At 39.4% G+C, this 72,089-nt stretch overlaps 2 protein-coding genes across 9 annotated transcripts; both read right to left on the bottom strand.

Moving 5' to 3' along the window:
* Positions 1-17,176: 17,176 nt before the first annotated feature.
* LOC131146870 (pentatricopeptide repeat-containing protein At3g16610) lies at positions 17,177-25,752 on the bottom strand. Of its 7 annotated transcripts, XM_058096703.1 has the most exons (8): positions 23,143-25,752; positions 22,234-22,354; positions 19,811-19,949; positions 19,661-19,732; positions 19,207-19,470; positions 19,011-19,082; positions 17,917-18,010; positions 17,177-17,715 (listed from the first exon to the last, which is right to left on the bottom strand). In XM_058096703.1, exon 1 carries the CDS (start codon positions 25,632-25,634, stop codon positions 23,235-23,237), a length of 2,400 nt encoding a protein of 799 aa, XP_057952686.1. In that variant the 5' UTR covers positions 25,635-25,752; the 3' UTR covers positions 17,177-17,715; positions 17,917-18,010; positions 19,011-19,082; positions 19,207-19,470; positions 19,661-19,732; positions 19,811-19,949; positions 22,234-22,354; positions 23,143-23,234. The 7 variants fall into 7 exon arrangements, with proteins under 7 accessions (XP_057952686.1, XP_057952683.1, XP_057952684.1 ...); XM_058096700.1 differs by lacking the exon at positions 17,917-18,010 and having other exon boundaries at positions 17,177-17,719; positions 22,584-25,752; XM_058096701.1 differs by lacking the exon at positions 17,917-18,010 and having other exon boundaries at positions 22,584-25,752.
* A 21,406-nt stretch (positions 25,753-47,158) lies between these two features.
* Positions 47,159-56,442, bottom strand: LOC131146173 (protein argonaute 1). 2 transcript variants are annotated; one of them, XM_058095556.1, is made up of 22 exons: positions 56,237-56,442; positions 54,564-55,337; positions 54,246-54,454; positions 53,928-54,077; positions 53,655-53,788; positions 53,334-53,443; positions 52,929-53,035; positions 52,695-52,833; positions 52,500-52,616; positions 52,059-52,166; positions 51,863-51,934; positions 49,921-50,043; positions 49,649-49,814; positions 49,307-49,566; positions 49,019-49,161; positions 48,753-48,815; positions 48,595-48,658; positions 48,328-48,463; positions 48,156-48,229; positions 47,925-48,019; positions 47,802-47,833; positions 47,159-47,683 (listed from the first exon to the last, which is right to left on the bottom strand). In XM_058095556.1, the coding sequence occupies exons 2-22, from the start codon at positions 55,311-55,313 to the stop codon at positions 47,457-47,459; spliced, it is 3,279 nt and encodes a 1,092-aa protein (XP_057951539.1). In that variant the 5' UTR covers positions 55,314-55,337; positions 56,237-56,442; the 3' UTR covers positions 47,159-47,456. The 2 variants fall into 2 exon arrangements, with proteins under 2 accessions (XP_057951539.1, XP_057951537.1); XM_058095554.1 differs by having other exon boundaries at positions 54,564-55,321; positions 56,237-56,439.
* Positions 56,443-72,089: the final 15,647 nt, after the last annotated feature.

Genomic DNA, 72,089 nt, shown 5'->3' with positions numbered 1-72,089 from the left:
TGTATGTTGCAGGCCGACTTCAGACTGAAGGGTGTGACGACACCGAGATTGCTGATCTTGTGTATGTGAATGTGTATGGGTGCGTGTATGCACTGTGGAAACTAGTACTGGAATGCATTTAACTGCGTGTATGTTGCATCATGATAACACTCAAATGCCACACACCAATATAACTTGTGTTCTTCCTTACTGAGAGGTGTCTCATCCCTGCTGTGCGTACATTTTTACAGGTCCTTCGAGTAACCGGAACTAGGGTCCTAGTGTAGGGAGCATAGTGGCCGGTGTACTGCGTTTAGCGCGTGGGTAAGTGCTAGGACTGTATTCTTGATGGGTTGCCATTTTGAGATGTATTTGGGCACCCGTTTGTACGTTTTTGATATAACTGTGTTCCACTCTTGTATAGACTCTGGTATGGTGTTGTATATGTTGTAATAGAATGACCTTCTTCCGCTACTTATATGATTGTGATTGGATGTGTTTAGGGTGCCTGGGAACCGCACGAGGTCAGACCCTCATCCATTGTACTGTATCTATGGATGTCTTATCAGGTACAGGGACAGGCTAGGTTACATTCTCACCCCCGGGTCCTATTTCCGTGTTCGGGGCGTGACAGCTTGGTATCGGAGCTAACCAGGTTACTTGATCTTGTAGACTTGGTTAGGTTTAGTTGTGAGTACATACCAGAGTATAGGATGTGGATATGGGTAGATTTGGCTGAGGGTTGTTCGGCTTCTAGATAGGGATTTGTCGATGGTATTCCATGTTTTTCCTAGGGTGACAATTCCAGTAAAAGCAGGGTAGATCATTGATGACTTTCGTATTGGTGTGATAGGACAGACCTAGACTTGGCAGGGAGTAGTTAACACGATTAGTTGACGAGGCAGGTGTTACGGGAGATTGGGCAAAGTGTGAGGAGACGCGAGTGCTCTCCTACTACTGCGGGGTGTACCATTGAGAGGTTCACACGCATGCATCCTTCGACGTTCTCTGGAGGACCTGACCCGACAATAGCAAAGGATTGGGTGGAGAAGACTAAGAGGATCTTGGAGGTCCTCCACTACATGGATAGGTAGTGAGTTCTTTATGTCACCTTCTAGCTGTCTGGGGAGGCGGGTTGATGGTGGACTGCGGTGAATCTGCTGGAGAAGCAGGGGGTGGTCCTGAGGAGATGACGTGGAGCCGTTTCAAGGAGGTGTTCTTTGATAGATACTTCCTGGCTTTCGTACGTTATGTGAAGGCAGATGAGTTTTCTACGCTGACTCAAGGGAGTTTGACACTGCAGGGGTATGCGGCTCGATACATAGAGTTGTCCCGCTTTGCACCACATATGATCTCAAGTGAGTATGAGAAGACTCAGAGGTTTGAGAAGGGTTTGAGGAAGGATATCAGCAAACTGGTGAGTATGCTTCAGATCCGCGAGTTCTTGGTGTTGGTGGATAAAGCCACGGTGATTGAGACTAGTCTCCGAGAGGACGAGGTGGATCGGGAATCGAGGAAGAGGACAGTACCTTCTGGTTCTCAGACAGAATCTCATCAGGGATCGTGGAAGAAAAGGAGCCAGGGCTCGACTTATCGTCACAATACCAAGCTCCAGGATTCTTAGATGAGCCAGACTAGTGGTCGTTGTACCAGATGCCACAGGTGGCACGAGGGTGAGTGCTAGCCATTTGGGGGTAACTGCTACAACTATGGCCGGTCAGGCCACATGTCTCGTGATTGTCGTGCATCGAAGCGAGATGTTCCTGCATTCAGTGGGGACCGAGGGAACAATAAGATACCTCGGGGAACCGCTCAGACGAATACAGCTCCGGCCAGAGTATACTCTCTTACTCTAGCAGACGCTAAGCATGCAGGTAACGTGGTGAGAGGTACCTTGTTATTGCTTTTGAATAAATCTTCTGTTTTGTTTGATTCGAGTGCAACCCATTCCTTTGTATTTGTGAATTTCGTGGGATGGTGTGGGGTTGAGACTCAAGACATGAATAAGGTGTTATCTGTTACTACGCCAGCTAGGAGTGTATCCTTCTGTAGGAAGATGTTGGATGACTGCTCAGTGGCAATTCAAGGGAAGCTACTACCGGTGAATCTTGTGGTATATGACATGTCGGGGTTCGATATCATTCTAGGGATGGATTGGTTGTTCTCCAGTTATGTCGTGATCAACTGTCGTAGAAAGGTGGTATTTTACAGACCTCCTGGGGAGCAGGAGTACGAATTTGTGGGATTGTGTGTGCGTCCAGCGCCAAAGATTCTATTGGCACTACATGCGAGGAGGTTACTCTTGGACGGATGTCAAAGGTACCTAGCATGTATGAAGGAACTGCCACGGGATGAGTTGATACTCGAGGGCATTCGGGTAGTCAGCAAATTCTCAAATGTGTTTCCAGATGATTTACCCGGTTTACCTCTAGATCGTGAGGTGGAGTTTGTGATAAAGTTGCTGCCCGATAAGGCACCGATCTCTAAAGCTCCGTACCGGATGGCTCCAGTAGAACTTCAAGAGTTGAAGGACCAGTTACAGGAATTACTAGATAAGGGATTCATTCGACCTAGTGTTTCGCCTTGGGGAGCTCCAGTATTGTTTGTGAATAAGAAGGACGGGTCGATGCGTATGTGCGTTGATTACCATGAGATTAACAAGATAACTGTGAAAAATTGCTATCCTTTACCGCATATAGATGACCTCTTTAACCAATTGCAGGGCACGCGGGTCTTTTCGAAGATCGATTTGCGGTCAGGATATCATCAGGAGAGGGTTAGAGTGGAGGATGTAGCGAAGACTACTTTCCGAACCAGATATGGCCACTACGAGTTCTTAGTCATACCGTTTGGGTTGACGCATGCTCCGGCGGTGTTCATGGATCTAATGAATAGGGTTTTCCATGAGTACCTAGATCGGTTCGTGGTGGTGTTCATTGATGACATTCTGGTATACTCGAGGAGTACGGAAGAGCATGTGGAACATTTGAGGTTAGTGTTACAGATTCTACGGGAGAAGAAGTTGCATGCTAAATTGAAGAAGTGTGAATTTTGGTTGAATCAGATTGCATTCTCAGGCCATGTGGTTACTAGGGATGGTATGTCAGTTGATCCTAGCAAGATTGAAGTTGTGGTCGATTGGGTAAGGCCGAAGAATGCGCAAGAGATTCAGAGTTTTCTGGGACTGGCGGGTTACTATCGTCGATTCGTAGAGGGCTTCTCTAAACTGTCTGGACCTCTAACACGATTGACCAGAAAGGGAGTGCAGTTTGAGTGGACCAGTGATTGCGAGCAGTGCTTTCAGGAGTTGAAGCACCAACTGGTTACTGCTCCAGTGTTGACCATTCCTTTGGGGGATGGTGGATTTGTGATTTATAGTGACACATCTCTAAAAGGCCTAGGATGTGTGTTCATGCAGTAGGGTAAGGTAGCAGCACATGCTTCTCGGCAATTGAAAGAGTATGAGAAGAATTACCCTACGCATGATCTAGAATTGGCTGCTGTTGTATATGCATTGAAGATCTGGCGACGTTATCTGTACGGGGTGCAGTGTGAGATCTTCACTGACCATAAGAGTCTCAGGTATTTCTTTACACAAAAGGAGTTGAACATGAGGCAGAGGCGGTAGCTAGAGTTGACTAAGGACTACGATTGCATGATCAATTATCACCCGGGGAAGGCTAATGTGGTAGCTGATGCGTTGAGTCGAAAGTCAAGGCCTACGGTTGTATCTGCGGTTGTAACTCAGTGTCACATCAGACAGGATTTGGAAAGCTCATGTATAGAGTTGGTGATTGGTGATCATCAGGTTTATCTTTCTGGTTTGGTGGTCCAATCGGCCTTATTTGAGCGTATAAAAGCCGCGCAGGCTGGTGATGCAGAGTTGGCAGAGGTTATGGAAAAGGTACAGTAGGGACTGGTTACAGAGTTTAACATCTCTGAAGGAGGTGTGTTGAGGTTTGGGACTAGATTGTGTGTTCTAAACGATGATGAGATCAGAAGGATGATTCTAGAGGAGGCGCATTGTTCTATGTATACGGTACATCTTGGTAGTACAAAGATGAATCGGGATTTGCACGAGACCTTTTGGTGGTCGGGTATGAAGAGGCAGATTGCTCAGTTCGTGGAGTAATGTCTGACGTGTTAGTAGGTGAAAGCTAAACATCAGAGGCCGGCAGAGCCGTTGCAGCCTTTCCCTATTCCAGTATGGAAATGAGAGCATATTTCTATGGATTTTGTGACCAATTTGCCACCAGCACTTCACGGACAGAATGCTATTTGGGCGATCAGGGATAGATTGACGAAATCTGCTCATTTCATACTGATGAAAATTGGCTATCCTTTGAGTAGGCTAGTAGATTTGTATGTGCATGAAATTGTGAGAATGCATAGAGTACCGATGTCCATAGTATCGGATCAGGATTTGAGGTTTACTTCTTGATTTTGGATGAGCTTGCAAGAAGCATTGGGGATAAAGCTTACTTTTAGTACCGCGTTCCACCCCCAAACTAATGGACAGTCGGAGAGGACAATATAGATATTGGAAGATATGTTGCGAGCTTGTGTGTTAGACTTCGGTGGTAGCCGGATACATTTTGTGCCACTGGTAGAGTTTGCTTATAACAACAGCTTCCAGTCTAGTATCGGGATGGCACCGTTCGAGGCTTTGTATGGTCTGAGGTGTCAATCTCTTTTATGATGGGACTATGCTGTAGTAGTCGCCAGTTTCTTATTGATAGTTCGTATACGTGTCTTCCGGGTATGACTTTGTGAATGAGAGATGGCAAATTTCAAGGACGAAATTTTTGTAAGGAGGGGAGATTGTAAGAACCCGAACCATGATAAATGGGTTTAAATAAACAAGAGAAGGGAAAATTAGAAATTTGGCACATTTCGTCGACGAAGCCAGAATTCATCGACGAAGCCTTTATTCTTCTCATTGACGAAATTAAGAGACTCGTCGACAAGGAGAAGCCGAGGAGTCTCAAAAAAATTGGTGATCTCAGATTCATCGACGAGGCCACCAATTCATCGACGAAGTCAGTGGAAGATTTGTCAACGAGAACACCATTTCATCGACAAGTTGGGCCGCATCAAAGGGCTATAAATAGAATATTCTTTACTTCCAAGCTAAGAAACTTCAATCCTCTCTCTCTCTCTCTCTCTCTCTCTAGAATTCTCCTTACTCTCTCTCTCTCTCTATATTTCTTCACCGATTATTGCTAGAATCGGGAATTGAAAGTTACCACGAGGATCGTGGAAGGATTCTCTACAATTTCTACGGATTGGAATCTCGTTTCGGAGATTTTCAGGTTTTGGCGAAAAATCGAGGTAAGGCTCGATTTTCATTTCTGATCCGGTAGTTTTGTAGGTAACTATCTTGTGAGTATATTCTGTACTGTGATTTATAGGTTTTGGAACTCGGTTCGCCATTTAGGGGCCTTGGAGTTCGGGATTGTAATTTGGGGAAAAGGTAAGGGGAACTATGTTTATATCGGTTATTTTTGAAATCAGACTCGGTGGAACTATGGTTCACGGTCCTGTATGTGTTTTGGCTACTCATTTGGGGGGATCTAACGGGGAAAACTATGGGTTTTTCATTATTACAGTTTTGGGAAAAGGGGGCGACGGGCTGCATCCCGGGTTTTGTTGAAAATTAAGGGTATATGTTGATTTATACTATGATATTGGGATGGTCGTGCCTTGAGTTGTTTAAACTGTATTTGTTTGGAAAACCATGATTTAGATTACCAATTGGGTGTGGTTTATTTGGTTATATGAGCATGCATGTGTGTGTGATATGTTGAAATGCTAGTAGGCACGCGGTTCTGAAACTGTTCCAGGTACTGAGAGTGTCCGGCTCTATATCCGGGGGTGTTTATTTTACCACCTGCCATGTGGGCAAAAGTGTCTGGCTCTATATCTGAAGGCGTGAGCCTATTCCAGCAGATCATACCGAAGGGTGTGGATTCACCAGTATGCACCAGTATGATGCCATGGGAGTCGGGGACTAGCCATGTGCCGGTGGTGCCGTGTTCACGGGTTTGCTACCGGCCAATGTCGTATGTAGCGGGCCAGCTTCAAGCCGAAGGGTGTGATGACACCGAGATTGCTGATCATGTGTACGTGAATGTATATGGGTGTGTGTATGCACTATGGAAACTAGTACTGGAATGCATTTAACTGCGTGTATGTTGCATCATGATAACACTCAAATGCCACACACCGATATAACCTATGTTCTTCCTTACTGAGAGGTGTCTCACCCCTGTTGTACGTACATTTTTACAGGTCTTTCGAGTAACCGAAACTAGCGTCCTGGTGTAGGGAGTGTAGTGGCCGGTGTACTGCGTTTAGCGCTTGGGTAAGTGCTAGAACTGTATTCTTGATGGGTTGCCATTTTGAGATGTATTTGGGCACCCGTTTGTACGTTTTTGATAAAACTGTGTTCCGCTTTTGTATAGACTCTGGTATGGTACTGTATATGTTGTAATAGAATGACCTTTTTCCGCTGCATATATGATTGTGATTGGATGTGTTTAGGGTGCTTGGGAACCCCACGGGGTCGGACTCTGATCCATTGTACTGTATCTGTGGATGTCTTATCAGGTATAGGGACAGGTTAGGTTACATTCTCACCCCCGGGTCCTATTTCCAGGTTCGGGGCGTGACAGCTATCTATATGGCCTTGTCGACGAGGACGCAATTCGTCAACGAGAATTGTTGAGTCAAGGGTACTATAAATATCCATTTTCATTACTTCTCAGCTAAGAAATCTCATTTCCTCTCTCTATCTCTCTAGAAACTCTTCCTACTGTTCATCTCTCTAGATTTCTTCGTCGTTCATCGCGAGAATCATTAATCCGAAGTTACCACGAGGATCATGGAAAGATTCTCTACAAGTTCTACAGATCGAATTTTTGGGATTTGGCGTAAAATTGAGGTAAGGCTCGATTTTCAATTCTGATCCCATAGTTTTGTAGAGAACAGTGTTGTGAGTATTTTTTGTACTAGGATTTGTAGGTTTTGGAACTCGGTTCGCTGTTTAGGAACCTTGGAGTTCGGGATTTGTTATTTGGGGGAAAGGTAAGGGGAATCTGTTTATGTCGGTTATTTTCAAAATCATACTTGGTAGAACTGTGGTTCACGGTCTTGTGTATGTTTTGGATACTCATTTGGTGGGATCTAACAAAGGAAAACTATGGGTTTTTATGATTACAGTTTTGGGAAAAAGAGATGACGGGCTACATCCCTGGTTTTGTTGAAAACTGAATGTATATGTTGATTTATACTGTGTTATAGGGATGTTTGTGCCTTGACTTGTTTAAAATAGTATGTGTTTGGAAAACTATGATTTTAGATTACCAAATGGGTGTGATTTGTTTGGTTATATGAGCATGCATGTTTATGTAGTGTTTGGTTGAAATGCGAGTAGGAACGGGGTTCCGAATTTGTTCTAGGTACTGAGAATGTCCGGCTCTATATCCGAGAGCGTATGAAATCGCTGGCTATGTTTGGCAAGAGTGTTTGGCTCTATATCCAAGGGCGTGAGCCTTACCAGTTGATCACCGAAGGGTGTGGAACCACCAATTTGCGCGAGTACGATGCCATGGGAGTTTGGGACTAGCCATGTGCCAGTGGCATCGTGTTTCGCGGGTTGGTTATGGGCCAACGCCGTATGTCGCGGGCTAGCTTCGGGCCTAAGGGTGTGACGACACCAGTATTTCTTGATCATGTGTGTGTGCATGTATGCACTGTTGTGAAATTAGTACTGGAACTGCATTTAACTGTATATGTGTTGCGCCATGATAACACTCAAATGCCACACACCGATATAACTTGTATTCTTCCTTACTGAGAGGTGTCTCACCCCTATTGTATATATATATTTTTTAGGTCCTTTGAGTAACTGGAACTAGCGTCCTTGTGTTGGGAGCATAGTGGCTGGTGTACTGCAAATAGCACTTGGGTAAGTGCTAGGACTTTTGTTTCACGGATTGCCATTTTGAGATATGTTAGGCACATGGTTGTACGTTGTTTGATGGAGCCTTGACTCTGGTATGGTACCATGTTTGTATAGAAAGATCTTATTTCCGCTGCGTATATTTTGTTGTGTATGGATGTGTATAGGGTGCCTGGGAATCCCACGGGATCGGACCCTCATCCATTGTCCTGTATTTTGGATGGTTTATTGGATACAGGGACATGTTAGATTACATTTTCACCTTTGGATTTCATTTTCGGGTTCGGGTTGTGACGGGTAAGCTAGTGCTAGCTGGAGGTGAAAACATTTATGCTACTAGTGCAGTTGATTACTATAATTGGGTCAACAGTGATGAATTATCGCTGTTAGACATCCAAGACATGGTTGAGGAGTTATGTTGTATCAATAATGTGACATCCCAATTTTCATACCATTTTTTTCTTTTAAAAATAAAATCATCAATAATGATTAAATCATACACATCAAACATCACATCGGCCACATCAACAACTCTGATACCACTCACATGACCCGACCTACATTGGTACCGGGTAAACAGACATTTTATTTATATTAACCTAACAGCGGAAGACATGATGTACATACCATCCAGAATACAATTACCCAAAGTACTAAATCATCCATATCTATATATATGTTTAATAAATTTCCCCAAAAACAAAACATCCTGGGAGAAAAACACATCCTTGGTTCAAAGCACTAACCCTGTATGTAAGGGTACTAGCTCTCCACTATCCCGGAGCTCTATCATCTACTTTGTCACAGCTTCGTGAAATATTTAGATATTTTGGTGAGACACATCTTAGTAAGACGGAATAAATTATTTACAGTGTGTGGCAATATGAATTTCATAATATCATAATATACTCTTTTAAATTATCATAGTATCTGAGAAAATAACTAATATACGCTCATAATCATATAGATATAAAACACAAGTTTTCATAAGCTTTTAATTCCATTTTCAAAATTATTCACACGCAACCCAAGTTTACTAGCGAAGTTCCCAAGATTAGGGAAGATTACCCGCCCATACAAGTAGCTTCCCTCTACCCTAATACATTATGCAGTCAGGTATGGCTACATCTGATACCTATTAGGGTACTCACCTTACTCAGTAAGCCCTCATGCGGAGAATTTTACTTCGCTTAATTATTTAAGTTATTAAATTCACACTCTTTTATTTTCCATTTTCCATTTCACCATCCAGCACATGAGTATCATTGGTATTCAGTACCAACATCGCGTCTATAACTCATGGCTACCTTGAGGATCTCTTTCCACGTCATACTTCCCCCCATGAATAGAGTTGTGTAGCCCAAAGGCTGGATCTAACCGAGGTTGGCCTACCCGGTTAGATCAAATTAGAAATCCATCCATGCGTCTGTAGTTTAATTGGCTGGCCTGTAGCCTTGATCCAGACTCAGGGGGCACAACAACTCTACTAAACGGCTCAGTCGACTGCCCACACCATACTCTCCACGAGACCATGTGGTTGCACTAACACCCCATTAGCAACGATACCGTACTCAATATCACAACCCATCATTAGGATTTTCATAAATGTCCGTCAAGGTTATAATTATCTCATACCCGCAATCATTATGCGGTATTGGCATTTCATCATTTAAATTTCAATGATTCCATTGCAACTTTCGCACTTTACAATGTTCACATTTCCCAGTATTTAATGATCCCATTGCAGCTTTCGCACTTTGCAATGTTCACATTTCAATTTCCACATTTCAATATTTATATTGCAAAATTTACATTGCAATATTCCTATTTTTAATATTCACATTTCAAAATTCATTTCATAATAATACATACATATATATATATATATATATATATATATATATATATATATATATCTCATTTCACATTATTCAACATTTCCCAGTAAAACATTTCTATACTGCATATTTTATCATTTTTCAGAAAATACTCTTCAATATATATATATCCTCGTTTCAATGTTTCTCAATAAAACAATTCTCATGCCAGTATATTTTAATTTATCTCAATAAAAATATTCTCATCATTTTCTATGCACATTTCATCATCTCATGATAGTATATATCATGTTTCACGTGTTTCAATATTTCTCAATGAAACATATCTTCATTTCATAATCATTTTCTTATAAACATATCAAATATAAGTCATAGGCCATACAACTTTATCTGATATTCATATCATAATAATTTCAAGTAAAATATCATATACTCATTTTCACTTATTAAACAAATCAGTAGTTCTCAAAATAACTGTAATAATTTATTCCCCTTACCTAGTTTCCTGAACTATGCCTGCAAGGATCCCGAAATCATACCCGCGGTGCTTTCCTGAATCCTGAATTTAATAAACTTGGTTTAATCCCAAAATGCCCAATATTTTAACATTTCCAAATCTCAAATAATTAAATAAAAATTAATCTCTAAATAACCCCCTTATCCTAATTTTGGGGTTATGCCTACGATGACCTCACGAGAAATCCGCTCCACTAGACTCGTAGAGAATCATCCCTAGATTCTCGTGGTGGTGTCCAATCATCCATTTGACTTAAGATTTAAGAAAAATTGAGGTAAAAGTGAGAATTTATCTTACCCCAGGGGATATGCCTACGTCGCTCCTACAACAAATCCACTCCGACAGAAATGTCGGTGGTGGAGAATGGAGCCCAGTGGTATTTTTTTATTTTTGATCGGCCGAATATTTGCTGAGAAATTGAGGAGAGTGAGAGAGGAGACAAGAAGAGAGTGTGAGAGACGAAGTGGGGGGGGGGGACGCTGCCTCTCCTCTGAATTCCAAATTTCAAGATGCTTCTTCAGAAGCATCCTAATCCCTTCTTTTATATATATAATAATCTTATATTAATATTATATTATATTATATTATATTTATATATTATTACATTATATTATTAAATTAATAATAATTAATTAATTAATATTTATTTTTTATTTTTTTTTAAATCACTTCATCCTCCTATAATAATTATTTTTGGGGTGTTACAAATAACTCAAGACTATTTATTGGGAAATGACATAAAGGGATCTAAATGACAACTTGAAAGTATTAGAACCAGTTAAAAATGTGCTAAGAATGGTTAAAAGGAATCTTCAAGATAAATGCATAGATTTTTATGTGGAAGAAGATGAATGATGATGGACATATTGAAAATGAAGAAAAAAATTACTTCCATGAAAGTGATTGTGATGTCAATGACAATGAAAATTTGTATAAGGTTTATGTCAACCCAGCTTTTAAATGGGTAAAAAAAATCGATGTTAGAAGAAGTGAGTGAAGGAAGGTTTACAGGTGTTGGTGTTGGTGTTATTGTGGATGGTTGTTTTCTTAAGGGCAAACAAGGAGAACTGTTATTTGTAGTTGCTGGTATAGATGTCAATGAATGCCTATTCCATATTGCTTATATAGTTGTTGAAGTTAAGCGCAAAGATAGTTGTGATTAGTTTCTTACGCTTCTAGCAAAGGATTTGGATGTTCAAAATAACCACTCATGGACATTCATGCCAAATATGCAGAAGATTGAATTCTTGCTTTGATTTGGCTACACCTGGTTTCATTTTGCTTCATTACAGTTGTTAGCCTTAGAGGCTACGTAAACTTAATTGTCTTGTTTTGATGATAACAACCCATTAGTGGTTCTAAGTAAGCTTATCTTTACACAATAATTCTTAGTAAGAACAAACACAAATACAAAGATTAAGTAGATTCTTAATAGGTTAGACGTCATCAAAAAGGGGGAGAATGTTAGCCCTGACAGTTACACTATCTCGGTTTATATGTTTTAATGATATTAACCTATTTGTTGTTCCTAGTGTTTTTCATTCTTAAAGATCTTATCTAGTACAGGTACAAAGTGTCGAATACACGGAGGTACCAAATTAGAAGCAAAGATCAGATTGAGTAGACATCAAATAGGAAAGATCGGAAGGACGCTGACTCGGAAGCACCAAAGCACATCCTGAAGTTTTTATTGTGTATAAATCAATTGTAATAAGGGTTGTGTGAGTGAGTGCGTATTGTAACTCTTGCGGTGTGTGTCTTGCATGATTTTTGAGTAAAATTTGAGCCATTGCATAAGCATACTAGGACACATGAACATATAGGATCTGCACAAAAGTAACAAACTCATAATTCATAATTTTCTAAGTTAAAACAAGAGTTGTCAAATGAATCCTAAAACTCAAATATGTTTTCAAAGGGACAAGTTTTTAACATCCTAGTTTTAAGAATATTTTTATACTTAGTCCTGATTGTGTTAAAACAAGTTTTATGTCCTAAAGGTTCAAAGAAAGTCAAGTATATTTATAAAAGGACATACTGAGCATATAAGATATCAAAATAGGTTTTCAAACGTGTTTTATTAATTAACATATCTTATATTCAAAAGGAAACTCTTTTGGACAAGTTTTAATTTTCATTAGACTTAATATATTTTATATACTTTTTTCCAAGAATGTTTTGTGTCATTAAAATGCTTTTTGATAAGGAAAAACAAAACAATCGTCACTACCATAGTGCAGCATTGAGTCTTGAATACCTTTTGGTATTTTAGGCATAACCTTTGATAGAAAAGTTTAAATGGGACGATCTTGGTGTCCCTGGAAAGTTAAGATAAAATTCCACAACTTTCATGTTGATGACATTTTCTAATTCAGGGACCTCATCGACAAACATAGGGCATTCGTCGACGAGGTGCAGTATATGTCTACTCAACAAATGCAGGGGCCTAGTTGACGAGTCCAACGGGCAGAATGACACTAACGGGTGGAAAATAGCTAGTTTACTAAATAAAATATCTTTTATTCCCCCCAACAGCTAGTTAACGGCTCCTAAGACTCTTGGGCTATAAATACAAGTTATTTGACTTGTATTAACATGGTTTTGAAGGCTTTTGATCATTCTTAGTGAAAAATATCTTTTTACACCAAAACCTAAGCACCTAACACTTTGCATTGTTGTTCTTCATTCACAAGTGCTCATTCTCTCTTGCTCTTTAATTGGTGTTTGATTCATTACTTAAGAGATAGTGTGAGGTTTGCTTTGTATTTAATATTTGCTCATTTGAAAAGCATCATATTATATTTCCATCATCTTCTTGTAAGGTTCTTTGTGGACCATTTGGTGAAGGTTCTTTGTGAACCGAAGAGCCTTTTGGTGAGCGGGTAGGGATTTGTTCCCGAGTTGTAAGGCTTCTCCACCAGTGAAGGAGATCGTATGGTGGAATCCTTGAATTGGTCTCAAGGCGTGGATGTAGGCTTGGTGCCGAACCACGTAAAAATACCGGTGTTGATTTTCTGTCCCTAAACTCTTTATTATTCTTCTTGTGTATGATTTAAATTTCATATATTGTGATATAATTGCTTGCATCTTTTCAAGTGTTTAATTTTGTAGAGAAAGTTTGTAATTCAGCAAAAGAGTCCATTCACCCCCCCCCCCCTCTGGACTATATATTCCCGGGCTGGGACAACCAACAACAGCACTCACTTATTTTTCCTTATGAATGTAAGGGCTTGTGCCAATATTGGAGGAGCGATTTGCAAAAGGTGAACATAGGTTATATGTGCATTATTTATGCTAACTTTATGAAGGAGCATCAAGGTAAGCTTTTGAAGTATTACCTATGATATGCAACAAGGGCTGCCTATGTGGCTTAATTTGAGAAGAGGATAGCTATGGTCAAGGAAGTTTCCTCTGTAGCTCATGAGTGATTATGCAATAAACTGGCACAACGGTGGTCTAAATCTCACCTATTAACACTACCTAAGTGCGATATGCTTTTAAACAACATCTTGATTATTAAGGCTATGGAGAAAAGTATTCTCACAATGATGAAGGAAATTACATGCAAGTTAATATGTAGGCGATAGTTGAAGAGAGGTAATGAAGAAACAAGTTGGATCTTTATGTCCAAAAGTGCAAGAGAAGGTCGACAAAGCTAAGGAGGACAACTTGTTATACACCCCATAGTCATCTGGTGGTGCAAAGTTTCAAGTATCTTGCCTAACCAAACAATATGTAGTGGACTTGGAAACCTATGCTTGCTCATGTAAGAAGTTAGACTTCACTGGAATACCATGTGTTCATGTTGTTTCTTGCCTTTTTTTTATAACAATGAAAGGGTTAAAGCTTATGTGAATGCATGCTACACGATTCAGGAAAATCTAAGGATATATTGTCACGTTATTAATCCCGTCAATGGCTCTAACATATGATAGAAAAGTGGGAAGGAACTGGTGCTATCACCAAAGAGGGTTGGGTCCAAATGAGGGAGAAAGCAAAAATTAAGGAGAATAGCTGCTGAAAAGATGGACGAATATACGCCCACCAAAGTAAGTAGAAAAGGTGGTAAAATGAAGTGCTCAATACATGGACAAGAAGGTCACACTAAACCATTCCATGATCATAATTAGAACTTACTAGACAATCTACTAGCTCAAAGGAACGAGCAACTGACTCCACTCAACCAACCCTTGTCATTGTCCACTCAAACAACCAAACAAGGAGATTTTATAATGAGGTGGTTGCTAGATGTATGTATGAAGCACTCTGTTTTTCATTGCTTTCGATTTCATTTCATTTCACTTAACTAAGACTAATTTCACTTGTCACAAGGTAATAACCAAACATTTAGGAAATGCAATTTTATAAGAGGGCAAGCACAAGGTATAGGAAGCAGCAACAAGGCAATAGAGCAACAAGAAGGTGTGGAATGCAGCAGCAGGGTAATAGAACAAGAAGAATGTGTGGGGATAGCAATTAAGTATAAGGGTAAGCACATGGTGCAGGAGGCAACAGCTAGGTAGAAGTGCAAACACATGGAGTGGAAGATAGCAATAAGAAATCTATGATTTATTAATATATATAGTTCCCTATCATAGAATGTGTAATGATGTGGATAGCACACGTTTTTCCTTCTTTTTTTTATTAACCCCCACTTGGAGAATAGCGATTATAGGGAATTTTTTTGTATTATGTTTTTTTTCTCTATTAATCCTCCTTTGGAGAATAATTATTATTGTCCACACAACAAGTTAATAAAAATGTTGCATTAACTTGCTATATTAGGGCTACAACATGCCATTACACAAACCGGCTAGAAGCTAATGTTGGCCTAGTTAGGCTTACAAACTCTTGGTTTTGATGATAACAAAGTAAAGTTATTTAATGAATTTTCAAGTGATACAATTACAGGCAAAGATGATTTGCTCAAATTTCACATGAAAGCTTACAAGGATAAAGGAACAAGGAAAGTCTGATGTGAATACCAAAGATCCATAATGAAAGCTCATAGAAGTCTGAGAGATTGAAGAGCAGCATTGAAAGGACTCGAAGCGAAGAAGTGTCAAATCAGTTTAGGACAAAGTCTTTGTAAGTACTTCAAGTTGGTTCAAATATGAATTTTCATTTTGAAGCTCATTAGGCAAAGACACTTAGAAATATGAAGTTTTAAAATCTTGGAACATATTTTTCAAAAGTTAAAACAAGTTAAAATTCCTATGTTAATTAAACAAAAGAGAGAGAAATCAAAAATTGAGTTATAGCCAACTGACAGATGACTGTCTGTCACAAGACAGACGACTGGCATATTTTTGTAAGATTGTAAACACAAGTCAGAAGCCTGATAGATGACTGTCAAGCAATTGACAGACGACTGCCAGAAACAAGTGAGTCATCTGTGTGTATTCTGTCAGACGACTGTCACCCTACTGAGTTGTTTTAAAACTGAATTATTCTAGTGACAGACGACTGCCACCTTTCTATCTGAAAAAAAAAAAAATATGAACGTTATACATGGACAAACGACTACCAGTGACTTCACAGTCTTCTGGCTCGCGAAAATTTTAAAAATTCTCAATAGGCATATTTTTTGAATTTAAATTATTTGAAGCCCAAATTAATTTACAACTTGGACCCTACTCCAAGTAAACTTGGGAAACAAGTAAGAAGTCTTTCTTCATCTATAAATACCCTCAAGGTTCATCAATTCACACACCAAGAAATCAATTCAGCTCTCATACTCTCTTAAAGCTTACTGAAATTGTGAAAGCTCTCTATTGTTCTCATCATTCACAAAAATCTCTGAAGTCTTACTGAGTTTCTCACTGAGTTTGTGCAACAATTGTTGATTCTCTCATTCATTGAAAGATACTTACGGTGATAAATTTCTAGAGCTTCATTCTGAAATTCATATTCTGAATTTACTGAAATACATAGTTTTTTTAATTGTACTAATCAGCTCTTTGAGGAAGAAGTTCTTGTATGCCTTGTTTTGTATCTTTGTAACAAATTGATTGACGGTTCAAGTGCTGAATCGTTGGACCAAACAAGGGGATATTGTTTGGAGAAGGCAGGTTCTAGCCTTACCCAAGGAGTGTTGTAACTGGTATTGTTCCGCCTGGTAAAGGAACGGTAATAGTGAATCCTTTGGTGGTTTTGCTAAGAGCGAGGACGTAGGCTGTGTTGAAGTCGAACCTCGTAAAAACTCTGTATTCTTCTTTCTCTTCCCTACTCTTTATTTTTCAGCAAAAGATATGATCTGTGTGATTGCTTTAAAATTCAATTCTAAGTGTTCAGTTGTTAAATAGATCGGAAGGTAATTTGTTTTGGATTGATCAGCATTGATTGCAAAAACCGAAAGGGATTATGTTGGTTGATCATCTTTGACTTGTTAATCTGAAAGTTTATTTAAAAGCTAAACATTAGTAAGAAGAATAATTATGATATATGGCTTACAACAAATTTAGAAAATTTTCATATTGATACAGGACTATTATTATAAGGATTGAGTGATTGGTTATATTGTTTTGATTGTGATAAATTTTGTGATTGTGTTTTAAGTGTTGGTTATTGTTATAAATCAAAAGAACTAAGACAAAGGGAAATAAAATTTTTAAATCACAAGTCAACCCTCTTGGGAAGCTCCAAATTTTAGTTAACTTGGTTTTCCTTTTTTTTTTTTCACAAAACCTGTTGTAAGTGAACTTACATATCATTGCCAACTTAATTGCCAACTTAGGTACATAAACATAGCTATATCATTGCCAACTTGCACAAAAATATAATCTTCATTTTACAAAACCTGTTGTAAGTGAACTTACATATCATTGCCAACTTACACAAACATGGCTATATCATTTCCAATTGCACAAAAATATAATCTTCATTGTCAACTTAACTTGTTTTTTTTTTTCAAAAAACAAAAATGGTCATATCATTGCTTCCAAAAAATGTCATTACATTATACCTGTACAATAACTGAAAAGAAAAAAAAAAACCACCATTACATTGCATTATGCTTCCACTACCGAATTACATGCCATTACATTACACCTCTACAACAACAAAAACCACCCACCATTACATTATTGCGTTATACTCCACAACTACCAAATTTCAATGGTCATATTACATCTCATTTAAGTCACAAGTTTGGTGACCATGGTTGTCTTTAAACCTTCATTTGATAAATGAGATAAAACACTTGGAACATGGCCTATTCAAGAAAACATAAAAGAATTCCAACTGATGGAAATTTTTTGCATTTTCTTTAACCTCCCATTCTCGATGATAACATTACCTTGAAAACTAGGCCAATGACATGGGCTATTCCAGGTCCAATGGTTGTCCAAACGCACACCAACGATGCACATTCATATATAAAGATCTTCGCCAAATATCAAGGAGCATTTTGTAAACATCTGTCTTAAAATAAAACAAGTTTTGCATGCATAAAATCCATCAGTCTCAATGAAAAAATAAGCATGAAGGGATCATAAATTAAAGCAAAAATAAATAAGTGATTCTCAAAATCAGAGAAACAAGGATAGGCAAGCATACTGATGTGCATGTGTGTATTTGGAAATGTGATTTAGCTCATTTTTTTTCCCACATGATAGTACCTCCAAGATGGCTCTGATACCAAATGTAAACGATCCTGAATCCAACTCCGGTGAGGTATTGTTTGCTTTGGCCCACTGGTCACACAAGTTTGTCCTATAAAAGGTGCCTAACTTAGTTGGAACCCAAACCCTCCTTATAAGCCCAAAAACTCCCTAGTAGACATCCGACATGAGACCGTGACACTTTGGGTTCAAAGACAGCAATGCAATAGCAACAAGTAGAATTTTAAACTCATTGACCAAGTGATCTGTGATCATCTATTAAAATCCATATAGCACTTCCACAGTCACCACTAAAGTCAGAAAAATTAAGGCCTAGTAGCATAAAAGCATTCAAGAAAGAAAAATTCTCTGAATACACCACGGAATAATGAATCTATGACTTAAACATAATTATAAACTAAAGAAAATAACTTCATGGATAAACCAAAATCTAAGAAGATAACCATGTATTTGTAAAAGCAATCCCAAGCAACAAAAAGTAAGCACAGTGTAAAATTTAGTAAAAGAAAATAGCATTTTCTGATACGCAGCATCGCTTTTTCTGGTCTTATGTTTGAAAAACTGTACAGTTTGCATAACATTAGATAACTACTGTATACCTTCCCTTTTACTATCTACCCTAGTTTTACTGGAAATCAAGATATCCATCCTATAATCAAACATAAAGGTTCCATAGCAAATGTCAGCATCACACTGGAAACACAGATTGCATATACAGATATACTTAATGGATCATGTGATTCATGACCCTCAAATAAGCATGCAGATGCTTCTCTGATCCTCCCCCTCCCCCCTCCCCCCCCCCCCAAAATCAACCAAAACACTGACCCTGCTCTTGTAGGAAGATATCATTAAGTAATATAGGGAACAGCTAAACCATCTGCTACTTAGAAGAATTGAATATAGCTATAGTACCTATGGATAGAAGACAACATAAATTGCAGATAATACTAGATAACAGACAAGTAGCATAAATCAACTAGAATAATAACATTGCAAGTATTAATATTTTGTATTAAAGAGGTTGCCTCTTCTTTCTTCATTCATTTTTGTGTTGAAGGAGGGAAGAGAAGAGGGTGGGGGGAATATACCTTATTCATCATGTTCCACTGACCGACTTGAGGTAGGCAATCCTTTTCTCTACCTGTATCATGATATTTAAGCTGATCGACAGAAGCAATTTCCAAGATTGTGAGCCATATGAGCCATTTAAACTACAACAATTGGGGTTCTGAAGGATTATAAAATAATTCTTCCAGAAAAAACGGAAATAAATTAATTAATTACCTTTGAGGCAGGGAGAATGCAAGCTTCAACTGAAGACAACCTCTCACTAATTCTGATTCCAAATTCTTTTGCATATGGATCATCTTGGTAAGCATTATGATGAACAGTCTAATTCACTAGGGCAATTGAATGATCTTAGAGCCAAACTCAACGTGTTGAGCACAAGCTACTTCACCCTAGTTGGGTGTTGAGGGGTTTCTAAGGTCAGATATTTCCAGGCTCTCCACCCCCACCTGTGGGGGGGCCAACCCAAAAACTTTCACGCTGTCAAAGCAACAGGAAAGTAAAATAAACAAACTTAGAAAAAATCCAGTGTGCCAAGCAGGAGCATAACAAACATTTAACCTGCCTAGTTAAGACAAAGCCATGAAAAACAGGCAAATATTAGAAATTTTTCATAAAACCAAAGCTGAAGAATATCTAGTTCCCTCTCTTGAGGGCTTTAATATGTCACCTTCAGCAAAGCAGTATTCTGCTTCTCATTTAACCTCTTTGAATACTTCTGACCCTCTACAATCTTGCATACCTGAATTCAGTCACAACAAAATTAGCATGCATAACAATATTCAATACAAGGGAGTGGAGATGACGATCATGTATAGACCTCCATTGGCAAATAATTAGGTCTCTGCTGATTTCCCACTTGAAGACAGGGCCACTGAGTGTGTAGAATAACAAAACCGTATGTCTCATGGAAATACTCAACAACAGATTTCATTGTTCCTCTTTCATCAACTGGAAAACTAAATATAAGCAATACAAGCATTAAACCATGTCAGAGACAACCCAAACAAAGCACCTTAAGATAATGCATAAACTATGTTCAACAGAGGCTTACGTCAGCTCTCTAGTTGCCTGTGCAGTTAGACTAGAAATTCGATATTTTCTGCGCATGTTACCACGATGTGCAACTTCAAAGATATCTCCTAAACATATTACTAGCAAGATCTGACTGTAACATAGCTAAACTGATGTTCCATTTTTAAAATCCCTTCAAAAAATGTGTAGTTCATCAAATTCAATGGAAACGAAAGTAGAGTTTTACCAACGCAGTTCAATGACGAAAAAAATTATATGCAAGTTAATATGTAGGCTATAGTTGAGGAGATATAATGAAGAAACGAGTTGGGTCTTTATGTCCAAAAGTGCAAAAGAAGGTCGACAAAGCTAAGGAGGACAACTTGTCATACACCCCACAGTCATCTGGTGGTCTGAAGTTTCAAGTATTTTGTCTAACCAATTAATATGTAGTGGACTTGGAAACCTATGCTTGCTCATGTAAGAAGTAGACCTCACTGGAATACCATGTGTTTATGTTGTTACTTGCCTTTTTTATAACAATGAAAGGGTTAAAGCTTAAGTGAATGCATGCTACACAGTTCAGGTAAATCTGAGGATATATTGTCACATTATTAATCCCCTCAATGGCTCTAACATATTATAGAGAAAAGTGGGAAGGAATTGGTGTTATCACCAAAAAGGGTTGGGTCCAAACAAGGGAGAAGGCAGAAATTAAGGAGAAGAGATGCTGAAGAGATAGAGGAATCTAAGCCCACCAAAATGAGTAGGAAAGGTGGTAAAATGAAGTGCTCAATACATGGGCAAAAAGGCCACAACAAATGATTCCATGATCATAATTTAGGACTTACTAGACAACCTACCAGCTAAAAGGAACGAACAACTAACTCCGCTCAACCAACCCCTAACAATGTTCACTAAACCAACCTCATCTTGTCCACTCAAACAACCCAACGAGGAGATTTTATAATAAGGTGGTTGCTAGATGCATGTATGAAGCACTCTACTTTTTATTGCTTTTGATTTCATTTCATTTCTCTTGACTAAGACTAATATGACTTGGTGTTACAAGGTAATAAACAAACATTTGGGAAATGCAATTTTATAAAGGGGGCAAGCACAAGGTATAGGAGGCAGCAACAAGGCAATAGGGCAACAAGAAGGTGTGAAAAGCAACAGCAGGGTTACTAGAGCAACAAGAATGTGTGGAGATAGCAGTAACATAGAAGGGCAAGCACATGGTGTAGGTGGCAACAGCTAGGTAGAAGCGCAAACACATGGAGTAGGAGGTAGCAATAAGAAATCTATGATTTATTAAAAATATATATATATAGTTCTCTATAATGGAATGTGTATTGATGTGGATAGCATATATTTTTCCTTTTTTTTTTATTAACCCCCACTTGGAGAACAGCGATTATAGGAATTTTTTTTGTATATGTTTTTTTTTTTTTTTCTATCAATCCCCCTTTGGAGAATAATTATTATTGTCTACACAACAAGTTAACGAAAATGTTGCATAAACTTGCTATATTAGGGCTACAACATGCCATTACACAAAAATGCTTCTTACACAAACCTGCTAGAAGTTAACTTGGTTTTTTTTTTCACAAAACCAAGTGAACTTACATATCATTGCCAACTTAATTGCCAACTTAGGTACACATAGCTATATCATTGCCAACTTGCACAAAAATATTATCTTCATTTTACCAAACCCGTTGTAAGTGAACTTACATATCATTGCCAACTTACATAGACAAACATGGCCATATCATTGCCACTTGCACCAAAATATTATCTTCATTGTCAACTTAACTTTGTGTTTTTCAAAAAACAAAAATGGTCATATCATTTCTTCCAAAAATTGTCATTACATAATACCTATACAATAACAACTAAGAAAAAAAACACCACCATTACATTGCATTATGCTTCCACTACCAAATTCCCATGGCCATATCACTACATGCCATTACATTACACCTCTACAACAACAAAAACCACCCACCATTACAATGCATTATATTCCACAACTACCAAATTCCAATGGTCATATTACATCTCACTTAAGTTACAAGTTTGGTGACAATGGTTGTCTTTAAACCTTCATTTGATGAATGAGATAAAACACTTGAACATGGCCTATTCAAGAAAACATAAAAGAATTTCAACTAATGGAAAATTTTTGCATTTTCTTTAAGCTCCCATTCTCGATGATAACATTACCTTGAATACTAGGCCAATGACATGGGCTATTCCAGGTCCAATGGTTGTCCGAACACACACCAACGATGCACGTTCATATATAAAGATCTTCGCCAAATATCAAGGAGCATTTTGTATACATCTGTCTTAAAATAAAATTTGGATATACAAGCAATCAGATCTTATAGCAAAATAGAACAAGTTTTGCATGTATAAAATCCATCAGTCTCAATGAAAAAATAAGCATTCATAAATTAAAGCAAAACAAAATAAGTGATTCTCAAAATCAGAGAAACAAGGATAGGCATGCATACTGATGTGTATGTGAGTGTTTGGAAATGTGATTTAGCTCAATTCTAAACAGAGTATACCTCAAGTATAGGGCTTTTGCAATCTACCAAGTAGTGTCAAGGGCAAAAGCAAATAGGGTCATTTTTCATCAAAACAGAATCATAAAATCCTTGTTCTTTCAAGCTGTAACAGGGAATACTTGGTTGCAATTCTGCATTTATCAAGAAAATTCTTCCAGAACACCATTTCTTTCCGAACCCATTCAACTCATATAAATGACATGTCCTTGAAGTCACATTAGGGCTCTTGGTGTGACAGATTCCATGAAAATAATAGACATAGTTACATTATACCTATATATATCCTCTCAGAATTATCATTATTCATCATGAAAGGTATAAACTACAAATTATCATACTATAATCATCTTTGAGGATTAGACTTTCAAGTGGGCAATCTTATAGTCAAAAGAAAAAATTATGGCCTCTTGTGGCATGTGTTAAACACTTGAGTATATGTCTAGTCTGGTCAATCAGACAAGTTGTTCAGGCTTATGCTGCAAAAACAAAACTCTGGACCTTCTGCGACTTGAACCTGCAAATCAAATGCCTCATCATAACAAATAATGCATAGAATTACCTGGCTCAAAGCAGCAGCCAAGCAGCCAGCAGGACAAAGAAAGGCTGCCCCAAGTCACTCCTAAAAGCGTTAGTAGGTCTTTGTATATAACCTCACCAGAAATCTCCACAGTTGCAAATTCCATCTTTAAAATGATGAAATCGATTTGCGTCTCTTACAGTTATCTCCCTCCTTGTAATGACAGTGATATATTTTATGGCAGCATGGCAGTCACCACAGATCCTCAAATTCTTGGTGACAAGAATGGGTTTTCCTGGGTTCAAACAGAGAATTCCAAAGGCAATAGCTAGCTTCTCACTGTGATGAAGGAGAATTCGTTCCTTCTCTTCCTCTTCAACATCTTGGAGAACATAACTAGATCCCGCACGATAACCCAACCTTTTCATCTCCACTAGCAGTTCCTCTAATTTCCTGCTTATCTGTTCTGAGTGTGGGTGGGATTGATCTCCACCAACAAATGCATGCACAACCCCACCTATCTCAACCCAACTGCATCCTGGTCTTTTCCTAAGACCCCAGTCCCTCTGGACAATCCTAACATGTGCTGCATCATCCCATCTCCCCACAGTGCTGTATATATTGGACATAAGAACAAGATTTCCACTACTTTCAGGGCCTAGCATCTTGATCATCTTCAATATTTCTTCTCCTAGCTCAACATTCTTATAAATCCTACACGCAGCAAGCAGGGCACCCCATACACGAACATCAGGCTCAAACGGCATTTTCTGAATGAAGTTGTGGGCCTCCTCCAAATGCCCTGCTCGGCTCAAAAGATCAGTCATGCAAATGTAGTGTTCCATCCTTGGAACAATGTTAAATTCTCTGCTCATAGCACCAAACAAATATTTCCCTTGCGTAACAAGTCCTGAATGGCTGCAAGCAGATAACAGACATATGAATGTCACATCATCTGGTACTAAACCGACAGCACACAAATCATGGAACAGAAAAAGTGCTTCCTCACCAAGCCCATGAATTCCATAACCAAGTATCATAGTGTTCCATGAAACAATATCCCGCTTTGGCATCCTATTGAAAACTTCTCTAGCAATATTTATCTTACCACACTTTGAGTACATGTCAATGACAGCATTACAAATTGAGATTTCTGTTGCAAAGCCATGAACAACAGAGTAACCATGGGCGCAAGACCCAAGTCGTAGAGCAGCTAAATGGGAACAAGCTGGCAGGACTCCCAGCATGGTTGCCAAGTCTGGTTCAAAGCCAGATAACTGCATTTTATGGAAAATAAGCAAAGCCTCCTCCGCATTACCAGTCTGCACGCACCCTGAGATGATAGCACTATAAGAAATGGTATCTTTCACACAAATTTCATCAAAGAACCTAACTGCATCCTCTATAAGCCCACACTTTGCATACATTGAAAGAAGTGTATTACCCACCATTATATCTAAAATAAACCCAGATTTAATTGTGCAACAGTGCAAATTTTTCCCCCTGTTCAGATCCGTTAGCACTGCACAAGCTCGAAGAACAATTCCAATAGTAACTGGACTAGGACTTGTAGCATCCTCAAGCAACATTTGATCGAAGAGTTTCAATGCCTCACTCATGAAATCAGATAGAACATACGCGCCAATCATAGCACTCCAAGTTACCTCATTCTTAAGACACATTGCATTAAAAATTCTCCAAGAATAAGACAGAGACCCGGACTTTGCATACATATCCAAAAGCCCAGTACCAACCACAACATCTTTACTGAACCTCCTCCTTATGCAGTACCCGTGCATTGCCTTGCCCTGGCTCAAAGCTTGGGCTTGGGCAATTGTAGGAAGAATCGCCACAATTGTCGAAGAGTTGGGACTTATTCCAGCTTCCTGCATTTTAACAACCAACCCAATCACGTCATTATAGAGACCATGAAGAGAGAAACCGGCAATCATGGCATTCCATGCAACAACATCTCTGTGAGACATATTATCAAACATTCTTTGCGCGTCAATCAAACTCCCGCATTTCGCATACAAGTCAATCAGAGCAGTACAAACGAAGACATCCGAGTCAAGCCCAAGTCTCGTGGCATGATCGTGTATCTCCTTACCATCCTCCAATGCACGCAAACTGGAGCACGCTTTGAGAACAAAAGGGAACGTGAATTTGGTGGGCGTAAGACCGGATTCGAGCATCAAGTAATACAAATCGATGGCTGCATCAAAAGGGCCATTCCAGGCGTAAGCTCTGATCATCATGTTCCACAAAACAACACTTGGGTTTGGAATTTTGTCGAACACTCGGCGAGCAAATTCGACTTCATTGCGTGAAACATACAAATGGGTGAGCTTGTCCAACACAAATGAGTTGTTCGCGGCGCCGGAGTTGTGGTTCTTGATGAGATGCTGATGGATTATCTTGCCTTTCCTGAGCGATTTGGATTGAATGCAAGCTTCAAGAATCTGAATACAGACATGGGCATCGATTGAGGTTGGCTTGTGGAGGTTGAAATTTAGACGCCCCGCGCGCAGCATCTCTGCTTTCCTTCGTTCTTTTCGCGCCACATTTTCAGCAGCGCAGGCTCCACAGTTTGGGGCCTTGGGCGCAAAGTAACCTCAGCCTGCCCAACTCCATCTCGGCCCATCTCGGCCCACGGACCCCTGCAACAAAGAATAAGGATGACAGAGGGTCATATTTATTTTTAAATAGAATTTTAGTGTAATGCCCGAGTGTAAGGACGGAAAAACTAGAGAATTTCTAATTACCATAAGTATACATCGAGGATCTGCTTTAAATCCTTATCCTTTTACTTTAGTGATGAACCAATTAACTAAGAGTATTTAAAAGGAGGTTCCATGGTGTATGTTGTTTGAAGATGATATTGTATTAATTGACGAAATTAGGGACGAAGTAAAGGTTGAGTTAGAATTATGTAGAGAAACTTTGAAATCTAGACGTTTTAGGATAAGTATAGATAAGACAGAATATATGAAATGTAATTTTAGTAATGATAGGAGGAATGTTAAAGACAAAGTTAAACTTGATGATGAAGAAATAAATAGCACTTATAGATTTCGATACCTTAGATTTATTATGTTAGTTGAAAGAGAAATTGAAAATAATGTAATGTATAAAGTTAAAACAGGTTGGGTAAAATAGAAAAGTGTTTCAAGTGTGCTCTGTAATCGTAAAATACCCTTAATATTGAAAGGGAAGTTTTATAGGACAACGATAAGACCAACTATGCTATATGGATCGGAATGTTGGGCGACGAAAAAACATAATATCTAAAAAGTAAAAGTTGTTGAGATAAGAATGTTTAGATGGATGAGTAATATAACATTAAAAGATAAATTAAGGAATGAAAATATTCGTGATAAGTTAGGTGTAACTCCTATAAAAGATAAGATAAGAGATGAGCGACTCAAATGTTATGGACATTTGCAACGTAGGCCACATAGTGCACTTGTGAGGAATAGTGACTTAGTTAATGAGTAAGGATTTAATATCATTGGCTCTATCAAAAGAAATGGTTCATGATCGCATAAATTATCAAAAAAGATTCATATAGTCAACCCCACCTCATAGGACTAAAACTTGATTTTTTTGTTGTTGTTGTTGTTTTCTTGGCCATTTTTATCTTTATTTTAAAATTAGAATTTTGTTTAGAAAATAATGTACCCCACCTCATGGAACTAAAACTTGATTTTTTTTTTTTTTTTTGTTGTTGTTTTCTTGGTCATTTTTATCTTTATTTTAAAATTAGAATTTTGTTTAGAAAATAATGTTTTAAGTTTTGAAATGTTCTCGTCTTTATTTAGAAATAGATTTGTAAAAAATATATGATTTTTTTTTTTTTTTTTTTTTTGGACGAGTGATGCGTATTCTTTCTAAGCCTTTTTAAGTTTTGAGATAAACCACCATCCTTAAATTAAATAAATCAAATGATGGGATGCATTCAATTATATAAAGTGGTGGAAACCTCAATGCATTGATTATAAAAGGAAGTAAATATGAAAATAACATAAATATACTATAAAACATCATATATACACTTATATGTCACGTCATGTCACATCACTTCGGATGATAGGAAAAAAAATTATGTTAATTTAAAATTTTGTAAATTGCCTTGCACTTGAAAAGGAGTTTTCAAAGGATTTGAAATTTGTGACATATCTAATTTTGAGAACACAAAAAATAAATTTTTTATTTCGAAAAAAAAAAGTTATTTTGCAAAATTAAAAAATAGATTCGAAACTTTAATTATACATAAATACTATATATGGGATCATGTATTTTGAACCTTTGATTTGAATTTGAGTGAATATGGACACAGTTAAACATAATTTTATTTTATATCATATTCAAAATCAACAAAACCTCTTCAAACATAGGGAAAGAAAGTGGTATTCATGAATTATCATCATTTTGATTAATAATCAGAAAGAATCTAAGTTCACCTCAAAGAAATATTTTTGAAAACACTATATCAATTTATAACAAAAGGATTTTATTTGAAATAAATAATAGAAGAAGTTTTGGGGAGGGTAAAAAAAAAAAAGAAAGAAAGAAAGAAAGAAAGAAAATAACATTGAAAATGGGTTGGAGAGAGCGATTAAAATAAGTTGGCTGATGATCCAATAGGGATACCCACCAACTACTATTGTACCCCTTATTGAGAAAAAGAAATAAGATAAGCATCTTTTGTACATTATGCTTATCTCAACCTTTACACCAAAGACCCAACTCAACTACCTATACTTATTATGAGGAGGAGATGAGTAGGATTTATTCAATTGGGTTTAAGGAGAAGGAGAAAATATAGGGTCTTTGTGGTTAACAAAGGAGACTTTGAAACTCAGCTTTTACCAATTTCTTTCAGCCTTACCCCATTAATAAAGGTCTCGAAAAAAAAAAACAATTGAGATTTTCCAAATTTATTCTCTATTTCCTTTGGTTTTTTAATAATTTATGAAATTTTTCTTACGCTTATTTTTTTATGATTACATAGGACTTTAAATTTTTAATATTTTTTATTTTTTTCAACAAATTTTTTATGTTCTAGATTTTTGTACATATTTAGAATTTATTTATTATTTTTTAGAATTTTTTGCATTTTCATTTTTTATATTTTATTTATTTCTTTTTTTCCATTTTCCATGTTCCATTTTTTCTATATATTTATATTTTATATTTTCAAATTTTACATTGTATCAATTTACTGCTTTTTTGCATTTTTACACACTTCTTTGTGTTATTATTCTTGTATTTTTCCTTCTCAAATAAAAATAATTCTTTTCAATTATTTTGAAAATTTTTTGGCACAATAATAATAATAACATCACAAAATATTCTTATTTTTAGAACTTTTTTTTTTATATAAAAACAGTAAATAATGACTCAAATAATAATGCAAAAAAAATAACAACCATAGATCCCATCCTCACCCACCTACACACAAACAAAAACACACATAGAAAGAGGAAAGAGAGTAATGAACAATGATATTGAGATTAGTGATGAGTAGTCAGTCAACTGTGTTGGCTAGATAAGCACCCACAGCAAAATAGTTAATTATGAACCTGTACATTATCCCCATGAGGGTGGATGAATGGAAGGCCCCAATTGGTAGAAAATAACCAACCATCCCTTAGGATTACCCTACACTTGGAAAAAGAAGACGATGACGATGATAGATTACACTAAGATGGGAGAAGTAAGTGGAAGAAAAGAGCATATAACTTGAATCTAGTCATCCTTCTCGAGCATTGATCCTGTCGTGCAAATAAATTTTGCTAGGTTCAAACTTAAGTTGAAAATCAAAGCAAAAAGGTAATGAATATGCTTCTTTCTTGAATTACAATTACCATACAAAACTATTTCTGCAACGCCCCGAACCTATCAAGTGGGGCTCGGGGTGTTATGTGACCATTCATCTGTTTTTGATACCATTTATACCATTCACGCAGTGGAAAATAACTAAACTATCTCGAATAAAATACCAGAGTACAAATTTATACAATCCAAAAAGATGTATCTATCTATCCATATTACATCACCAGCATTTAAAACATAAACTATACATATAACTATTCTTACAACCACTTATAATTACCAAAAACTAAACCCTACCCCCCGGAGATTTCTAAACTAGATCACCTGAAGAACCTAAAAAAGTAATAATTCGTTGGGGTGAGACTTCTCAGTAAGGATGGAATAAAATATAACAGTGTGTGACAATCATTTATTAATCAACTACAATTGACAAGAGACATGCAAACTGTACCCACACATGTGTAACAATTATTCATCAGCGAAGGTTACCGAGGATTTGGGAGATTACACGCCCATACATGTAACGCCCCTTTGCTCTGATACCATTTGTAACCTTACCCGATTTAATTCAGGTGCGGTTACAACTCATACTTATCAGGGTACTCATCTTATTCAGTAAGCCCTTGGGCGGAGCGTTTTACTTTGCCCTAATTATTTATGCAATTAAATTCACAAACATAAGCTCACACACATTCAACACCAACATATCTCAGAATCTGCATATACAATACCATAGCACATCCACACAGGATTCAATACCTTTCATTCACATCCACACAGGATACTGCACAAGCTTCACATCCACACAGGATACTAGACATGTTTCACATCCACACAAGATATTGTACAAGCTTCACATCACACACACACACACACACAACCTTGTTCATAGTAAACTGGTACGTAAAACAAACTCATCATTTCACTGTCAACGTTTTACCCTTTTTATATAAATGATCATATAACAACCTTCTCATGTCACTGCCAACGTTATATGACATTTTATATCAAGTACAATATAACGACCTCCTCATGTCACTGCCAACTTTATATCGCAATTTACATGAACAACAATACAACACCAATCATCCAGACACATCCATGAATTCACTACAGTATTCACAACCAAACAGTATCCACAACTAGGCAGTATTCACAATCAAACAATATTCACAACCAGTTAATTATGAAGAGTTATTTTCATGTCACACGGTTTTTCCCAAATATGAATTATGATCAAAAACCATCATTTTCAAATGCCTACTCCATTTAGAAAAAAATCATACTATATATATATGGCTCATTTACTCAAAATTATTCGATTTAAACTTAATAAAATGCTGGTATAATTTATTTCCCTTACATGTTCCTCTAAGTTCTGCCTAAAACAAACGAAAAAACGGAACCCTGTATTCCAAAAATCCTAACTTAATCAATTCAACCCTAGAATGCCCAATATTTTAACATTTCCAAGTCCACACAGTTAAATAACTAATTAATCTTAAAAATAACTCTCTTACCCTAGTTTTGGGGTCCGATTAACTTGGAGAGAATTGTCCCTAGAACCTCGTGGTGATTTCCAATTGTCAAATCGAGTTGAATCCAAGTCAAAATCGAAGAGAGAAAGTAGAAGGGCCAAAACTCTAGAGAGAGAGAGTGAAGAGAGGAATTTTTAGCGAATTAAAATGATCCAAGGCCTATTTATAGGCTGGTACTCGTCGACGAGTATAAAAGGTCGACGAGTTAAAGAAGGACACTCGTCGACGAGAACAATGAGTTCGTCGACGAATCTTTTAAAACCTGAAATTCCCTGGCTCTCGGGATCTCCTCATCGACAAGGCCCTATTGTGTTGCCCTTTCAAAAAAATTTTATTTTTTATTTTTATTTTATGGGTTCAGGTATCTACAATTTCATTAGTGCTTTGAGTAAGTTTGTTTAGTATTGAGGGGCAACTAAAAGCAAGTTCAAAATAACAAGGCTAATAATAATAATTGTTGGCGTGAACTGTAAATTAAAGAGACAAAGGATACAAATCCCTTCGATTAAGGGTCCAAGAATTTGAACCATAATTCTAACCTTAATTTTTTGTAAATTACCAAAAATGGAGAGTCAAATATGTAAGAACTCGAATTTGTATTGTACAGGTTAAGTATGTAAAAGATGGGTAAAATGGGAATTCTGCAGACTTCGTCGACGAGGCCATAATTCGTTGACGAAGGTGGTGGATTTCTCGTCGACAAAATTCAAAGCCTCATCGACGAGAAAAAGCCGAGAGGCAGTAAAGATTGGAAATATCAAGGTTCGTCAACGAGGCCACCGGTTTGTCGACGAGAAGACCGGTTCGTCGACGAAATCCCTCAGGTCAAAGGTCTATAAAAACGATATTTAGGTTTCTTCTTGGCTAAGTTATGGATATTCTCTCTCTCTCTCTCTCTCTCTCTCTCTCTCTCTCTCTCTCTCTCTCTCTCTCTCTCTCTCTCTCTCTCTCTCTCTAGATTTCGAAGCTCTCTCTCTCTCTCTCTCTTCGATTCTTTCACCGTTTGTCGCCGGATTCACAAATCCAAGGTGACAGCGAGGATCAGCGAAAGATTCTCTACGTTTCTTGTGGATCGGAATCTCGATTCGAGCGATTTCGGGTTTCGGGTTAAAATCGAGGTAAGGCTCGGTTTTCATTTCTGATTCAATATATGTATAGTAGTACGAATTATAAGTATGTTTAGTATTGTGGTTAGTAGATTTCGGAGTCTCGGTTCGTAGTTTTGAGGACCATAGAGTTCGTAGTGGATTTCAGGTTAAGGTAAGGGGATTCTGTTTATATCAATCCATTTTTGAAATCAGGATCAGTGAGCTTGTAGGCTATGATCATATGTATGTTTTGACTACTTATTTGGGGAAATCTATCGAGTAAAAATGTGGGATTTTCGGGTTACAGTTTTTCAGAAAAATTGGGGATTTCGGGTATCATCTCTACTTTGTTTGGAAAACTGTTTGTTTTGTTAAAACTGTATAATTGAGATGACTGTAATCCATATTTGCATAAACTGTATACTTGAAATTGTAAATGATATGATTTTCCGTAACCAAATAAGTGTGGTACGTATGGATGTATGTGATTGTTCTAGGTATTTGTAAAACAGCTATGTGGCGGCTAATTACCATACGTTAAAATGTATAGGAACGTGAGTTCCAAAATGATTCCAGGTTTTGTGAAATTGGCTAGTGGCGGCTAATTACCGTACGCCGAGAGTGGCTGGCTCTATATCCAGGGTGTGAAATATCACTAGTATGGTTCAGCTGGTCACCGAAGGTGTGATCTACACCATTTGTAGCAATGGATTCACAGTGGGCCTGGGTCGGCGCAGCGTAGTTGTCACATGGCAATGTAATCGGGGTGAGACTAGGTGACCTTGTGTAGTTGCTTATGTAGCAATGGATTCAATATTGGGCCTAAGTCGTAGAACTTCGTAGTTGCATGTGTAGAAACGTAACCGCTGTGGGACTGGGTGACCTTATGTAGTTGCGTATGATGCAATGGATTCACCATTGGGCCTTGATCGTCGTAGTGTAGTTGCGTATGTAGCAATGTAATCGCTGTGAGACGAGGTGACTTGGTGTAGTTGCGAACTAGTGTGACGACACTGACCGTATGTATGTATGTATGTTGGGTATCGTATGAACTGGAATGGTTTTCTGAAAATACTGGAACTGTATGTATATGTATGAAACTGTACGAATTGTTTCGACTATATCGTATGTATAGTGTTATGGAGTATGTAAAATAATACTGGTATGCCACACACTAATATAAACTGTTTTCTTCCTTACTGAGAGGTGTCTCACCCTGAACATACGTACAATGTTTTTCAGGGCCTTCAGGTAGCGGTAAGTAGCATCCTAGCGGGTGGAAGCAAGGGTGTCGTAGCTACTGCTAGTACCTTCTAGGTACGAGTTTTGGTATCCAGGTTTTCGGGATAGTTGTAGACACCTGGGGTATGTTTTGTATTATGGGAATGTATGTCCTAGTTGTATAGACTCTGGTATGATATTGTTATTGTATAAAAGACCGTATTTCGCTGTGTATGTTGATGAGTATGGATGATTGTATGTATGTATATAGGGCAACTGTGTACCCCACGGGGTCGGACCCTCATTGTATGTTGTATCATGTATGTTTTAATTGATACAGAGACAGGTTAGGTTCCTAAATTCACCTTTGGGTCCCGTTTCCGGGTTCGGGGCATGACAGCTTGGTATCAGAGCTAACCAGGTTATTAGGTCTTGTAGACTTGGTTAGGAGTATTGATGTGTACATACCAGAGTATAGGATGTAGGAAATGGGTAATATTGGTTGAGGGTTGTTCTGTTGCTAGACCAGGATTTGTCGGCGATATTCCGTGTTTTTCCTAGGATGACGATTCCAGTAAAGGCAGGGTAGATCATTGACAACTTTTGGGTTGGTGTGACGGGACAGGCTTAGACCTATGAGAGTGATAGTTGACATGATTAGGTCTATGATTGTGTTAACTGCGTACGAGATAGGAATTCTAACCGATTCCTATTTTGTTTTTAGTATGGAGCCCAAGGATTATGACTTGGAGAGTGGCTCCGAGGAGACGGCGAGTGATGAGTCTCCTTCAGTGTCTCGTGGTTTGGCGAGACAGGTAATTCGAGAGATTGGACGAAGTGTTAGGAGATGTGAGGGCTCTCCTACTGATGCGGGGTGTACCATCGAGAGGTTCACACGCATGCACCCTCCGACATTTACGGGAGGACCTGATCCGATAGTAGCAGAGGACTGGGTCGAGAAGACTGAGAGGATTTTGGAAGTCCTCCACTGCACTGAGAAGCAAAAGGTCCTGTACGCTACCTTCCAGTTGACTGGGGAGGCAGGGCGATGGTGGACGGCAGTGAGCCTGCTGAAGAGGCAGAGAACTAGTCCATCTAGTATGACGTGGGGTCGTTTCAAGGAGGTATTTTTCGAGAGATACTTTTCGGTCTCTACTCAAGATGCGAAGGCTGATGAGTTTTCAGACCTGTTACAGGGTACTTTGACGGTGCAGAAGTATGCTTCCAGATTTATCGAGTTGTCTCAATTTGCACCGTACCTGGTTCCAAATGAGCACAAGAAGGCTCGGAGGTTCGAGAGGGGTCTAAGGAAAGACATCTGCCGTCTTGTGGGGATGCTGCAGATCCGTGAGTTCTCTATCCTAGTGGATAAAGCCACCATTGTTGAGACCGACCTTCGGGGGGATGAGGTAGTGCAGGTTCAAGGGAAGAGGCCAGTACCTTCTGGTCCTTAGAGTGGTCAGCGGCAAAGTCCGTGGAAGAAGAAGAAGAATTACAACGCTGGTTATCGACAGTACACCGAGCGGCCGATTGCTCAGGGGGATCCATCCTTCGCACCATGCACTAGGTGCCATAAATGGCACAATGGCGAGTGTCGACCCTTTTGGGGTGTCTGCTACAACTGTGGCCAGTCGGGCCATATGGCGAAGAACTGTCAGGAATAGAGGAGGATTATGCCTACACAGAGTCAGAACCGTGGGAGTAATCAGGTGCCTCGGGTGAATTACCAGGCAACCACAGCTCCGACAACGGCTCTGGCGAGAGTATATTCATTTACTCCAGCAGATGCGGAACACGCTGGGAACGTGGTGACAGGTACCATGTTATTGCTTTCGAATAGAGCTATTGTTTTATTTGATTCGGGGGCAACCCATTCGTTCATATCTGCTAGATTTGTGAAATTATGTGGGGTTGAAACTGATGTGATGAATGAGATGTTGTCTATGACTACACTGACTGGGAGTGTAACGATTTGTAGTAAGATGTTAGGAAACTACCCAGTGGTGATTCAGGAGAGATTGTTATCGGCAAATCTTGTAGTATACGACATGTCAGGTTTTGATGTCATACTGGGAATGGATTGATTGTTTTCCAGCTATGCGGTGATTGACTATCGGAAGAAGGTAGTAGTGTTCAGACCTCCTGGAAAGCAAGAGTTTGAGTTCGCTGGATTGTGTATGCGTTCTACGCCACAGATTCTATCAATTTTACAAGCGACGAGGTTACTCTTGGATGGTTGTCAGGGGTACCTAGCTTATGTGAAAGAACTGCCACGGGATGAGTTGAGACTCGAGGACATTTGGGTGGTCAACGAGTTTTCGAATGTGTTTCCAGATGACTTACCTGGTTTACCTCCAGATCGTGAGGTGGAGTTTATAATTGAGTTGCTGCCTAGTAAGGCACCGATCTCTAAAGCTCTGTACCGGATGGCTCCAGCAGAACTTCAGGAGTTGAAGGAGCAGTTACAGGAATTACTAGATAGGGAATTCATTCGACCTAGTGTTTCGCCCTAGGGAGCTCCAATACTATTTGTGAAGAAGAAGGACGGGTCGATGCGTATGTGCATTGATTACCGCAAGATCAACAGAGTGACGGTGAAGAACCGTTACCCTTTGCCTCGTATAGATGATCTTTTTGACCAACTGCAGGGAACATAGGTCTTTTCGAAGATCGACTTGAGGTCAGGATATCATCAGGTGAGGGTTAGAACGGAGGATGTGGCAAAGACTGCTTTCCGAACCAGATACGGCCAATATGAATTCTTGGTTATGCCATTTGGGTTAACCAATGCTCCGGCAGTGTTCATGGATTTGATGAATAGGGTTTTTCATGAATACCTAGATCGATTTGTAGTGGTATTCATTGACGATATTCTAGTATACTCGAGGAGTATGGAAAAACATGTGGAACATTTGAGGTTAGTATTACAGATTTTGCGAAAGAAGAAGTTGTATGCTAAGCTAAAGAAGTGTAAGTTATGGTTGAACCAGGTCACGTTCTTAGGCCATGTGGTGTCTGAGGGCAGTATTTCCGTTGATCCCAGTAAGATTGAAGCTGTGGTCGACTGGGCTAGACCGAAGAGTGTACAGGAGGTTCGGAGTTTTCTAGGACTAGCGGGTTACTATCGTCAGTTCGTAGAGGGATTCTCTAAATTGTCTAGACCTCTGACACGTTTAACTAAGAAGGGGGTGAAGTTTAACTGGACTAGTGATTGCGAGTAGTGCTTTCTCGAGTTGAAGCACCGACTGGTTACTGCTCCAGTGTTGACCATTCCTTCGGGGGATGGGGACTTTGTGATTTATAGCGACGTGTCTCTGAAAGGTTTGGGATGTGTGCTTATGCAACAGGGTAAGGTGGTAGCTTATGCTTCTCGACAACTTAAGGAATATGTGAGGAATTATCCTACGCATGATTTGGAATTGGCTGCTGTGATATATGCGCTGAACATCTGGCAACATTATCTATACGGTATTCAGTGTGAGATTTTCACTGACCACAAAAGCCTCAGGTACTTTTTCACTCATAAGGAGTTGAACATGAGGCAAAGGCGGTGGCTAAAGTTGATTAAAGACTATGATTGCACAATCAGTTATCATTCGGGAAAGGCTAACGTGGTAACAGATGCGTTGAGTCGGAAGTCAGAACATGCAGCAGTATCTGCGGTTGTAGCTCAGCATCATGTTAGACGAGATCTGGAAAGCCTTGGCGTGGAGTTGGTGTTTAGCGATCATCAGGCTTTTGTTGCTAGCTTGGTGATCCATCCGACTTTGTTTGATCGTATTAAAGTCGTGCAGGCTAGTGATGCGGAGTTAACTGGGATTGTGGAGAAAGTGCAGCAGACTTTGGCTGCGGGTTTTAACATCTCTGACAGAGGTGTGTTGAGATTTGGAACCAAGCTGTGTGTTCCAAACGATGAGGAGATCAGAAGGACGATTCTAGAGGAGGCGCATCGTTCTATGTATACGGTACATCCGGGTAGTACGAAGATGTATCGGGATTTACGCGAGTCCTTCTGGTGGTCTCGTATGAAGAGGGATATTGCCCGATTTGTGGAGCAGTGTCTGACGTGTTAGCAGGTGAAGGCTGAACATCAGAGGCTAGCAGGGCCGTTGTAGCCTTTGCCTATTCCGGTATGGAAATGGGAGCACATTTCTATGGACTTTGTTACCGGATTACCGACAGCGCTTCACGGGCAGAATGCTATTCGGGTAATTATGGATAGGTTGACGAAATCTGCTCACTTTGTACCGATGAAGGTTAGCTACTCTTTGAGTAGGCTAGCTAATATGTACGTGCATGAGATTGTGCGAATGCACGGAGTACCGGTGTCCATTGTTTCAGATCGAGATCCGAGGTTTACTTCTCGATTTTGGAAGAGCTTGTAGGAAGCATTGGGGACGAAGCTTACTTTCAGTACAGCGTTCCACCCCCAGACTGATGGACAGTCGAAGAGAACAATACAGATCTTAGAGGATATGTTACGGGCTTGTGTATTGGACTTCGGTGGTAGTTGGATTCAATTTCTGCCACTTGTGGAGTTTGCCTATAACAATAGCTTTCAAGCTAGTATAGGGATGGCACCGTTCGAGGCTTTGTATGGTCGAAGGTGTCGATCTCCTTTGTATTGGGATGAGGTCGGTGAACGTCAGGTTTTAGGACCTGAACTCGTGCAGCAGGGGTCTAAGAAGGTAGGTTTGATCCGGGAGAGGATTAGAGCAGCTCAGAGTTGGCAGAAGAGTTATGCGGATGTTCGCCGCCGTGAGTTAGAGTTCGAGGTGGGGGGTAAGGTATTCCTTAAAATCGCTCCGATGAAGGGAGTGATAAGATTCGGAAGGAAAGGCAAGCTGAGTCCAAGGTATATCGGACCATTCGAGGTACTTGAGCGAGTGGGTCCGGTAGCCTACAGAGTTGCACTACCCCCAGCACTCTCGAGGGTCCACGATGTATTTCACGTATCTATGTTGAGGAGGTACGTGTTGGATCCATCGCATGTTATCAGTTACGAGTCTTTGGCACTTAAGGATACTTTAGCGTATGAGAAGATACCTATTTAGGTTCTGGACCATAAAGTTCAGAAGCTTCGTACCAAAGAGATACCGTTAGTGAAGGTATTATGGCGGAACCACGAGGTTGAGGAAGCTTCTTGGGAACTAGAGACAGAAATACGCCGGAAGTATCCACAGTTGTTCGAGTAGTATTTTGATAGCAGGGTGATATAAGTATGTATGTATGTGTGTAATCATTTGTTATCGTATTGTATTTAGTGGTTAGTCTCAAGGAGAGTCCTATAGTATTGTGAGCTCCTGAGATTGTGTATGTATGTAACCATGGTATTCCTCCGCCATAAGTGAGGGCATGTATGTATGTATTGTAACGGGGTTGCGTATAAATGGTCATCGTATGCTCTAGAGAGTGTAAGTATTGTGACGGGGCTGCGTATAAATGGCCGTCGTATTCTCTAGAGTGTGTATGTAGGTATGTATGGTGATGGGGTTACGTATAAATGGCCGTCGTATCCTCTAGAGTGAGTATGTATGTATCATAGAGGGACTGTGTATAGATAGTCACCGTTTCATCTCAGAGAATGTACGTATGAGTAGTATGAACGTATTTGTAATATGAGATTGCAAATTTCGATGACGAAATTTTTGTAAGGAGGGGAGATTGTAAGAACCCGAATTTGTATTATACAGGTTAAGTATGTAAAAGAGGGGTAAAATGGGAATTCTGTAGACTTCGTCAACGAGGCCATAATTTGTCGACGAAGGTAGTGGATTTCTCGTCGACGAAATTCAAAGCCTTGTCGACGAGAAAAAGCCGAGAGGCGGTAAAAATTGGAAATATCAGGGTTCGTCGACGAGGCCACCGATTCATCAACGAATTTTGTGAAGACTTCGTCGACGAGAAGACCAATTCGTCGACGAAATCCCTCAGGTCAAAGGTCTATAAAAGAGATATTTGGGTTTCTTCTTGGCTAAGTTATGGATATTCTCTCTCTCTCTCTCTCTCTCTCTCTCTCTCTCTCTCTCTCTCTCTCTCTCTCTCTAGATTTCGAAGCTCTCTCTCTCTCTCTCTTCGATTCCTTCACCGTTAGTCGCCAGATTCACAAATCCAAGGTGACAGCGAGGATCTGCGAAGGATTCTCTACGTTTCTTGTGGATCGGAATCTCAATTCAAGCGATTTTTGGGTTTCGGCTTAAAATCGAGGTAAGGCTCGATTTTCATTTCTGATTCGATATATGTATAGTAGTACAAATTGTAAGTATGTTTAGTATTGTGGTTTGTAGATTTTGGAGTATCAGTTCGTAGTTTTGAGGACCGTAGAGTTCGTAGTGGATTTCGGGTTAAGGTAAGGGGATTCTGTTTATATCAGTCCATTTTTGAAATCAGGATCGGTGAGCTTGTAGGCTACGATCATATGTATGTTTTGACTACTTATTTGGGGAAATCCATAGGGTAAAAATGTGGGATTTTCGGGTTACAGTTTTTCAGGAAAATTGGAGATTTCAGGTATTATCTCTACTTTGTTTGGAAAACCATTTGTTTTGTTAAAACTGTATTATTGAGATGACTGTAATCCATATTTGCATAAACTGTATACTTGAAATTGTAAATGATATGATTTGTCGTAACCAAATAAGTGTGGTACGTATGGATGTATGTGATTGTTCCAGGTATTTGTAAAATAGCTATGTGGCGGCTAATTACTGTACGCTGAAATGTATAGGAACATGAGTTCCAAAATAATTCCAGGTTTTGTGAAATTGGCTAGTGGCGGCTAATTACCGTACGCCGAGAGTGGCTAGCTCTATATCCAGGGTGTGAAATATCACCAGTATGGTTCGGTTGGTCACCGAAGGTGTGATCTACACCATTTGTAGCAATGGATTCATAGTGGGCCTAGGTCGTCACAGCGTAGTTGTCACATGGCAATGTAATCGGGGTGAGACTAGGTGACCTTGTGTAGTTGCGTATGTAGCAATGGATTCACTAATGGGCCTGAGTCATAGATCTTCGTAGTTGCATGTGTAGAAACGTAACCGCTGTGGGACTGGGTGACCTTATGTAGTTGCGTATGATGCAATGGATTCACCATTGGGCCTTGATCGTCGTAGTGTAGTTGCGTATGTAGCAATGTAATTGTTGTGAAACGAGGTGACCTGGTGTAGTTGCGAACTAGTGTGACGACACTGACCATATGTATGTATGTATGTATGTATGTATGTTGGGTATCGTATGAATTGGAATAGTTTTTTGAAAATACTGGAATTGTATGTATATGTATGAAACTATACGAATTGTTTCAACTGTATCGTATGTATAGTGTTATGGAGTATGTAAAATAACACTGGTATGCCACACACTGATATAAACTGCTTTCTTCCTTACTGAGAGGTGTCTCACCCCGAACGTACGTACAATGTATTTCAGGGCCTTCAGGTAGCAGTAAGTAGCATCCTAGCAGGTGGAAGCAAGGGTGTCGTAGCTACTGCTAGTACCTTCTAGGTACGAGTTTTGGTATCCAAGTTGCCGGGATAGTTGTAGACACCTGGGGTATGTTTTGTATTATGGGAATGTATGTCTTAGTTGTATAGACTCTGGTATGATACTGTTATTGTATAAAAGATCATATTCCGCTACGTATGTCGATGAGTTTGGATGATTGTATGTATGTATATAGGGCAACCGTGTACCCCACGGGGTCGGACCCTCATTGTATGTTGTATCATGTATGTTTTAATTGATACAGAGACATGTTAGGTTCCTAAATTCACCCTCGGGTCCCATTTCCGGGTTCGGGGCGTGACAAAATATCTGTACTTATACTTGTAATATTTCTCTGGTAAATAATAAGAAAAAAAATGCCAATTTTGACTTGGTATCTAAGCAAAGGTACAAACATAAACCCTAGCCCTATATTGCTCACCTCAGATGGTCTGACGGTCGTCTGAATCTCCCCGGCATTGATGGACTTCTTGTCGAAACGAGCGGGACACGTCCCGTCCTGAGTGTTCCTCACCTTCCTTTTCTTCTTCTTGTCTCCACCAGCGGTATCCGTCAGCAGTTTTCTCATCCGCCACCACCCTGTACGACGACGGCTCCGACGTGAAGAATGCCATCTTTGACGACATTGACAACGTAGCTCCGCACATCCTGCCGATTTCTTCTCAGCCTTTGGTACTATTACTAGCGATCGAACATCCAGCGCTAGTATTGTCTGCACAATTCACAGTCGCTACAATTGGCAAACCCAGAGACTTTCAGAACTTGTCTCCATCTGATCCTCCACAACATTGTTGGCTTTATCAGAATAGCTGAAAATAAATATAAAAAAAAAAAAAAATTTGCTGAGTCCAAAACACCCAGATGGGAGACCTAAATACCTCTTCCAAATTTGGTGATGTCCCTCTTGACCCAAATACTATTCTTTCTGACCTCTTTACAACTAAGATGGCCGAAGCCTTGACTAAGGCTTAAACACCTACCAGCTTTGTAGGACCTGTCGTCGTCCTAATCGGAATTAAGTTGGATGGTTCCAACTTTGCTCTCTAGTCCTAAGTGGTGGAGATGTATATCTCCGGGAAGGACAAACTGGGTTACATTAATGGAGAATTACCCCCTCCATCTCTGACTAATATATCTTACCAAAAGTGGCGAACGGACAATGTTATCGTCAAAGGCTAGTTGATTAACTCCATGGACCCGGCCCTAATCGGAATGCTATCGTCAAAGGCTAGTTGATTAACTCCATGGACCCGGCCCTAATCGGCAATTGCATTCGATTCCCTACTGCTAAACAGGTATGGGATTCAGTTGCTACAACTTATTTTGATGGGGGAGATACATTGCAAGTATATGAGCTAAGGCGGCGTGTCTCTCGTCTCCGACAAGGTGGTGGATTCTTGGAAAAATACTATACTAACTTACAAGGATTATGGCATGAAATTTACTTCCGCCGATTGAATCCAATGGAATGCCCAACTGATATACAAAGTTATAATAATCTGCTTCAAGAGGACCGAGTGCATGTTTTTTTAGATGGTCTATACAATAAACTCGACAACATCGGAATTGATGTACTGCAGCTGCACCCGTTCCCTTCCGTGGAGCAAGCCTATGCCCATGTTCGGTGAGAAGCTCTCCACCAGGTGGTGATGAATACAGTGGAGCATGAAATCCTTGCTGGAGCCGTGCTTGCTTCTCGGAGCCTCAAGCTTGGTCAAGGATCTCCAAGACATGGCCAAACGGGTTCAGGTTCCTCTAAAACCTCTCAATCTTCTTCCAATATTGTGAAATGCTCTCACTGTGCGAACTCAAAGCATACCCATGACAATTGTTTTCAATTGCACGGGTATCCTGATTGATGGCCCGAATTTCAAGGAAAAAAAAAAGGAAGCAGCAAAGGTTAATGGTGGCATAAGAAAAGTTGTTGTGGTTATAGGTGACCCGTTCCTCTCTCTCATTCCCTCCAATGACTTGACTCACATGATTGCCTCTCCACCAGACTCAGGTATCTCTTGCCATGCCCTGCTTAATCATGGTAATGAACTGGATAGTGTTGCATGGCTCCTGGATTATGGGGCCACAAACCATATGACCTTTGATCCTACGAATTTACCTCCTGCTCATCTCCCCGGCACACCAATATTGCTAATGCCAATGGAATTATTTCACCTATCACAAGGGCAGGCTCAATAACTCTATCACCGTCATTATCGACAAATACTCTCCTTATTCCTTCCTTATCTCACAAACTCTTATTTGTCAGCCAAGTTACTAGAGATTTAAACTGTTTGGTCCTAATGTATCCTAATTCTTGTTTCCGTCAGGATATTCTCACCAATGAGATAATTGGGCGTGGCACCAGGAAGGGTGGATTATACTACATGGAAGACTTCAGTTTAGGTTGTGCACGTCAGGTGTCCTCTCAGAAGTCCAAGATTCAATAGATATGGTTGTGGCATCGTTGTCTAGAACATCCCTCATTTGGGTATTTACAATAGTTATTTCCTGATTTATTCTCAAATATGGATCCGTTTGCGTTTCATTGTGATGCTTGTATTTTGGCAAAAAGTCACTGTGCCAATTATCCATTATGCTTGAATAAAAGTGATACTCCATTTGCTTTAATTTACTCTAATGTAGGGGGTCCCTCTCCTTTACCTACTGTCTCTGGAGTGCGTTGGTTTGTATTGATTATTGATGATTGCACTAGAATGACCTAGCTTTATTTGATGAAAAGTAAGGATGAAGTGTTTAATATTTTTTTAATCTTTTCATGTTATGGTTCAGACACAATTTGCCTCCTCAATTTGAGTCCTTCGCTCAGATAATGATAATATGTAAATCGTCAATTCATGTCTTACTTTCAAAAACATGGTCTCATCCACGAGACGTCATGCCCTCAAACTCCGCAGCAAAATGGAGTTGCCGAACAAATTGACACATCCTTGAAACTGCTCAGGCTCTCCTTTTGAGTGCCCATGTTCTTGTTCACCATTGGCCAGATGTTGTGACCACTGCTGTGCATCTCATCAACCGCCTTCCCTCTAAACTTTTGAAGTTTAAAACTCCTCTTCAAGTTCTATTAGACTTTGTTTCACTACCATCTATCCTAATGCTACCTCCTAGGATCTTTGGTTGCGTGGCTTATGTTCACCTTCCAAAGAATCAACGTACCAAATTGGATCCATGTGTTCTTCAATATTTGTTTCTAGGGTATGGTACACACCAAAATGGATACCGATGTTATGATCCCACTGTTATGAGGTTTCATACTACCATGGATATTACCTTCATGGAATCTGAACTCTTCTATTCTTCATCCTCCTCCACTCTCTCACTTCAGGGGGAGACACCAAGTGAAGAGATGAAGTGGTTAAGTTTTGATTGGCTTAAAGACCAGAATAATCAGAATTACGACTCTATGGCAACACCAGACATGATCACAGGGTCTACACCAAATGAGGAATCCCCCTTGCCTACATTATCCACGGACTTATCTTCTGAGAATATTCCTGAGGTAAGCCATACTATTACACCCTCCTTTATAGATCATATAGAGTCCTCTGCTGAATATATTTTACCTTTCAGGCACAACCATGGTAAACCACCAAATAGATACTCGCCAAACATATAGGAAAGGAGATCAAGGTACCCAGTTACCAACTATGTGTCCACAAAAAAGCTACCTGAACCTATCAAGACTTTTTCCAAAGACCTATCCACATGCCAGATTCCAACTACTGTTCAGGAAGCACTAGCCGATCCTAAATGGACACAGGCTATAGAAGACGAAATGGGAGCATTGTTAAAAAATCAAATATGGATGTTGGCTCCACTACCCAAGGGGAAGAGAAACGTTGGATGCATATGCGTGTTCTCTGTGAAACACAAGGCAGATGGATCTATAGAGAGATACAAGGTAAGACTAGTCGTGAAGGGATACGCCCAAACGTACAAAGTAGATTATCAAGAGACATTTTCACCTGTAGCAAAATTGAATACAATCAAGGTTCTGATATCTCTTGCTGCTAACTTGAACTAGTCTTTACATCAATTGGATGTAAAGAATGCATTTCTTCATGGCAATCTCGAAGAGGAAGTCTACATGGATATACCTCCACAATATACAACCTCCTCAAAAACTGAGGTTGTGTGCAAATTGCAATGGGCATTATATGGATTAAAGCAATCACCTTAGGCATGGTTTGGACAATTTGGTCTGGCAATGAAGAAATATAGGTTTTGTCAGACTAACTCAGACCATACACTATTCTTGAAACATCAACAAGGCAAGGTAACAACATTAATTGTTTATGTTGATGATATGATTATTAGAGGAGATGACAAGGAGGAAATTGCCAGGCTACAAGAGCAATTGGCCACTGAATTTGAGATGAAAAAACTAGGAGGGCTGGAATATTTTCTAGGAATAGAAGTTGTTAGATCAAAACGAGGTATATTTCTTTCCCAACGAAAATATATCCTGGGTCTATTATGTGAAGTTGGAATGTTGGAATGTAGGCCAGCAGACACTCCAATTATTCAAAACCATAAACTTGAACACCCAAACCAAGTTCCAACAGACAAAGGCCAATACTAGAGATTGGTTGGCAAACTTATCTATCTCTCACATATTAGCCCGAATATTGCCTATGCAATAAGCATAGTAAGTCAATTCATGCATCGAACTGGTAAAGATCATATGGAAGCAGTAATCTGAATCTTACGATACTTAAAATCATCTCCAGGAAAGGGACTGCTGTTCTAAAAAAATAATCATCTCAAGATCAATGGCTATGCAGATGCGAACTAGGCAGGAAATGCTACAGATAGACTATCAACCTCAAGATACTTTACATTTGTTGGGGGAAATTTGGTCACTTGGTTGTGGCACTATCAAGTGTCGAAATAGAATTCAGTGGGATGTCAAAAGGGCTTTGCGAACTTATGTGGCTAGAAAGACTAATGTCTGAAATAGGTTTCGCTCCTACCTTTGAGATGGATCTTTTCTATGATAACAAATCCGCCATTGCTATTGCGCATAATCCCATAAAACATGTTCGGACCAAACACATGGAGATTGACACACTTTATCAAGGAAAATTTAGAAGCAAAAATAATTCAATTTCCATTCATTAAGTCCGAAGACCAACTGCCAGATATTCTGACAAATGCAATATCAAGCAAAGAGTAATACAACTCACTAGACAAGTTGCACATTGAAGATGCGTTCATTTGAGGGGGAGTGTTGGCGTGAGCTGCAAATTAGAGAGAAAGGATATAATTTCCTCCAATTAAGGGTCACACAATTTCAGCCATAATCCTAACCTTAATTTTTTGTAAATTACCAAATATAAAGAGTCAAATATCTCTACTTATACTTGTAATATTTCTATGGTAAATAATAAGAAAAATTGCCAATTTTGACAATAATAATAAATGTGAACAAAAAATCCTTGATGATTGTAGGCATCACACCTAGACACGAGTAAGAAACGTCTTTCATTTTTATCAAATCCCAACTTAATGTTGGAGCACTCCATTACATTTTGCAAGTTATTCTTCAAGATAAAAATTTTTAAAATTGGACAACGTTTATTTAATTTAACAAAAAATAAACTTTTAACCATTCAATACTAGTTTCCAAGGAATTCTTACGACAATCCAAACATTTGAATAGCTGAAACCAAGAAGGGCTGATTTAAGAAATAGCGAACATTTGAATAGCTGAAACCAAGGGGGGCTGATTTAAGACATAGATTATTACTTTAATGCCGTTCTCCTTTAAAAACTTCGAGTTCAAGCTAAGGAGTTAAATTTTGGAAAAATTATTAATGCTCTCCTGAAAATATATTTATTTGAGGCAAGCAGTAAGCACGTACTTGAATCATGAATTCAAAACTCGAATCAAACATTTTAACCAACAAAAGAGGTTTGGAAATTTAAAATTTTTATTCTTTGGATTGGATATCTTTGTGAAATAAGGCCAATGAGGGGGGGAAAATGGTGTCAAAAGACCCTCTTGGTCCAACGCTAGACAATTTTATTACCCTCCCCAGCAAGATCTTGGTCAAGCGATGGCACCCAGCTCATTTCCCCCAAAGTTTTGTGGATGGTTTGAAGAATTGGGATACAAGGCAAATTTTCAGGCTTTCATTTTTAAAATCCAAATTCAAACCATGAGCATGAACAAATCAAACAAATACAGAGCAGCATATTCAGATCCTAAGGATTCCAAAAGGCATGGTTGAAATCTCCTCCCCCCCCCCCCCCCCCCCCCCCCCCCCCAGACGGAGGGGGAGGGGGAGGCAGGGTTAAAATATGGGTAATGATGTGGCTTTTAAGAGTTCAAAAACGGTAAAACAAAGGCTACCTGTTTTTACGAACGTAAAGGGAAAGCAATCACATTGATTTACTGGCTTGTTTCATTTACCAGTCTTAATTAAACAAATTGCAGTCTGGCTAGCTTTACCACACCTTTCGCGTATGGAGGGGAATCATTCATTTCCCTCTCCTTGAAACCCTGCTGCTTCACTTCCATTACCATTTCATGTTTGTCCAGAATAAAGATGGTCTGCTTGCATTTGTTTTCAGGTCTAAATTTTAAAAGGTAGAATTAGGACATTTATCACATCCCCTAGACAGGCGCTTACCTTCCATCTAACGAGACAAGACAAGAACAACCTAACCTTCACGGACGAGTAGGACACAATCCATCCACACACAACTCTTACCATATCCATCCAATCCAACCTAATTCAATTTAATCCAATCCACCCCAATCCCTCCTTTGGCCGCACCAGATATGCATGGGCTAACAGATTTTAAACAACCTTTATCCTGCTTTAACCAGCAAAACAAACACCATTAAAAGAACCCACCACCAAAGGGTCATCACAAACATGTTTATAGGCGTCTTTAAATACAAACCTTGAGGCAATGGACCCATGAGTGGCTCAAGGGGCCCTGCAGTTGACTGACTCAATATAGTTAAGTTTCAAACATTATCTTGTAGTATAGCCACTTGTGCAGTCTAATCCAACAACTGCCTGACAAATCAGACGGGATGCAACCACATGCAGCAATACCCAATAATATATAACAGCACACACAGATGGATAGCATTTTCCAAAGCAAAGAATTGTTTTTCGCAGATCACCTGCGACTAGCAGTAAAACATAACCCTCTTAACATTCTCCTTGAGGGCAGGGAGGGGTCTGACAGCAGCATTGGCCCCTGGAAGCCGGGTGCTACGACCACCCAGACCTCCAGGTCCTATTCCTACACGACCAGCAGCTGCACCACTTGTCATTGACCCACTATCCGATGTCTCGGGTTCCATATAGAACCTTGCTCGAAAAGCAGCCAAATGAGCATAGTATGCAGGAGGCACTGCAATGGATCAACATTTGACATTTTATAAATAGCCACAACATAACAACAGCGTGAGAAAGGGACAAGCATTTTGGCAGGGCTGGCACAAAGAGGGAGAGAGAGAGAGAGAACTAACCAATAGAAACTGAGCGTGTACATCTTGCATATCTGCAAAAAAGTTAACATCCATTTGAAAAAATAAGTAAACCATGAAGGTTCACAATAGATTAACCACGAGGAACCATCATAATGAACTTACGTGTAGCAAAGATTATTCGTAAGAGACTGCAGCTCATCAGCCGAGAACTTGTTCTCATCCCAGAGTACATGATAATGAGCTGGCCGGCTTGTTCCCTGTTAGGCATGTTGCAAGTCAGTCAAACAAGCCCATTCACATTGGAACTCCAACCCATCCATACACCCACACAAAACAGGCAGCTAACCCCACCCCCCACCCCAAAAAAAAAAGGTATTTAGTATAGAATATTACTTGAATGCCAGCATGACTGCAAAGATAGAAGTCAAATTCAGTAGGGTGACAGATCTTGGAGTCAACAACTGTACCTGTGGGAGGACAAACCAAAAAGATTTGCATGATGCAAAGAGACAAAGAAAGCATGATCTAAAAGCACATATGGCTATATCAAACTGTAATGGCTTACCAGGTAATATATTGCCACTTCTGTCAACTGACTTGATATCATAGTGGTTGTTGGCAAACAACCTAGTGTGATGACGCTTCTGAACAACAACAAATGTTACCGGAGGCTGATAGTTTGGTTCCAGGGAGGCACATGCCTAGAACAAAGACGAGCAAAATAAACGAGTACAATCAGAACAAGATGTTTCTGTCATTTTCAACAAAGTGAGGAAATGGGAAAGAAATTGAGCAAATCAAGAGAGGGATTTTGACATTATAGTAGTTTCACCTTGCGAATAGCATCAAGTTCATACAACAAAACTTGATAAAACTGGCCTTCACTCACACCATCCCTGCTTACAAGAGAGCCTTTCATCAAGAGTCCATAATGGCATGGACAAAAGATGACAAAGTAGACCACACAACAGCATGAAAACAAGAAAATACCTATAGAATATGATGCGCTGTGGTTTCTGCCCAGTTGCCCTGCGGAAAGATATGAGGAGTTCCCTGAATTGTACAAAAATAAAAATGTAAGATTAAATCAGATCACTATAACTCTAATAGTGTCACATTAATTACCAAAAATAAAAAAAGAAAACTACAAAACAAATGGGAAAATGTGTTAATTATCACAAATACTACCAAAGAAACAAATTTCAGAGAGAGAGAGAGAGAGAGAGAGAGAGATGTGCAAGGAAATTTAATTCTACTTGATCATGCCACCAGACACAGCTCCTCTAACAGGATCTTGCCAAGTTTTAAATAGGTCTTGGATGAGTTCTTGGCGATGAGCTTGAGCACAAACCAGACCAGCATACTTTGTAATCTCTGGCCAGTCTTGAGAAGCCACAACCTGTGTTTCTAATTTGTGTTACTACATATGGCCATGATTCTTATGAACAAAATCTTAAGGATTAACAGGTCACAGGCATTAACATGGTAATGGGAAATATTTGCATTCATTGGCTAAATTGACCAAATAAAACTAAACAACATACCGCTGCAATGGAAGGGCTTGAATCTTCCCCAGGATGAGGATGGGTAACATCAGCACCAAAAATGATTGTAGGACGATCACTGACCAGTGGAATCCTCCTCGACAAAGCATCAACTAGCACCGTGTTCCTTCCACCAACCTTCACATTGATCTTCAATGCCACATTTGCCAGATATTGCTTGCTCATCTTGAAAACATGCTTCGTCAAACAACACTGGGAAACTAAGCCAAGGTCTGTCTCGCAAATCCGTTTCAAATCACCTGTGTAAGAATTTGAGATGAAAAATTAAAAAATATGAATGAATAATAATTGCAGAGCGTGTTTGGTTCTTAAGTTCAATACCATAAAGAGATCCATTGTTGTCTGGTAGAATAACAATTAATAGATCAAGATCCTTGCCCTGAGGCTGCAATTTGGTCATGGCATCATGAAACCGAGTTTTCAAGGCTCTTTCCACCTGATCAGGGCGAACACTAAGAGGTGGAAGTACTGATTCAGGATTAAATGCCTGTACAAAACCCATAGTCCACCTCTCAGACAAGAAATTAATAACAACTGATATGAAAGCAACAGATAGCAACCCACATCAAATAGATTTGTTGCAAGGCCCATACCATGCCAGAAATGTGACACATCTGTGCAAGCTCATAACAAAACCCACGTGCCACGTTATCATGCACATTACGTGAAAAGTTTATGCAGATCCAATTGTTTACAGTGCCTCCATTTACCATTTTCTGCAACAGAAGGACAAAATATCATACCAAAGTATTTTCCAATATGACCAAGGAACATGGATCACCAATTCACAAATCATACAGACAAATGAACACATGCCCACAACCAATACATAGGAATTTCAAATCACTTGTTTGTGACAAATAAAAAAAATGGGAACACCAAACCTATCCAGACAAATGCAACATCCTAACATACATACAAATGCATATCAACTCAACAATAAGCTTTGTGTAATGGTCCTAAGCCTAACTCCGGTGAGGTATTGTCTGCTTTAACCCATTGGTCTCACAAGTTTGTTCTATAAAAGGGGCCTTACTTAGTTGAATCAAAACCCTAATAAGCCCAAGAACTCCCTAGTACACATCCGATGTGGAACCATGACAGTCTCTCCTGCTAGATCTCCGACATCCTCATCAAAGTGGCTTACACCTCTGTGCATAATCCACTCACATGATAGTACCCACTAGGGAAGGCTCTGATACCATGGGCCCAACTCCGATTAAGTATTGTCCGCTTTGGCACACTGGCCTCACGAGTTTGTCCTATAAAAGGCATCTCACATAGTTGGAGTCCAAACCATAATTATAAACCCAAGATCTCCCTAGTACACATCCACTGTGGGACCGAGACAGGCTCTCTCGTCCGATCTCTAACACCCTCATCAGAGTGGCTTACATCTCTTGAGTAGAATCCACTCACATGATAGTACCTCCAAGATGGCTCTGATACCAAATGTAAATGATCCTGAACCCAACTCCGGTGAGGTATTGTTCGCTTTAGCCCACTGGTCTCACGAATTTGTCCTATAAAAGGTGCCTCACTTAGTTGGAACCCAAACCCTCTTTATAAGCCCAAGAACTCCCTAGTACACATCCGACGTGAGATAGTGACACTTTGGGTCCAAAGGCAGCAATGCAATAGCAACAAGTAGAATTTTAAACTCATTGACCAAGTGATATGTGATCATCCATTAAAATCCATATAGCACTTCAACAGTCACCACTAAAGTCGGAGAGATTAAGGCCTAGTAGCATAAAAGCATTCAAGAAAGAAAAATTCTCTAAATACACCACTGAATAATGAATCTATGACTTATAATAATTATAAAACTAAAGAAAATAACTTCATGGATAAACCAAAATCTAAGAAGATAAACATGTATTTGTAAAAGCAATCCCAAGCAACAAAAAAAAAACACAAAGTAAAATTTAGTAAAAGAAAATAGCATTTTCTGATATGCAGCATCGCTTTTTCTGGTCTTATGTTTGAAAAACTGTATAGTTTGCATAACATTAGATAACTACTGCATACCTCCCCTTTTACTATCCACCCTATTTTTATCGGAAATCAAGGTATCCATCCTATAATCAAACATAAATATTCCATGGCAAATGTCAGCATCACACTGGAAACATAGATTGCATGTACAGATATACTTAATGGATCATGTGATTCATGTCCCTCAAATAAGCATGCAGATGCTTCCCTGTCCCCCCCCCCCTCCCCCTCCCCCTCCCCCTCCCCCTCAAAAACAAATCAACCAAAACACTGACCTTGCTCTTGTAGGAAGATATCATTAAGTAATATAGGGAATAGCTAAAACCATCTGCTACTTATAAGAATTGATTATAGCTATAGTACCTATGGATGGAAGACAACATAAACTGCAGATAATACTAGATAACAGACAAGTAGCATAAATCAACTAGAATAATAAGATTGCAAGTATTAATATTTTGTATTAAAGAGGTTGCCTATTCTTTCTTCATTCTTTTTTGTGTTGAAGGTGGGAAGAGAAGGGTGGGGGGAATATACCTTATTCATCATGTTCCACTGACCGACCTGAGGTAGGCAATCCTTTTCTCTACCTGTATCATGATATTTAAGCTGATCGACAGAAGCAATGTTCAAGATAGTGAGCTATATGAGCCATTTAAATTACAACAATTGGGGTTTTGAAGGATTATAAAATAATTTTTCCAGAAACAACGGAAATAAATTAATTATTTACCTTTGGGGCAGGGAGAATGCGAGCCTCAACTGAAGCCAGCCTCTCACTAATTCTGATTCCAAATTCTTTTGCATATGGATCATCTTGGTAAGCATTATGATGAACAGTCTAAAATAAGAAAATATTCAAAATTATTTACTAGGACACTTGAATGATCTTAGAGCCTAACTCAACCTATTGAGCACAAGCTACTTCACCCAAGTTGGGTGTCGAGGGGTTTTTAAGGTCAGATATTTCCAGGCTCTCCCCCCCCCCCGGGCGCGGGGCGGGGGCCCAACAAAAAAAACTTTCATGCTATCAAACCAACAGGAAGGTAAAATAAACAGACTCAGAAAAAATCCAGTGTGCCATGCATGAGCATAACAAACATTTAACCTGCCTAGTTAAAAGACAAAGCCATGAAAAACAGGCAAATATTAGAAATTTTTCATAAAACCAAACCTGAATAATATCAAGTTCCCTCTCTTGAGGGCGTTGACATGTCACCTTCAGCAAAGCAGTAATCTGCTTCTCATTTAACCTCTTTGAATACCTCTGACCCTCTACAATCTTGCATACCTGAATTCAGTCACTACAAAATTAGCATGCACAACAATAATCAATACAGGGGAGCGTAGATGACAATCATGTATAGACCTCCATTGGCAAATAATTGGGTCTCTGCTGATTTCCCACTTGAAGACAGGGCCACTGTGTGTGTCGAATAACAAAACCATATGTCTCATGGAAATACTCAACAACAGATTTCATTGTTCCTCTTTCATCAACTGGAAAACTAAATATAAGCAATACAAGCATTAAACCATGTCAGAGACAACTCAAACAAAGCACCTTAATATAATGCAGAAACTATGTTCAACAGAGGCTTACGTCAGCTCTCTAGTTGCCTGTGCAGTTAGACCAGAAATTCGATACTTTCTGCGCATGTTACCACGATGCGTAACTTCAACCTTGACTCCTCTAAGAGCCTTCTTGATCTGTTAGAAAACATGCAAAAGAATGAAGACATCTCCTTAACATATTACTAGCAATATCTGACCTTAACATAGCTAGACTGATGTTCCATTTTAAAAATCCCATCCACAAAAAATGTAGTTCATCAAATACAATGGAAACGAAAGTAGAGTTTGACCACCGCAGTTTAACAAAGGAAAAACTAAATCCATCAACACAAGATAATAGAAAAAAATAGGTAATGAAAAAATTAACAAAATCAAGTAAACTGTACAGAGAAACAAAAAATTGCAAAATTCATAGCAAACAAAGGAATTCAACCTTCACACGGTCAGCATCAGACAATGGTCTAGCAGAAACGTCCCTATTCAGAAGCTGGGTAACAAAGTCAATGACAGGCAATGGCTCAATGAAAGCAGTGGATGACATATCTGCACCATTTACAAAATTGAAACTACAGTTACAGGAGAGGAGATGTATTGAGAGGGAAAATTTGTTATCATTACTAGTCATGATCATACAAGAAATCATAATTAACCAGCATCATGCGACGGTAAAAACAGATAACACAGACATAGACAGCTCAAAACTATCCACGCCATAGTAAAAAACTAAAAAACCAAAACCTTAAGAAACATTTACCAATATTGAGCGAAAGCCCCATCTGAGTTGGACGAATGCTCTGATAAAAACCACGCCAACTTTCTAATCCCTCACCCAATGGCTGTCTTCTCCCTAGATCAGGGGAATAGAAGGAGCGAGCCACAGGACAGTACCTACAAGCAAAACAAGAACTTCTCAGAATACTAGGACAACAAATAAATGAATAATACAGGTATATTGTACAGATACTAAAATAGATTTTACATACAAGTATCTTTTCACATGTCAAATACAATGGAAACATAACAGTACCGAGTGGTAGGCAATTCACGCAGAACAATGTCGAGAACCTGAAGTGCTTCTTGCGGTGCATCAGCTTGTCTCCCCTGCAGAAACAGTTCTAAATGGTGTAGGTCTGCGCGTGCAGCCAATTTGATAACAACTCTAAATTCTCTCTCTCTCCTGTATCAAGGACAAAGCATTCAAAAAGAATTACAAAAAAAAGAGGCAGAGATTACCAGAAATCATTCACAGTGTGAAAAAAAAAAAAAAGGCTTAAAAGAAAGAATAAATATAGAAACCTAGGAAAGCCCATAAGAAGGTATAACAAGAAGAAATATAGACAAAAACCTAGTTGCGCCCTGTCCATCATCTTCATCTATTAGAGTAATTCTGAATTCTTTGGATACAAAAGGAAGAGGCCCTGCAGTGTACAGACTCTTTCTCCCATCATATGCAGGAAGTCGTCTTCCAAGATGAGAATCCTTATACAATACCACTAGCTGATTCATTACAGCACGGTTTACGCCCCGCGATGTGACCTCTGGCGAAATTGAAACCTGGAATGGATTTAACCAAGCACTAATCATTTCCATTTTATTTAGTCAACAGAATTTGCATAAAAGAATAAATTACATGGATAGGCATGCATAGATCATGAGTACCCACATCATATTGGTGCAAATCCTTGTCAGGTAACTCAGCAAAAAAGTGGTTTGCCTTAACAATACACCTTATGCCTGTACTACCCTTGCCTGGACGGGGAGGAAACCTCATTGATTTGCTAGAAGGAAGAGGCTGAACTGCCTGGCTGGGAGCACCTTCTTGTTCGATAGTAAGCTGCTGTAACTGCTGTGTCACTTGGGATTGCTCCGGTGGCTTCGAAGAACTGGCCTCAGAATGCAACCCTGCCTGTTGCCCATATGGCACAGTCTGAGGGAGGGTCACCCCAGCTTGATATGGAGACTGTATTGCTTGGTGCAGCTCGGGTACAGATGACCTAGCAGAAGGGTCGCCAGGATAAGATACTACCCCACGACCAACCCCCATGCTAGGACCACCACCACGCCGCCTGCCACCAGATTCATACTGTGCAGCAGGAGGCTGTTGAGAAGATGACACTCCTCTTCCTCTAACCTGGTATTCAGGAGGACCACCATACTGCTGTGGTGCTATTCCACCACGTTGAGATCCTCCACTCCTGGCCCCACCATATCCTCCTCGACCAGGTGCCCAACCTCTGCCTCCATGATATCCGCCTGCTGCTCCACCACCACCAGCTCCTCCCTGTTGTGCTGGTGTAGTCCTTTCAGGAGGACGTTGGGAACCACGACCACTACCGCCACTCCCTTCTGGGGTTCCAGAGCTCTCACCCCTTTCACCCCCACCAGGAAGTTCAGTCCTTCTCTTCCTCACCATGATGATATCTAAACACCAAGAAAACTGACATTCCAATCATAAAGGAGCCACAATAATAAGACAACCAGATGGCAGGAGACGTCTAAAGTCTTCCAAAATGCATCAAACCACAAGTGATCAAAGAAAAGCACAGATTAACAATAAACCAACAAAGACAAGTATGGCCCACCCATGGCAAATTTAAGCTACATCCAAACACCATGATGATTGATGAAAGAGGTAAAACACATGACCAGTAGGATTTTTGTGCGTGTTTGTGTGTGAGAGATTTTAGAAACCGCCCTATACACAATTGGAGATATGCCTGCAAATAGTTTGTATTTTATAGAACCTAGCAGGTGCATTAAGAACCCAAAAAAACAAACCACAAAAAATGCAGAAGACATCACAAAAAATGTGGAAGGGGGTACGCGCGCGCGCGCACACACAGAAAGGTTGCTTTGCAGTATCAGAAAGAACTAGGCAGCATCACCATTTGCTGAAACCCACACATGATATATACCAGCTGCTGTAAGAAACTGAATCACACAAAACCCTCACTTCGATATCTCGAAGCGACTAAGCGCTACAAGAAACAGCTTGGAGCATACTTACATCCGAAGAAAACCCAGCAATCGATGCCCAAACATGGAAGATCTACCGATCTAGAAGGACAAATCTAACAGCCGAGCTCTTTAAAAACGACCGAAAATGGAAGAAATGTAACACAGGCATTAAACGAGATGCGCATCACAAATACTACCACAACGACACAGATCCGATAAACAAAAGTCCATAACAGCACAAAACCACAAAGTAAAAGTCGGAGACACTAGATCCACCCGAAACGCTATGTAAATTTGTAGTAAAACAACCCAAAAAAAAAATTAGAAAACCTTCCTAACGATAAACAGTCACTCCACATCAAGAGACAGTAGTCGTACCTCAGAAAAAACCGTCAGCAAAACCCCTCACGCTCGCCGTAAAAAGAGCCACCACCAGCAGTCCTCCCCGCTACAGCCGTCCGTTCCTCCGAGTAGAGAGAGAGAGCGACGGAGATGAGAGAGAGAGACAGACAAACAGAGTGAGAAATAAACAATGAATAAAATCATCAGAAAGGGCAGGGAAGGCGGAATTTAAAGGAGCGGTAGGTGCTCAAAAATGACGAGTCCATCCCCATACCCTACCCCTACCCTACAGGCGCCTACCCCACAACCTTTTTTAGAGAGAGAGAGAGAGAGAGTGAACAGTATGGAAGATGACGTGGAAGCATTCAAAACATTGACTGGTTGGGACTTCCATGTGGCTGCTGACGTGTTGCTCCAGCCTTGCTTCGCGCCTCCGTGAAAGGGCTCCGACGAGTCACATGATTGGGCATGATCTGTCTCGATTGCTGCAGAATGCTTACCTCGAGTCTTTTCCCCTTTTTACCTTTTTTTTTTTTAATATATTAAATAATAGGAAAAATATTTCTTAAAATGATCCTGACGTAATCTCGCTTTTCTAGAAAAATATTTTCCGAAATAACCCTGATGTATTATTTAATATATTTTTTAAAAAATAGATAAATAGAAAAAAAACTCCGACAACTTAACCCCTACTCGCCCGAGTACGTATTCTCCATACTCGCTCTCCTCACATAAAAAGCGTCCTGCTCGGTGGCAAGTGTCAATGGGGCCGCCATGCTCTGCAGTGTGACCGATATATCCGACGGTGAAGATTGGGGGAGTGCAAGTTGCATCTCGGTGTCGCCGCTACGGCTCTGCGCACCTCCAAGCTCTTCCCCTCATTTTACATAATATAATTGCTGTTGTTAAAATAATAGTATTATAACAATAAAAATATAATATGTTATTAAACATTAATAATAACTAGGTCAGTTGAATTATTACTAAATCGCGCGTCAACCTTCATCTTGGTATTTTATGAGGTTTTCTTTATATTTATTTGTATTCATGCTCATATTAAATAAATGGTGTGAATTTAATATAATTTAATAATTTATTATTTTTTAAAAATTTTATTATTATCAGTTTAAAAACTTGAGTATTACTTATTAATCAATTGTTTAATATTAAAAATAATAAATTATAATGAAGGTGTTTGTTCCCAGCCATGTGCCAATTCATTCTCCGACCCGTTGCACGCAAATAAAATGACAAATTAAAATTCGTAACCCTTGAATTATGAAGCAAAGGCCAACTTTAAAAAGGGAAACCATTCTCTAGTACAAAAGGTATGCATGTTTTATTTAGTAAGTAGTACCGCAATAGCAAGGTAATGACAATTGAAATGACGTTGAACGTTAAAAAAATGAATAAAAAAATAATGACGCCCTCAATATACACAAAAAGGGTTCATATTCTTTTATTTGTTTGCCTTTATAAGGCAATTGAGTTATGATTTTTTCACAAACTTGTGTGAGGCAAATTAAATAATGTAAAGTAAAGGAGTTTAAAGAGAAATTTAATTAGGGAAGACCATAATGAAAATTGTTTGTATTTTTAACTAAAAAAGTTAAGGGTTTGTTTATTTGTGGAAAATAATTTTTATTTTTATTTTTATTTTTTTTAATTTATAATAAAAAAAAAAGCTAGTTAATTTTTTTATTTTTACAACATTTGATTCGCGTAAATCAATTCATTACTTTTAGATTTATAGTAGACATTGTGATGTTACGAATCAAAACACTACAATTAATCATGGAGACTTTCATTAGAGTTATTAAGGATGGATCAAATTTGTTTAAGAATTATGTTAGTACCAGGAAAGTCCTTATTGGGTGCTTGATACACATAGACTAACATCAACTTGATTAAAAAATTTAAGTTTTGTGGATCTTGAGTCTAACCATGGATACAAGAACTCATTTTCTATTTTAGTTTTCAATATGGAACAGACTTACAAGTGAAACTTTTAACAATCTCTCTCTCATTCTTGAGTTCCAAGTCGGATATGAGGTAATTGGGTTATTGGATATGAGTATCTAGGTTTTCGGATTAGATTCGATTAAAAAAACATGATCTTGTTTAGGGTATTTCAAATAAATTCTTTTTTCTATTGAGTTAAAATTGAATTTTTTGCTCAAACGTTCTATCTAAACTTGAATTCAAATTATAAAATTAAAATCCAGCACGTGTCCAAATTCAAACAAAATTACAAAAAATTTAAAGAACCAACCTTTATTTTTGAATCTTCAAATCTGAATCTCTTGGGCCTCCGTCCTTTCAGTTTCTACAATTCGAGCCATTTAGCCTTCAACCTTTTTCGTTCCTTCATTCTTAATCACTTAATTGTTATTGACAATTATTTCTCAAAATTTAGCATTTCTTCTCTTCCTCCAAATTATCAATCTTTTGAAATTTAAAATAAAATTGAAATTTTTTAAAAAGTTGTGACAACTAATATTAATAGTTGTGTGTATTAAAATTTCCTATAACTATTAATCGTACTTAAATTAAAATTTTTATTACTATTGGTGGTTACAAAAATTATTAATTGATTATTAGTAATTATTACAAAAAATAAATTCAAATATTCTTTCCTATTAAAAAATTGTAACGACTCCAAAAGTATTATATTTGATTAGGGATATGATCATAAAAAAATAAAAATAAATAAATAAATAAATTTAATTAATTAATATATTAATATATAATATTATATATATATATGTGTGTGTGTGTGTGTGTGTGTGTGTGTGTGTGTTCCTATTGTGATAATGGATCGAATAATGAAGATGCACAGCGGATATTAAACAACAAGTAAATAAAAATGAACAACCAGAACAACAATACAAAAATTTACGTGGTTTGGCAAAGCCTACATCGACGGAAGCAATGACACACAAATTTGCACTAAGAAAATCAAGATGTACACAATACACTTCTCTACTGATAATCCTCACTCTCATATATGCCCAGAATAGCATATATAAAAGTTTCTCAGAGGTTTCTCCCCGTTTTCCCAACCACCCAATGTTCAATATTCAAAAAATTTTGAAAAACTACTCGCAGTCCAGGAGCCTCTCATTGACGAACACAGGGCTTCGTCGATGAGACCAAGAAGACCCTTCGTCAACGAGAACAGACTTTCGTCGACGAATCCAAGAGTCTGAAATTTCCTGCTCTCAGTAATTACTCGTTGATGAACTTCAAAGCCTTCGTCGACGAGCCTCTGCTGTCCCCTCGTCGACGAACATAAGCCCTCGTCGACGAGGCTGCTATGCTGCCCTTTTCATGTTTTTCCTTCTTCCTTTTTCGTTTATAAAAACAAAAGTATAAGAGTCAGAAATAACAATCTCCACCTTGATGATTATATGCCCTTTTAGAGAGTCCCAAAAAACATGATCAGCTCCACCTTGATCTTGAAAATGTTAGGTTTGGGCTTGTCTCCCTTCAATCACCTGGAGACATGAAGCAAGTCCGAGCAATGCTTGAACTTCTCTAAAGTAACTGATTTGGTCAGAATATCTATTGCATTATCAAATGTATGAACTTTCTCTAACACAAGTTCACCCGAAGAGATCAATTCCCGAACCCTATGAAATCTCACATCAATATGTTTGGTTCTAGCATAATATACCTAATTCTTCGCCAAGTAAATGGCACTCTGACTATTACAATGCAACTCCACACATCTTGTTTTATTCCCAACTCTCTGACTATACTAGTAAGCCATAAGGCTTCATTTGCAACTTCAACAACTGCCATATATTCCATCTCAATCGTGGACAATGCAACTAGAGACTTTACCATGGATCTTTAACATATTGGTCCTCCTACAAGGGTAAATACATATCCCGTTGACCTTGTGCCATCCATATCTCCAGCATAATCTACATCAACAAACCCCATAACTAAAAGACAACCTTGTTGCTTGCCGAACATGATGCATATCCCAATGTACCCCGCAAGTATCTGAATATTCATTTAACGGCTTCCCAACGCTGCCTTCCTAAATTAGAGAGAAACTTGCTTACCACGCTTACTGCATGCGCCAAATCTAGTCTTGTACATATTATGACATATATTAAACTCCCCACAGCACTAGCATAGGGGACCTTTGACATGTCCCGGATTTTCTCATCCGAACTTGGGCAATCTGCAGTAGACAACTTAAAATGATTCGCTAAATGTGTACTCACCGGTCTTGCATCAACCATATTAAACCTCTCCAACACCTTCTGCACATAACCACCCTAAGATAACCATAATCTCCCTACAGTCTTGTCACGGTAATTTCCATCCCAAGTATAGTAAGAACCCGATCCGTGAAATATGGAATAAATGAATAAGGAAAGGGCCAAAAAGTAAATTGAGGAGGCTTCGTCAACAAAGCTAGAGTTCGTCGACGAAGGCCCTTCTGTTGTTCAGCGATGGAATGCAGAGGCTTGTCGACGAGGAGAAGTAGAGAGGTTTCAAAAAATCTGGAAATCTCAGGCTTGTCAATGAGGCCACCGCTATGTCGACAAAGACCTTGCCTCGTCAACGAGGTTGACTGAGTCAAAGGTGTTATAAGTATCTTTTTTGTTGCTTAGAAGCTAAGAAATCTAAATTCTCTCTCTCTTTCTCTCTAAGAACTCAACTCCACTCTCTTTCTCTAGATTTCTTCGTCGTACGTTGTTAGAATCGACAATCCGACTTTACTACGAGGATCGGGGAAGGATTCTTTTCGAGATTTATGGAACGGATCTTCGTTTCAAGCGTTTTCAGGATTTGACCCAAAATCGAGGTAAGAATTGGTTTTCATTTCCGTTTTGGTAGTTCTATAGGGAATGGAATTGTAAGTATGTTTTATACTGTGATTTATAGGTTTTGGGAACTCGATTCGCTATTTAGGAGCCGTAAAGTTAAAGTTTGGATTTTTTGGGAAAGGTAAGGGGATTCTGTTTATACCAATTATTTTCGAAATTGAATTTGGTAGAACTGTGATTCATGGTCCTGCATATGTTTTGACTACTCATTTAGGGAAATCTAACGGTGAAAATTACGGGATTTTCATGTTACAATTTTGGGAAAATGGGGCATTGGGTTGCATCTCTTGTTTCATTGGAAAACTATGGATATATTATGATATATATTGTGTTATGGAGATGGTCATGTTTTGACTTGTTTAAACTGTATTTTTGGAAAATTATGATTTTTAGATTGCCAAATGGGTGTGAATTGAATTGTTATATGAATATGCATAAGTTGTGATTTTCTGAAATGAGATATAGGAACGGGGTTCCGAATTGTTCTAGGTTGTGAAAGAGTGTCCAGTTCTATATCTGATGGTGTGAAATACCACCTGTCAGTGGTAAGAGTGTCCAACTCTATATCCGAGGGCATGAAATATCGCATTTTCGGCTGATCACCGAAGGGCGTGGATCCACCAGTTGTACCGGTACAATGCCATGGGAGCCTAAGGCTACGCCATGTGCCGGGGATGCCGAGTAATGCGGGCTTGCTGCTCTTTGAAGGGTGTGACGACATTGGGTTACTTGATCATGTGTGTGTGTGTGTGTGATGAGCACTATACTGGAACTGTTTTGTGAAAATACTGGAACTGTATTGAAATGTGTATATTTTATGTCATGATAACACTCATATGTCACACACCGATAAAACCTGGATCTGCCTTACTGAGAGGTGTCTCACCCCTATCGTACTTACATGTTATCAGGTCCTTCGAGTAACCGGAACTAGCATCCTTGTATTGGAAGCGTAGTGGTCGGTGTATTACATGAAGTACTTGTGTAAGTATTAGGACTATATCGAGTTATTGTTTTGGGTTTTGGCTGGCACCCGGGTTTATGTTTTGTATTATGAAACTTAGACACCTTTTGTATAAACTCTGGTATGGTATTATGTATGTATAGAAAGAACATTTTTTCGCTGCGTATATGTCGTGTATGTGAATGTGTATAGTGTAACGACCTAAAAAAATAAATAAAAAAAAAATTATTAATTAATTAATTAATATTAAGAAAATTAATTAAATTAAGAAATTTGAAGATTGTGGATATATATATATATATGTGTGCGTATATTTAATTATATATATATATAAGTATATATGGAAGTAATATATATAATTATATATATATATATATATATATATATATATATATATATAAGTATATGATAAGGTTAAAGAAAGGATAAAGGAAAGAAAAAAAAAAGAAAAGAAAAGAAAAGAAAACTTAAAAGCTAAGTTTCTGGAGAAGCAGAAGAGGAGAAGAAAGAAGAAAAAACAAAAGAAGTTTCACGCACAGATAAGAAAGGAAAGAAAGAGAGAGAGGAAAAAAAATTAAATATATTCTATTATGCTCTCCACTCCTCTTCTTTATACGATTTCACGGTCGATTCTAGCCCAATTGAAAATCTGAGAATACCATCGAACTACATTCTTCGCCACCGACATATCTACCGAAGTGGATTTGTCACAAGAGTAACGTGAGCATAGCTCCTGGGATAAGCAAAATTCTCATTCTTATCTCAAATTTTCCTAAATTTTAAGCCAAATGGACGATCGGACACCACCACAAGAATCTAAGGATGATTCTCTACAAGTCTAGCAGAGCGAATTTCTCGTGGGGTCGTTATGGAAATAGCTCCAAAACTAAGATAATTAGGTTATTTAGAAATTAATTATTATTTAATTATTGTAAATTAGGAAATGTTAAAATAATATTTTATTGGGGTTGATTTGATGAATCAGGGTTCGGGTGAGCGCCGTGGGTATAAATTTGGGAGTCCTGCAGGTGTGGTTCAGGGAATTAGGTAAGGGGGAATAAAATTATATCAGTATTTTATTAAAGTGAACCAGTTATTTACGAGCATACGAAATTTATTATTTATCTATATGATTTTTAGAATAGCCTGATTACTGGGAAAATGATGATTTTGGTTTAAGGTTATATTTGAGATAATTGTTTATGATATTAAAATCATGTGGCATGAGAACAATTTCTTTCTAATAAATTGAATATGAATTTTTGTGACATTTGAGTTTGCATGTGGGAGTGTTTGAAATGATTATGGCATGATGAATGAGTTGTTATATTTGACTCCTGTGTGGAAATATATTGATCTGTTGGATTACTGTGTGGGAATGTATTAATCTGTTGGATTCATGTGTGGAAATGCATTGATGAGTCTGTGTGAACTAACTGGTGTGGTTATTTGTATGCATCTCAATATAACGTTGGCATGAGGAGGTTGTTATATTGCCTAGATGTAAATCATGATATGACGTTGGTAGGTTGAGGAGCTTGTCATATTGTCATTTATATGGGGTAGGACATTGGTAGGTTGAGGAGCTTGTTCTATTGATGTATGACGGGTAGGTCATGGGGATTGGATATTGGTGAATAATGGCACCTGTATGGGTCATGTTATATACCCTGTGTGGGTAGTGATGCCTGTGTGGGCCACGTTATATCCTGTGTGGATAATGGCGCCTGTGTGGGCCATGTTATATATCCTGTGTGGGTAGTGGTGCTTGTGTGGGCCACGTTATATCCTGTGTGGATAATGGCGCCTGTGTGGGCCATGTTATGTACCCTATGTCGGTAGTGGTGCCTGTGTGGGCCACTTGTAGATAAGAAGTACGTAGGTGCATGTGTGGGCCACGTACTGACATGTATGCAGTTGTTCTGTGTGGGCCATGTACTGAGGACATTAGAAGATGAAGTATGAGATGCATGATTCCTGTGTGGATGTGTTGTGCACATGTGAATTTAATTATAACATAAAAATAATGGTATAACATATTGTGAATGCATGTGTGTGCATGCGGCGAGGTAAACATACCACCGGGGGCTTGCTGAGAAAGGCAAGTACTCTGTTAGGTAGTTTCTTGGTATCAGTGCAAAGAGATGCTACTTGTATGGGCGAGTAGACATCCCGATCCTCAAAAACCTTCGCCTTTAAAATATTAAATATGTGTGGACTGGCAGCGAGGTAATTCTTCACCTGAGGGCTTACTGAGCAAGGTGAGTGCTCTGTTAGGTAGTTTTTAGTACCAGAGCAGAGGGAAGCTACTTATATGGGTGGGCAATCTTCTCTATCTTTGGGGACTTTCGCCTACATAAAAATTATGTACTTGTGCATATTGAATGTATGTGTGATATTGGATGTCGGGAATGTTATTAATGGTACATTTTCTCAGTTGTTATTGATGTTATATGAGAAGCAGTTTATTTTGAGATATAAATATTAAAACTCATTTGTCACACACTGTTATAATTTATTTCACCCTTACTGAGAAGTGTCTCATTCTAGTGGATTAACAATTTTTCAGGTTCTTCTAGAGACCGGGTTTGAAGGCCTAGGCAGAGACTGTCTTTGTGGTAATTTCTTTTTTTGGGGTATTGTGAGATATTGATATATGTATAGATATCTAGATGTTGTAGTATTTGTTTTTGGTTGTTATATAGAACTCTAGTATTTATTTGAGGTTATTTATTTATGTGCTACTGCGTGCATGATAATTATGGTATTAGATGTAGGTGATTGGAACACGTGGCACTTGGACCCCACTTGGCGGGTTTTGGGGCGTCACATATAGGGTGCATGGGAACCCCACGGGGTCGGACCCTCAGTCATTATAGTATCATTGATATTTTGTATGATACAGGGACAGGTTAGGTTACTACATCACACCCTGGGTCCCATTGTCGGGTTCGGGGTGTGACAGCTTGATATCAGAACTAACCAGGTTGTTAGGTCTTGTAGACTTGGTTAGGTGTAGCTGTGTACATACCATAGTATAGGATGTAGGAAATGGGTAGAGTAGGTCGAGGGTTGTTTTTTTGCTAGATAAGGACTCGTTGGCAGTATTCTGTACTTTTCTTAAGATGATGATTTCAGTAAAATCATGGCAAACCATTTATGATTTCGTGTCGGTGTGATGGGATAGGCTTGGACCTAAGAGACGGTAGTTAGCATGATTAGATGTCAATGATTGTGGAAACTGTATATGACGTAGGAATTCTAATCGATTCCTATTTTATTTTTCAGAATGGAGCCCAAGGATAATAACTTGGAAAGTGGCTCCGAGGATACTGCGAGCGATGAGTCTCATTCTATGCCTCGAGGGTTGACGAGGAAGGTTATGCGGGAAATCAAGCGGAGTGTTAGGATACGTGAACGTTCTCTTACTACTACAGGGTGTACCATCGAAAGGTTCACACGTATGCACCCTCCGAAATTTTCAAGAGGACCCAATTCGATGATAGTGGAGGACTAAGTCGAGAAGACTGGAAGGATTCTGGAGGTCCTACACTGCACAGATAAGTAGAGAGTCTTTTATGCTACCTTCCAGCTATCTGGGGAGGCTGGGCGATGGTGGACTGTGGTGAGTTTACTGGAGAAGCAGAGAGCCGGCCCTACAGAGATGTCAAGGAGCCACTTTAAGGAAGTGTTCTTTGAGAGATACTTCTTGGCCTCCACACGCAATGCTAAGACAGATGAGTTTTCTATTCTAACTCAAAGAGATATGATGGTGCAGGGGTATGTTGCTCGGTATATAAAGCTATCCCATTTCGCACCACACTTGATCTCAAACGAGTACGAGAAGACTCCTAGGTTCGAGAAGGGCCGGAGGAAGGACATTCGCGGATTGGTGGGTATGCTTTAGATCCATGAGCTTTCAGTTTTGGTGGATAAGGCCACTGTGATCGAGACTGGCATCTGAGAGGATGAGGTGGAACAGGAACCGAAGAAGAGGCCAGTATCTTCTGGTTCTCAGTATGGATCTCGCCAGGGATCATGGACGAAGAAGAACAAGGGCTCGGGTGATCATTAGAATACCGAGCGTTAGGGTTCTCTGGTGAATCAGTCCAGTGATCATTGTATCAGGTGCCACAGATGGTATAGCAGTGAATGCCAGCCATTTAGGGGTAACTGCTACAACTGTGGCTAGTGAGGTCACATGGCTCGGGATTGTCACACACCAAAGAGGGGTACGCCTGCTTCAAGTCAAAGTTAGGGAAGTAATCAGGTATCCCGAGGAACTTATCAGGCAAACACAGCTCCGACAAGGGTGTACTCACTTACTCCAACGAATGCTAAGCATGTTGGGAATGTGGTGACAGGTACTATGATATTGCTTTCAAATAGAGCTATGGTTTTATTTGATTCAGGTGCGACTCACTCCTTTATATCTGCTAATTTTGTAAAATTATGTGGGGTTAAGACCTAAGTCATGAATGAAGAGTTGTCAGTGGCTACACCATCTGGGAGTGTGTTGTTCTGTAGGAGGATGTTAGAAAACTGCCCTGTGGTAATTCAGGGAAGGTTGCTACCGGTGAATCTTGTTGTATACCATATGTCTAGTTTCAATGTCATATTAGGGATGGATTGGTTATCCTCCAGTTATGTTGTGATCGACTATCGTGAAAAGGTGTTAGTGTTCAGACCTTTTGGGGAGCAGGAGTACAAGTTTGTAGGATTGTGTATGCCTTTGACACCATAGGTTCTATCGGCATTACAAGCGGGGAGGTTACTCTTGGACGGATGTCAAGGGTACCTAGCTTGCGTGAGAGAACCACCGCAGGATGAGTTGAAGCTTGAGGATATTCGAGTGGTTAACGAGTTCCTAGATGTGTTTCCAGAAGACTTACCCGATTTACCTTTAGATCGTGAGGTGGAGTTTGCGATAGAGTTGCTGCTTGGCAAGGCACCGATCTCTGAAGTTCCGTACCGGATGACTCCAGCTAAACTTCAGGAGTTAAAGGAGCAGTTGCAGGAATTACTGGACAAGGGCTTCATCCGAACTAGTGTTTCGCCCTGGGGAGCTCTAGTTTTGTTTGTGAAGAAGAATGACAAGTTGATGCGCATGTGCATTGATTATCGTGAGATCAACAAGGTGACTATAAAGAACTGTTACCCTTTACCTCGTATAAATGATCTCTTTGACCAGCTACAGGGGACGCAAGTCTTTTCAAAGATTGATCTACGATCATGATATCATCAGGTGTGGGTTCGGTCTGGGGATGTTGCGAAAACTACTTTTTAGACTAGATACGGCCACTACGAGTTTTTAGTCATGCCATTTGGGTTAACGAATGCTCCGGTAGTATTCATGGATCTGATGAACAGGGTTTTCCATGAGTACCTGGATCAGTTTGTAGTGGTGTTTATTGATGACATTCTGGTATACTCGGGGAGTTCGGAAGAGCATGAAAACCATTTGAGGTTGGTGCTACAGATTCTGTGGGAGAGGAAGTTGTATGCCAAATTGAAGAAGTGTGAGTTCGGGTTGAAACAGGTAGCCTTTTTAGGCCATGTGGTGTCTAAAGGCGGTATCTTAGTTGATCCTAGTAAAAGCGAAGTTGTGGTCAACTGGGTGAGACCGCAGAGTGTGCAGGAGGTTCGGAGCTTTTTAGGACTGGTGGGTTATTATTGTCGGTTCGTGGAGGGATTCTCTAAGTTATCTGGGCCTCTGACACAGTTGACCAAGAAGGGGGTGAAGTTTGTTTGGACCGAGAATTGCGAGCAGTGTTTCTAGGAGCTGAAACAGCTATTGGTTACTACTCCGGTTTTGATTATTCCTTCTGCGGATGGCTGTTTTGTGATTTATAGTGATGCATCTCTGAAGAGTTTGGGATGTGTGCTTATGCAACAGGATAAGATAATAGCTTATGCTTCTCGACAACTCAAGGAATACGAGAAGAATTACCCTACATATGATCTGGAATTGGCTGCTGTGGTTTATGCACTGAAGATCTGGCGACACTACCTGTATGGTGCTCACTGTGAGATTTTCACTAACCACAAAAGCCTTAGATAATTTTTCACACAGAAAGAGTTGAACATGAGACAGCAGAGGTGGCTTGAGCCAATCAAAGACTACGATTGCACCATCAGTTATCAACCGGGGAAAGTTAACATGGTAGTAGATGCGTTGAGTCGAAAGTCGGAGCATGGAGCAATATCTGCAGTTGTAGCTCAGCATCATATCAGACAGGATCTGGAAAGCCTTGGCATTGTTTTGGTAGCCAGAGATCATCAGGCTTTCTTTGCTAACTTGGTGATCCAACCGACTTTGTTTGAGCGTATTAAAGTCGCGCAGGCTAGTGATGCGGAGTTAGTTGAGACTATGGAGAAAGTGTAGCAGGGGTTGACTGCGAAATTTAATATCTCTAAGGGAGGTGTGTTGAGGTTTGGAACCAGGCTGTGTGTTCCAAGCGATGACGAGATCAGAAGGACGATTCTAGAGGAAGTGCATCATTATTTGTATATGGTACATCCCAGTAGTATGAAGATGTATCAGGATCTGTGCGAGACCTTCTGGTGGAGTGGTATGAAAAGGGAGATTGCTTAGTTCGTGGAGCAGTGTCTGATGTGTCAGCAAGTGAAAGCTGAACAACAAAGGCTGGTAGGTCCATTACAACCCTTAGTTATTCTGGAATGGAAATGGGAGCATATTTCCAAGGACTTTGTGACGAGGTTGCCGCCAGTGCTTCACGAGTAGAATGCCATTTGGGTGATCGTGGACAGGTTGACAAAATCTACCCACTTCGTACCGATGAAGGTTAGTTACTTTTTGAGTAGGCTAGTAGACTTGTATGTGCATGAGATAGTCAAAATGCACAGGGTACCCGTGTCCATTGTATTAGATCGAGACCCGAGGTTTACCTCTTGTTTCTAGAAGAGCATGCAGGAAGCACGGGGGATGAAACTTACTTTTAGTATAGCGTTCCACCCCCAGACTGATGGCAGTCGGAGAGAACAATACAAATCTTGGAGGATATGTTACGAGCTTGTGTGTTGGACTTCGGTGGTGGTTGGATACAATTTCTTCCACTAGTAGAGTTTCCCTATAACAATAGCTTCCAGACCATTCGAGGCTCTGTATGGTCAAAGGTGTCGGTTTCCTCTGTATTGGGATAAGGTTGGTAAATGTAAGGTGTTAGGACTTGAACTCGTGCAGCAAGCATATAAGAAAGTGGGTTTGATCCAAGATAGGATTAAATCGGCTCAGAGTCAACAAAAGAGTAATACGAATGTTTGCCGCCGTGAGTTGGAATTCGAGGTGGAGGTAAGGTATTTTCTAAGGATCACTTTGATGAAAGGGGTGATAAGATTTAGAAAGAAGGGCAAGTTGAGCCCGAGGCATATCAGACCATTCGAGGTTCTTGAGTGAGTGGGTCCGGTAGCCTACAGGATTGCATTACCCCCAGCACTCTCGAGGATCTACGATGTGTTCCACATATCCATGTTGAGGAGGTACGTGCTGGATTTGTCGCATGTTATTAGTTACGAGAACTTGGAAATTGGGATACTTTAGAGTACGAGGAGGTACCCATTCAAATTCTGGACTGTAAAGTTCAGAAGCTACATACCAAGGACATACCATTAGTGAAGGTTTTGTTGTGGAATCACGAGGTTGAGGAAGCTTCTTGGGGATTGGAAGCGAAGATATATCGGAAGTATCCGCAGTAGTTCTGAGTTGTGGTTTTGATAATAGAATTAATGAGTGTGTGTGTATTGTGAACTCCTAAGACAGTTTATGTATGTAACCATGGTATTCCTCTATCATAAGAGAGGGTATGTATGTATTGTGACCGCCGGCTCTTCTTGGAGTCAAGTATGTGTATTTGGTTGTGTGGATGAGTTCGTAAATAAGATATTACAAATTTCGAGGACGAAATTTTTGTAATGAGAGGAGGTTGTAAGAACCCGATCCGTAAAATTTGGAATAAATGAATAAGGAAAGGGCAAAGCAGTAAATTAAGCAGGCTTCGCTGACGAAGCTAGAGTTCGTCGATGAAGGCCCTTCTATTGTTCGGCAATGGAATGTAGAGGATCATCGATGAGGAGAAGCCGAGAGGTTTCAGGAAATCTAGAAATCTCAGGCTCGTCGACGAGGCCACCACTATGTCGACGAACTGCCTTAATTGACTCATCTATGAAGATGTCACCTCGTTGACGAGGTTGGCGGAGTCAAAGGTGCTATAAATATCTTTCTTATTGCTTAGAAGCTAAGGAATCTAAATTCTCTCTATCTCTCTCTAGAACTCAAACTCCACTCTCTCTCTCTCTAGATTTTTTGGTCGTACATTGTTAGAATCGACGATCCGACGTTACTACGAGGATCAAGGAAGGATTCTCTTCGAGATTTATGGAACGGATCTTTGTTTCGAGCATTTTTGGGATTTGACCCAAAATCGAGGTAAGGCTCGGTTTTCATTTTCGTTTTGGTAGTTCTGTATAGAATGTAATTGTAAGTATGTTTATTAGTATGATTTATAGGTTTTGGGAACTCGGTTTGCCGTTTAGGAGCCGTAGAGTTCGGGTTTGGATTTTTGGGGAAAGGTAATGGAATTCTGTTTATATTGGTTATTTTCGAAATCAGATTCGGTATAACTGTGGTTCACGGTCCTGCATGTGTTTTGACTACTTATTTGGGAAAATCTAAAGGGTGAAAATTATGGGATTTTCATGTTATAGTTTTGGAAAAAGGGGGCATTGGGTTGCATCTCTGGTTTCGTTGGAAAACCGTGGATATATTATAATATATATTGTGTTATGAAGATGGTCGTGCTTTGACTTGTTTAAACTGTATTTTTAGAAAATCATGATTTTTAGATTACCAAATGGGTGTGGATTGAATTGTTTTATGAACATGCATGAGTTGTGATTTTCTGAAATGAGATATAGGAACGGGGTTCCGAATTGTTTCAGGTTGTGAAAGAGTGTCCGGCTCTATATCCGAGGGCGTGAAATACCGCCTTTCCAGCTGATCACCGAAGGGTGTGGATCCACCAGTTGTACTGGTACGATGTCATGGGAGCCTGGGGCTACGCCATGTGCCGGGAATGCCATGCAATGTGGGCCGGCTGCGAGCCGAAGGATGTGACAACATCGGGTTACTTGATCATGTGTGTGTGTGTGATGAGCACTATACTAGAACTGTTTTGTGAAAATATTGGAATTGTATTGAATTGTGTATGTTTTATGTCATGATAACACTCATATGCCACACACCGATATAACCTGGATTTGCCTTTCTGAGATGTGTCTCATGCCTATCGTACTTACATGTTTTCAGGTCCTTCGAGTAACCGGAACTAGCGTCCTTGTGTTGAGAGCGTAATGGTCGGTGTACTACGTGAAGTACTTGTGTAAGTACTAGGACTATATCGGGTTGTTGTTTTGGGTTTTTACTGGCACCCGGGTTTATGTTTTGTATTATGGAGCTTAGACTCCTTTTGTATAAACTCTGGTATGGTAATATGTATGTATAGAAAGAACATTTTTCCGTTGCGTATATGTCGTGTATGTGAATATGTATAGGGTGTACGGGAACTCCACGGGGTTGGACCCTCATTCATTATAGTATCATTGATGTTTTGTATGATACAGAGACATGTTAGGTTACTACATCACACCCTGGGTCCCATTGCCGAGTTCGGGGAGTGACAAGTATTTTCTTGGCTGAACCAAGATCCTTTATGTCAAATTCCTTATGCAACAGACCCTTTAACAGATTCACCTCAGTTAAATCCTTTGCAGCTATCAACATGTCATCAATGAACAATAACAAGAAAATAGGAGAACCATCCTCAAGTTTATTCATATAAACGCGACAATCATACTCACACCGTTTGTAGCTAATCTTGATCATGTAAGAATCAAACCGTTTATACCATTGTCTTGGAGATTGTTTTAACCCATAAAGAGACTTCTTCAACCTGTAAACAAAATTTTATTTTCCTGATTCAATAAATCCCTCCGGTTGTACCATATAGATTTGTTCCTCCAAGTCACCATGAAGAAACGTCGTCTTCACATTCATCTGTTC

This window comes from Malania oleifera, chromosome 13 (genome assembly GCF_029873635.1).
Source record: "Malania oleifera isolate guangnan ecotype guangnan chromosome 13, ASM2987363v1, whole genome shotgun sequence".
Lineage (NCBI taxonomy): Eukaryota > Viridiplantae > Streptophyta > Magnoliopsida > Santalales > Ximeniaceae > Malania > Malania oleifera.
Note: the sequence above shows the minus strand (reverse complement) of the source record. Positions and strands in the feature narration are given on the sequence as shown.

Bases quoted from the DNA above. Each gene is read 5' to 3' on its own strand.
- LOC131146870 (XM_058096699.1), bottom strand. From the start codon at position 25,634: ATGCTGCGCGCGGGGCGTCTAAATTTCAACCTCCACAAGCCAACCTCA.
- LOC131146173 (XM_058095556.1), bottom strand. From the start codon at position 55,313: ATGGTGAGGAAGAGAAGGACTGAACTTCCTGGTGGGGGTGAAAGGGGT. The intron at 49,567-49,648 runs GTATTGAACTTA...ATTCTTACACAG, and splicing joins CAACAATGGATCTCTTTATG to GTGATTTGAAACGGATTTGC. The intron at 48,230-48,327 runs GTAAGCCATTAC...GTCCTCCCACAG, and splicing joins AAGTGGCAATATATTACCTG to GTACAGTTGTTGACTCCAAG.